Source organism: Pseudopipra pipra, chromosome 1, assembly GCF_036250125.1.
Source record: "Pseudopipra pipra isolate bDixPip1 chromosome 1, bDixPip1.hap1, whole genome shotgun sequence".
Lineage (NCBI taxonomy): Eukaryota > Metazoa > Chordata > Aves > Passeriformes > Pipridae > Pseudopipra > Pseudopipra pipra.
In genome coordinates this window covers 74,856,378-74,928,466 of record NC_087549.1, presented here as the reverse complement: position 1 = coordinate 74,928,466, position 72,089 = coordinate 74,856,378, and the positions used below count along the sequence as shown (strand labels likewise).

Sequence of the window (72,089 nt, the reverse complement as noted above, 5' to 3'; positions counted from 1 at the left end):
TAACCCCACAACCTGATTTGCTGCACACCCTGTCTCCTAAAGCACCGCCCAGCTAGTCTTTCTTGATGGGCCGAGCTCCTTGTTTCCCTTTGCCCTTCTCTGAATGCCAGGGAATGGGAAACACCCTCATTTTTATGGTTGGGCTCTTGCTGCCCAGCCTCACTTTCTGCAACAGTTTCACAGTTTTCAATCTGGTCCTGTCCCTGTTTCTTTCAATGCCCAGGTTTTCTCCAAAACAGCCAACTGACACACATGCAATCACTATGCCCAGAACTGCCAGGAGAACTTCACCAGTTCAGCGGCTCAAGTGGGCAGAAGCTGTCTTGGATGTGGCCTTGCCCGCTTTGAACCTCAAGATTCCACGTGAGGAGCCAGATGCTGAGCACTCCCCAAGAACCCCCTTTCCTAGACCAAATCTCCAACCGCAGCACATCGCAGCACACACCTAAAGCGCCTTTGACCGGGACCTGACAGAACCCCCTTCTTGTTGTCCACGCTCTTGTCTTCCCATGGAATGGAGAGCAGAAAAAGACTCTCCAGTGTAAGGCCAGAACAGCCAGGTTTACGGCAGAGGCAGAGAAACTGCCCTATCCCTGCCTCCAGGATGGTGAGCCTGCTCCAGGATCCTTCCATCGGGCAGTTTGGGGTGCATTGTGTGGTTTTGTATCAATGTAGATGGCTTCCAGCGATGTTAACTTCCAGTGGTGAGAAGTCATGAGATTAGTCCCCGGAATGAGGTGATGACCTTCTGCAACAAGAATTTGACTTTGAATGGCCAAGGTTTTTATTCCCCTCCTGCTTTCTGCAGGTGCCCCCTGTTTTTCGAGACTCCTAGACTCCTAGAAGAGTTTGTGTCGGAAGGGGCCTTAAAGCTCATCTAGACAAGGTTGCTCCAAGCCCCGCCCGAGCCGGCCTCGAACACTTCCAGGGACGGGGCAGCCACGGCTTCTCTGGACGACCTGTGCCAGGTCCTCACCACGCTCACAGAGAAGAATTTTTTTCCAGAATCCCATCTAATCGTGCCCTCTGCCAGTGTGAAGCCGTTCCACCTTGTTCTGTCACTGCAGTCCCTCGTAAACAGTCTCTCCTATCCAAGCCTTCTTGGTCCTCCCTGTTGTGTTGCAAAATTTGCAAGTTGATGCTGTGCCAGGGCTGTGCCAGCAGCCAAGGGCTGACCCAGGTGCAGGACCTTGCGCTTGAGGTCTGTTGTCGCTGGCTTTGTTCAGCCTGGAGGAGGCTGAGCTGAGATCTCATGGGGGGCTGCAGCTTCCTGCCGAGGGGCAGCAGCGATTTCTGCTGTGTGTGACCAGGGACAGGACCCCAGGGAACGGTTAGAGCTGTGTCGGGGGAGGGTTAGGTTGGATACTAGGAAAAGCTTCTTCCCCCGGAGGGTGGTCGGCCACTGGAACAGGCTCCCCAGGGCAGTGGTCTTGGCCCCAAGGCTGCCAGAGCTCAAGGAGCGTTTGGACAACGCTCTCAGGCCCGTGGTGGGGTTGCTGGGCTGTCCTGTGCAAGGCCGGGAGTTGGACTGGATGATCCTTGTGGGTCCCTTCCAGCTCAGGATATTCTGTGATTCTAACTCTTTGGTTAACCCTTTGTCTCCCCATGAAGAGCTGGCAAAGCTGTTGGGGGTGGGGCAGAACAAGGGAAGCTGCCTCTATGACATTGTTGCTGCCTCTATGACATTGTTGCTACCTCTATGACATTGTTGCTACCTCTATGACATTGTTGCTGCCTCTCTGACATGACAATGGGAGCCCCAACATTCCGTCCCTGGAGACGCTCCAAGAGGAGCATCCAGACCTGGGTCCCGTCAACAGACCGGAGCGGCCGCCGAAGCTGACTGAGCATGGCCCTGTCAGCTCTGTGGCAGCGTTGTGTGAGCTGGAGCTCAGCCATAGCCCAGCTCCTGCAGCCATTGGTCTCTCGCGGAACCTCCTGCCCCACAGGTGAGGACAGACCCTGAGCCCGAAAGCCCCAGGACGCACGGCGGGGACAGTTACAGCCCTTGCTCCCCTGCCCCTTCCTCTCCTCCTCCTCAGTCCTCTGAGCGCCCGACACCCCCCGACTGGCATGTGACCTCCAGCGTTTGCTCTTTCTCGCAGGATCAGCCAACCTCGGCCAACAGCCTGGGCAGAAGCAGCAGCCCTTGCCAGCTCCCTCTGCCCCAGCAGCAGGTATGGCAGTCCCATGTGCCTTGGCCCCTCGGCATTCCCTGCCCCCCAGCCCCTCCAGCCTCCAGGCCTGCCCTGGCTCCTCCAGCCCTGCCGGCACCTCCAGCAGCCACAGCACCCCTGTCCCCCTGCCAGCTGGGGCACCTTGGCTCAGCACGGCACGGCAAGCAGCCCTGGCATTGCCTGGGCCACCTCTGTTCAGGCAAGATGGTTTAGAGGATCTTGGGGCCGTCGCTGCCATTTTGCCGTCCCCTGTGCAACCCCATGGCTGTGGCACAGCAGCTCACCCCGCAGGGATGGTCCCTCACTCAAGCTCCCACTCAGTCTGTGTTCCGGGCCGGCTCAGCGGGTGCCCCAGGAGACTCTCCCAGCCCCGAGCCTCCCCCCCAGTCTGCCTTCTCCCCTGTGCACGTGTGCCAATGGCTCCGGGCAGTGACTGCTCCAACCCCCACCCGTATCTTCTGCTCGGCAGGGACACGGACTCAGCTGCCTCCACCAGCCCCCTTGGCAAGCAGCCATGGCATTGCTCCTCCATCAGGCAATGCCCTGGGGGGGGCCCGGGGCCGCAGGAAGCCCCTGGCCCCAGTCCCACCAGTGCGGGACACGCAGCACGGCTCAGCCAACCCCTCAGGGACGCTCCTGGGCAGTGGCAGCCCTCCAGACACCAGCGTCCCCATGGATGTGGACACCACCCCAGGTCTTGACATCAGTCTGGCCAGTGACGTCAGCATGGACGAGGACAGCCCATCAGGCCGTGACCTCTCCTTGGCCAGCGACGTCAGCATGGATGAGGACAGCCCGTCAGGCCGTGACCTCTCCTTGGCCAGCGATGTCACCATGGATGAGGACAGCCCGTCAGGCCGTGACCTCTCCTTGGCCAGCGATGTCAGCATGGACGAGGACAGCCCGTCAGGCCGTGACCTCTCGCTGGCCACTGACGACCCCATGGATGGTGGCTCCCGCCCAGGCAGTGATCACGTTGCGAGCTGTGACATCTCGCTGAGCAGCGATGTCCCCATGGATGAGGACACCTTCCCGAGGGGTGACATCTCCCTGCCCAGTCACAGCACTGCCAGCCACCCAGGCCCACTCCACGGCCAAGCCATCGGGGCCCCTGGGGTGACTCCAGCCAGCGAGCCTGTGCTGCCTGGCAAGGTCCTGCTGGAAGGGACTCGGAGCCACTTGGATTGCTCCCAGGGAGCCGTGGGCACCAGCCAGGATGGTCGCAGCAGCGTCCCCATGCCCACGGACCATTGTGGCACCAGTGGCACCAGCCCCCAGCCCAAGAACGCCTCGCTCTGCCCGCCCAAGAAGATGCCGCCCACTCACCGCAGTGTCCCCAAGCCTTCCAGAGCCGTCCTGAGCACGGGACACTGCAAGGCGGGCGGCACCAAGCCTCAGGACCCTCAGCAGGGTGCGGGCACGAACCTGCCACCGCCTCAGAGCAGCATGTCACCAAGCAACATCGCTCTGAAAAGGCGGGGCACGAAGAGGAAGAGGGGCTCTGAGCCAAGCACTGGGAGCAAGTGCAAGGCTCCCGCAGCCCGGGCTGGGGCAGAAAATTGTTGAGGGACAGATCGTTTGGGGATCTGTCCCAGGGGGAGGGACAGATCGTTTGGGGATCTGTCCCAGCGGGAGGGACAGATCGTTTGGGGATCTGTCCCAGGGGGAGGGATAGATCGTTTGGGGATCTGTCCCAGGGGGAGGGATAGATCGTTTGGGGATCTGTCCCGGGGGGGGACAGATCGTTTGGGGATCTGTCCCAGGGGGAGGGATAGATCGTTTGGGGATCTATCCCAATCTGAGGGAGGGAGGGTGTTGATGTAGATATTGATGACCGTTTTCTTGTGGTTATCAATTAAAAGATTTTATTGCATAAGCTGTCTGTGTCTGCATGGAATGGGGAGGGAGTGCAGGGCGGCAGCGGGAAATGGTCCCAAGCAGATCCACCAAGGCTGAAAGGGCTCCAAGGGCACCCAAAGGGCACTCCAGGCCTGAGTCAGTGCCGGAGGTGCAGGCATTCATGGAAGGTCCCCTTCCCCTGGCGAAGCAGCCCTTTGGCGTGGGAGCCAGGACAGAGGGGTCCGTGCAGGACTCACGCACACGACCCCACACCGAAAACAGCCCTCAGCACAGCCTGGGCACTGTCCTCCCACTCTGGGGCTTTAGAAGGCTGCTCCCGCTGCTCCCAGTGACCTCAGCATGTCCCCAGTCATCCCACTGCAGCCCCAGACAGAGCTCCCCCAGGCTGCCCCGGGGCTGCATTGGGCAGGGGCGGTAAGGGAGAGGGAAGAATGTGCTGGGAACCCTAATGCAGGGCCTCACAGAGGTGCAGGGAGACGACATCCGTAGATCTCTGGGAGGCAGCACTTGGAATGTATGGAGCTCTGTCGAGGGGTGGATGGCGAGCCAATCGGCGGTTGGTGGGTCAGGATCAAAAGGCAGGCCGGGGATGGGGACACTGCGGAGGGCACTGCGGGGACACCGCAGGCCTCCTGAGCAGCAGCAGGATGGGGATGAGAGCTCCACGGGCAGCTTGAAGCTGCCTCCCAGTCACAGTGCCTGGCTCTCGTGGGGCATTCAACTACCCTGAGAGCAACTGGAAAAGCAACACAGCCAAGCACAAAGAGTCCCAGAGGTTCCCAGAAAGCAGTGGCGACAGCTTCCCGACCCAAGGGGGTGATGCCTCTCACAAGCAATGCTGTGCTGCTCCACCTCATACTAACACACAGGAAAGGCCTTGTTGGAGATGGGAGGGTAAGGGACAGCCTTGGCTGTCGAGACCATGGGACTGTGGTCTTCTGAAATTCCAGGTATTGGGAAACACATAAATACCAGGAGACAGAGGAGCTAACTAAGAAGGATAAACTTTTATTCCAATGAAAGGGAGAGTTCACTGAACAAACCTCAGTGAGGCCTCTCAAGTCAGTGGAGGTCGCAGCCCCCTTTTATCCCCTTTGCCCGGAGCGCTGCTCCCTCCCCAGCGTTTCTCCCCTGGCTGACATACGCCGGGGTTACAGGCTTCCCGACACGCCTGCTCTCTGTCCCCCATTATGTCCCTCGGAGGGGGCTGGGAAGGTCACTGGTGCTTTTCAAAATGGAGGCCACAGCACACTTCAAAACGGAGGACGTGGCCACCCGAGACCTTCTCTGCTGCTGATCGGTCCCCCTGTCTCTGGGCAAAGGGCACCACTTGGTAGCCAACAATTGAACCACCAGTAACTTACTGCTTCTTACTGCAAACTGCGACTGCCCTACAAACTTTGCAAGCACACTTTCTTCTTCCTAAGAGTGGAGCTGAGGACTGGGGGAGGAGGAAGCAGGGCAGCATGGAAGATCAGAACACGCACCTCAGGAGAGCTGACTTGAGCCTCTTCAGGGATCTTCTTCCTTCGTGTCTGACGTCCTTTTTTCCCCTCACTCGCTGCTCTAACCCCACAACCTGATTTGCTGCACACCCTGTCTCCTAAAGCACCGCCCAGCTAGTCTTTCTTGATGGGCCGAGCTCCTTGTTTCCCTTTGCCCTTCTCTGAATGCCAGGGAATGGGAAACACCCTCATTTTTATGGTTGGGCTCTTGCTGCCCAGCCTCACTTTCTGCAACAGTTTCACAGTTTTCAATCTGGTCCTGTCCCTGTTTCTTTCAATGCCCAGGTTTTCTCCAAAACAGCCAACTGACACACATGCAATCACTATGCCCAGAACTGCCAGGAGAACTCCACCACTTCAGCGGCTCAAGTGGGCAGAAGCTGTCTTGGATGTGGCCTTGCCCGCTTTGAACCTCAAGATTCCACGTGAGGAGCCAGATGCTGAGCACTCCCCAAGAACCCCCTTTCCTAGACCAAATCTCCAACCGCAGCACATCGCAGCACACACCTAAAGCGCCTTTGACTGCCACCTGACAGAACCCCCTTCTTGTTGTCCACGCTCTTGTCTTCCCATGGAATGGAGAGCAGAAAAAGACTCTCCAGTGTAAGGCCAGAACAGCCAGGTTTACGGCAGAGGCAGAGAAACTGCCCTATCCCTGCCTCCAGGATGGTGAGCCTGCTCCAGGATCCTTCCATCGGGCAGTTTGGGGTGCATTGTGTGGTTTTGTATCAATGTAGATGGCTTCCAGCGATGTTAACTTCCAGTGGTGAGAAGTCATGAGATTAGTCCCCGGAATGAGGTGATGACCTTCTGCAACAAGAATTTGACTTTGAATGGCCAAGGTTTTTATTCCCCTCCTGCTTTCTGCAGGTGCCCCCTGTTTTTCGAGACTCCTAGACTCCTAGAAGAGTTTGTGTCGGAAGGGGCCTTAAAGCTCATCTAGACAAGGTTGCTCCAAGCCCCGCCCGAGCCGGCCTTGAACACTTCCAGGGACGGGGCAGCCACGGCTTCTCTGGACGACCTGTGCCAGGTCCTCACCACGCTCACAGAGAAGAATTTTTTTCCAGAATCCCATCTAATCGTGCCCTCTGCCAGTGTGAAGCCGTTCCACCTTGTTCTGTCACTGCAGTCCCTCGTAAATAGTCTCTCCTATCCAAGCCTTCTTGGTCCTCCCTGTTGTGTTGCAAAATTTGCAAGTTGATGCTGTGCCAGGGCTGTGCCAGCAGCCAAGGGCTGACCCAGGTGCAGGACCTTGCGCTTGAGGTCTGTTGTCGCTGGCTTTGTTCAGCCTGGAGGAGGCTGAGCTGAGATCTCATGGGGGGCTGCAGCTTCCTGCCGAGGGGCAGCAGCGATTTCTGCTGTATGTGACCAGGGACAGGACCCCAGGGAACGGCTGGAGCTGTGTCGGGGGAGGGTTAGGTTGGATACTAGGAAAAGCTTCTTCCCCCGGAGGGTGGTCGGCCACTGGAACAGGCTCCCCAGGGCAGTGGTCTTGGCCCCAAGGCTGCCAGAGCTCAAGGAGCGTTTGGACAACGCTCTCAGGCCCGTGGTGGGGTTGCTGGGCTGTCCTGTGCAAGGCCGGGAGTTGGACTGGATGATCCTTGTGGGTCCCTTCCAGCTCAGGATATTCTGTGATTCTAACTCTTTGGTTAACCCTTTGTCTCCCCATGAAGAGCTGGCAAAGCTGTTGGGGGTGGGGCAGAACAAGGGAAGCTGCCTCTATGACATTGTTGCTGCCTCTATGACATTGTTGCTACCTCTATGACATTGTTGCTACCTCTATGACATTGTTGCTGCCTCTCTGACATGACAATGGGAGCCCCAACATTCCGTCCCTGGAGACGCTCCAAGAGGAGCATCCAGACCTGGGTCCCGTCAACAGACCGGAGCGGCCGCCGAAGCTGACTGAGCATGGCCCTGTCAGCTCTGTGGCAGCGTTGTGTGAGCTGGAGCTCAGCCATAGCCCAGCTCCTGCAGCCATTGGTCTCTCGCGGAACCTCCTGCCCCACAGGTGAGGACAGACCCTGAGCCCGAAAGCCCCAGGACGCACGGCGGGGACAGTTACAGCCCTTGCTCCCCTGCCCCTTCCTCTCCTCCTCCTCAGTCCTCTGAGCGCCCGACACCCCCCGACTGGCATGTGACCTCCAGCGTTTGCTCTTTCTCGCAGGATCAGCCAACCTCGGCCAACAGCCTGGGCAGAAGCAGCAGCCCTTGCCAGCTCCCTCTGCCCCAGCAGCAGGTATGGCAGTCCCATGTGCCTTGGCCCCTCGGCATTCCCTGCCCCCCAGCCCCTCCAGCCTCCAGGCCTGCCCTGGCTCCTCCAGCCCTGCCGGCACCTCCAGCAGCCACAGCACCCCTGTCCCCCTGCCAGCTGGGGCACCTTGGCTCAGCACGGCACGGCAAGCAGCCCTGGCATTGCCTGGGCCACCTCTGTTCAGGCAAGATGGTTTAGAGGATCTTGGGGCCGTCGCTGCCATTTTGCCGTCCCCTGTGCAACCCCATGGCTGTGGCACAGCAGCTCACCCCGCAGGGATGGTCCCTCACTCAAGCTCCCACTCAGTCTGTGTTCCGGGCCGGCTCAGCGGGTGCCCCAGGAGACTCTCCCAGCCCCGAGCCTCCCCCCCAGTCTGCCTTCTCCCCTGTGCACGTGTGCCAATGGCTCCGGGCAGTGACTGCTCCAACCCCCACCCGTATCTTCTGCTCGGCAGGGACACGGACTCAGCTGCCTCCACCAGCCCCCTTGGCAAGCAGCCATGGCATTGCTCCTCCATCAGGCAATGCCCTGGGGGGGGCCCGGGGCCGCAGGAAGCCCCTGGCCCCAGTCCCACCAGTGCGGGACACGCAGCACGGCTCAGCCAACCCCTCAGGGACGCTCCTGGGCAGTGGCAGCCCTCCAGACACCAGCGTCCCCATGGATGTGGACACCACCCCAGGTCTTGACATCAGTCTGGCCAGTGACGTCAGCATGGACGAGGACAGCCCATCAGGCCGTGACCTCTCCTTGGCCAGCGACGTCAGCATGGATGAGGACAGCCCGTCAGGCCGTGACCTCTCCTTGGCCAGCGATGTCACCATGGATGAGGACAGCCCGTCAGGCCGTGACCTCTCCTTGGCCAGCGATGTCAGCATGGACGAGGACAGCCCGTCAGGCCGTGACCTCTCGCTGGCCACTGACGACCCCATGGATGGTGGCTCCCGCCCAGGCAGTGATCACGTTGCGAGCTGTGACATCTCGCTGAGCAGCGATGTCCCCATGGATGAGGACACCTTCCCGAGGGGTGACATCTCCCTGCCCAGTCACAGCACTGCCAGCCACCCAGGCCCACTCCACGGCCAAGCCATCGGGGCCCCTGGGGTGACTCCAGCCAGCGAGCCTGTGCTGCCTGGCAAGGTCCTGCTGGAAGGGACTCGGAGCCACTTGGATTGCTCCCAGGGAGCCGTGGGCACCAGCCAGGATGGTCGCAGCAGCGTCCCCATGCCCACGGACCATTGTGGCACCAGTGGCACCAGCCCCCAGCCCAAGAACGCCTCGCTCTGCCCGCCCAAGAAGATGCCGCCCACTCACCGCAGTGTCCCCAAGCCTTCCAGAGCCGTCCTGAGCACGGGACACTGCAAGGCGGGCGGCACCAAGCCTCAGGACCCTCAGCAGGGTGCGGGCACGAACCTGCCACCGCCTCAGAGCAGCATGTCACCAAGCAACATCGCTCTGAAAAGGCGGGGCACGAAGAGGAAGAGGGGCTCTGAGCCAAGCACTGGGAGCAAGTGCAAGGCTCCCGCAGCCCGGGCTGGGGCAGAAAATTGTTGAGGGACAGATCGTTTGGGGATCTGTCCCAGGGGGAGGGACAGATCGTTTGGGGATCTGTCCCAGCGGGAGGGACAGATCGTTTGGGGATCTGTCCCAGGGGGAGGGATAGATCGTTTGGGGATCTGTCCCAGGGGGAGGGATAGATCGTTTGGGGATCTGTCCCGGGGGGGGACAGATCGTTTGGGGATCTGTCCCAGGGGGAGGGATAGATCGTTTGGGGATCTATCCCAATCTGAGGGAGGGAGGGTGTTGATGTAGATATTGATGACCGTTTTCTTGTGGTTATCAATTAAAAGATTTTATTGCATAAGCTGTCTGTGTCTGCATGGAATGGGGAGGGAGTGCAGGGCGGCAGCGGGAAATGGTCCCAAGCAGATCCACCAAGGCTGAAAGGGCTCCAAGGGCACCCAAAGGGCACTCCAGGCCTGAGTCAGTGCCGGAGGTGCAGGCATTCATGGAAGGTCCCCTTCCCCTGGCGAAGCAGCCCTTTGGCGTGGGAGCCAGGACAGAGGGGTCCGTGCAGGACTCACGCACACGACCCCACACCGAAAACAGCCCTCAGCACAGCCTGGGCACTGTCCTCCCACTCTGGGGCTTTAGAAGGCTGCTCCCGCTGCTCCCAGTGACCTCAGCATGTCCCCAGTCATCCCACTGCAGCCCCAGACAGAGCTCCCCCAGGCTGCCCCGGGGCTGCATTGGGCAGGGGCGGTAAGGGAGAGGGAAGAATGTGCTGGGAACCCTAATGCAGGGCCTCACAGAGGTGCAGGGAGACGACATCCGTAGATCTCTGGGAGGCAGCACTTGGAATGTATGGAGCTCTGTCGAGGGGTGGATGGCGAGCCAATCGGCGGTTGGTGGGTCAGGATCAAAAGGCAGGCCGGGGATGGGGACACTGCGGAGGGCACTGCGGGGACACCGCAGGCCTCCTGAGCAGCAGCAGGATGGGGATGAGAGCTCCACGGGCAGCTTGAAGCTGCCTCCCAGTCACAGTGCCTGGCTCTCGTGGGGCATTCAACTACCCTGAGAGCAACTGGAAAAGCAACACAGCCAAGCACAAAGAGTCCCAGAGGTTCCCAGAAAGCAGTGGCGACAGCTTCCCGACCCAAGGGGGTGATGCCTCTCACAAGCAATGCTGTGCTGCTCCACCTCATACTAACACACAGGAAAGGCCTTGTTGGAGATGGGAGGGTAAGGGACAGCCTTGGCTGTCGAGACCATGGGACTGTGGTCTTCTGAAATTCCAGGTATTGGGAAACACATAAATACCAGGAGACAGAGGAGCTAACTAAGAAGGATAAACTTTTATTCCAATGAAAGGGAGAGTTCACTGAACAAACCTCAGTGAGGCCTCTCAAGTCAGTGGAGGTCGCAGCCCCCTTTTATCCCCTTTGCCCGGAGCGCTGCTCCCTCCCCAGCGTTTCTCCACCGGCTGACATACGCCGGGGTTACAGGCTTCCCGACACGCCTGCTCTCTGTCCCCCATTATGTCCCTCGGAGGGGGCTGGGAAGGTCACTGGTGCTTTTCAAAATGGAGGCCACAGCACACTTCAAAACGGAGGACGTGGCCACCCGAGACCTTCTCTGCTGCTGATCGGTCCCCCTGTCTCTGGGCAAAGGGCACCACTTGGTAGCCAACAATTGAACCACCAGTAACTTACTGCTTCTTACTGCAAACTGCGACTGCCCTACAAACTTTGCAAGCACACTTTCTTCTTCCTAAGAGTGGAGCTGAGGACTGGGGGAGGAGGAAGCAGGGCAGCATGGAAGATCAGAACACGCACCTCAGGAGAGCTGACTTGAGCCTCTTCAGGGATCTTCTTCCTTCGTGTCTGACGTCCTTTTTTCCCCTCACTCGCTGCTCTAACCCCACAACCTGATTTGCTGCACACCCTGTCTCCTAAAGCACCGCCCAGCTAGTCTTTCTTGATGGGCCGAGCTCCTTGTTTCCCTTTGCCCTTCTCTGAATGCCAGGGAATGGGAAACACCCTCATTTTTATGGTTGGGCTCTTGCTGCCCAGCCTCACTTTCTGCAACAGTTTCACAGTTTTCAATCTGGTCCTGTCCCTGTTTCTTTCAATGCCCAGGTTTTCTCCAAAACAGCCAACTGACACACATGCAATCACTATGCCCAGAACTGCCAGGAGAACTCCACCACTTCAGCGGCTCAAGTGGGCAGAAGCTGTCTTGGATGTGGCCTTGCCCGCTTTGAACCTCAAGATTCCACGTGAGGAGCCAGATGCTGAGCACTCCCCAAGAACCCCCTTTCCTAGACCAAATCTCCAACCGCAGCACATCGCAGCACACACCTAAAGCGCCTTTGACTGCCACCTGACAGAACCCCCTTCTTGTTGTCCACGCTCTTGTCTTCCCATGGAATGGAGAGCAGAAAAAGACTCTCCAGTGTAAGGCCAGAACAGCCAGGTTTACGGCAGAGGCAGAGAAACTGCCCTATCCCTGCCTCCAGGATGGTGAGCCTGCTCCAGGATCCTTCCATCGGGCAGTTTGGGGTGCATTGTGTGGTTTTGTATCAATGTAGATGGCTTCCAGCGATGTTAACTTCCAGTGGTGAGAAGTCATGAGATTAGTCCCCGGAATGAGGTGATGACCTTCTGCAACAAGAATTTGACTTTGAATGGCCAAGGTTTTTATTCCCCTCCTGCTTTCTGCAGGTGCCCCCTGTTTTTCGAGACTCCTAGACTCCTAGAAGAGTTTGTGTCGGAAGGGGCCTTAAAGCTCATCTAGACAAGGTTGCTCCAAGCCCCGCCCGAGCCGGCCTTGAACACTTCCAGGGACGGGGCAGCCACGGCTTCTCTGGACGACCTGTGCCAGGTCCTCACCACGCTCACAGAGAAGAATTTTTTTCCAGAATCCCATCTAATCGTGCCCTCTGCCAGTGTGAAGCCGTTCCACCTTGTTCTGTCACTGCAGTCCCTCGTAAATAGTCTCTCCTATCCAAGCCTTCTTGGTCCTCCCTGTTGTGTTGCAAAATTTGCAAGTTGATGCTGTGCCAGGGCTGTGCCAGCAGCCAAGGGCTGACCCAGGTGCAGGACCTTGCGCTTGAGGTCTGTTGTCGCTGGCTTTGTTCAGCCTGGAGGAGGCTGAGCTGAGATCTCATGGGGGGCTGCAGCTTCCTGCCGAGGGGCAGCAGCGATTTCTGCTGTGTGTGACCAGGGACAGGACCCCAGGGAACGGCTGGAGCTGTGTCGGGGGAGGGTTAGGTTGGATACTAGGAAAAGCTTCTTCCCCCGGAGGGTGGTCGGCCACTGGAACAGGCTCCCCAGGGCAGTGGTCTTGGCCCCAAGGCTGCCAGAGCTCAAGGAGCGTTTGGACAACGCTCTCAGGCCCGTGGTGGGGTTGCTGGGCTGTCCTGTGCAAGGCCGGGAGTTGGACTGGATGATCCTTGTGGGTCCCTTCCAGCTCAGGATATTCTGTGATTCTAACTCTTTGGTTAACCCTTTGTCTCCCCATGAAGAGCTGGCAAAGCTGTTGGGGGTGGGGCAGAACAAGGGAAGCTGCCTCTATGACATTGTTGCTGCCTCTATGACATTGTTGCTACCTCTATGACATTGTTGCTACCTCTATGACATTGTTGCTGCCTCTCTGACATGACAATGGGAGCCCCAACATTCCGTCCCTGGAGACGCTCCAAGAGGAGCATCCAGACCTGGGTCCCGTCAACAGACCGGAGCGGCCGCCGAAGCTGACTGAGCATGGCCCTGTCAGCTCTGTGGCAGCGTTGTGTGAGCTGGAGCTCAGCCATAGCCCAGCTCCTGCAGCCATTGGTCTCTCGCGGAACCTCCTGCCCCACAGGTGAGGACAGACCCTGAGCCCGAAAGCCCCAGGACGCACGGCGGGGACAGTTACAGCCCTTGCTCCCCTGCCCCTTCCTCTCCTCCTCCTCAGTCCTCTGAGCGCCCGACACCCCCCGACTGGCATGTGACCTCCAGCGTTTGCTCTTTCTCGCAGGATCAGCCAACCTCGGCCAACAGCCTGGGCAGAAGCAGCAGCCCTTGCCAGCTCCCTCTGCCCCAGCAGCAGGTATGGCAGTCCCATGTGCCTTGGCCCCTCGGCATTCCCTGCCCCCCAGCCCCTCCAGCCTCCAGGCCTGCCCTGGCTCCTCCAGCCCTGCCAGCACCTCCAGCAGCCACAGCACCCCTGTCCCCCTGCCAGCTGGGGCACCTTGGCTCAGCACGGCACGGCAAGCAGCCCTGGCATTGCCTGGGCCACCTCTGTTCAGGCAAGATGGTTTAGAGGATCTTGGGGCCGTCGCTGCCATTTTGCCGTCCCCTGTGCAACCCCATGGCTGTGGCACAGCAGCTCACCCCGCAGGGATGGTCCCTCACTCAAGCTCCCACTCAGTCTGTGTTCCGGGCCGGCTCAGCGGGTGCCCCAGGAGACTCTCCCAGCCCCGAGCCTCCCCCCCAGTCTGCCTTCTCCCCTGTGCACGTGTGCCAATGGCTCCGGGCAGTGACTGCTCCAACCCCCACCCGTATCTTCTGCTCGGCAGGGACACGGACTCAGCTGCCTCCACCAGCCCCCTTGGCAAGCAGCCATGGCATTGCTCCTCCATCAGGCAATGCCCTGGGGGGGGCCCGGGGCCGCAGGAAGCCCCTGGCCCCAGTCCCACCAGTGCGGGACACGCAGCACGGCTCAGCCAACCCCTCAGGGACGCTCCTGGGCAGTGGTAGCCCTCCAGACACCAGCATCCCCATGGATGTGGACACCACCCCAGGTCTTGACATCAGTCTGGCCAGTGACGTCAGCATGGACGAGGACAGCCCGTCAGGCCGTGACCTCTCCTTGGCCAGCGACGTCAGCATGGATGAGGACAGCCCGTCAGGCCGTGACCTCTCCTTGGCCAGCGATGTCACCATGGATGAGGACAGCCCGTCAGGCCGTGACCTCTCCTTGGCCAGCGATGTCAGCATGGACGAGGACAGCCCGTCAGGCCGTGACCTCTCGCTGGCCACTGACGACCCCATGGATGGTGGCTCCCGCCCAGGCAGTGATCACGTTGCGAGCTGTGACATCTCGCTGAGCAGCGATGTCCCCATGGATGAGGACACCTTCCCGAGGGGTGACATCTCCCTGCCCAGTCACAGCACTGCCAGCCACCCAGGCCCACTCCACGGCCAAGCCATCGGGGCCCCTGGGGTGACTCCAGCCAGCGAGCCTGTGCTGCCTGGCAAGGTCCTGCTGGAAGGGACTCGGAGCCACTTGGATTGCTCCCAGGGAGCCGTGGGCACCAGCCAGGATGGTCGCAGCAGCGTCCCCATGCCCACGGACCATGCTGGCACCAGTGGCACCAGCCCCCAGCCCAAGAACGCCTCGCTCTGCCCGCCCAAGAAGATGCCGCCCACTCACCGCAGTGTCCCCAAGCCTTCCAGAGCCGTCCTGAGCACGGGACACTGCAAGGCGGGCGGCACCAAGCCTCAGGACCCTCAGCAGGGTGCGGGCACGAACCTGCCACCGCCTCAGAGCAGCATGTCACCAAGCAACATCGCTCTGAAAAGGCGGGGCACGAAGAGGAAGAGGGGCTCTGAGCCAAGCACTGGGAGCAAGTGCAAGGCTCCCGCAGCCCGGGCTGGGGCAGAAAGTTGTTGAGGGACAGATCGTTTGGGGATCTGTCCCAGGGGGAGGGACAGATCGTTTGGGGATCTGTCCCAGGGGGAGGGACAGATCGTTTGGGGATCTGTCCCAGGGGGAGGGACAGATCGTTTGGGGATCTGTCCCAGGGGGAGGGACAGATCGTTTGGGGATCTGTCCCAGGGGGAGGGATAGATCGTTTGGGGATCTGTCCCAGGGGGAGGGATAGATCGTTTGGGGATCTGTCCCGGGGGGGACAGATCGTTTGGGGATCTGTCCCAGGGGGAGGGATAGATCGTTTGGGGATCTATCCCAATCTGAGGGAGGGAGGTTGTTGATGTAGATATTGATGACCGTTTTCTTGTGGTTATCAATTAAAAGATTTTATTGCATAAGCTGTCTGTGTCTGCATGGAATGGGGAGGGAGTGCAGGGCGGCAGCGGGAAATGGTCCCAAGCAGATCCACCAAGGCTGAAAGGGCTCCAAGGGCACCCAAAGGGCACTCCAGGCCTGAGTCAGTGCCGGAGGTGCAGGCATTCATGGAAGGTCCCCTTCCCCTGGCGAAGCAGCCCTTTGGCGTGGGAGCCAGGACAGAGGGGTCCGTGCAGGACTCACGCACACGACCCCACACCGAAAACAGCCCTCAGCACAGCCTGGGCACTGTCCTCCCACTCTGGGGCTTTAGAAGGCTGCTCCCGCTGCTCCCAGTGACCTCAGCATGTCCCCAGTCATCCCACTGCAGCCCCAGACAGAGCTCCCCCAGGCTGCCCCGGGGCTGCATTGGGCAGGGGCGGTAAGGGAGAGGGAAGAATGTGCTGGGAACCCTAATGCAGGGCCTCACAGAGGTGTAGGGAGACGACATCCGTAGATCTCTGGGAGGCAGCACTTGGAATGTATGGAGCTCTGTCGAGGGGTGGATGGCGAGCCAATCGGCGGTTGGTGGGTCAGGATCAAAAGGCAGGCCGGGGATGGGGACACTGCGGAGGGCACTGCGGGGACACCGCAGGCCTCCTGAGCAGCAGCAGGATGGGGATGAGAGCTCCACGGGCAGCTTGAAGCTGCCTCCCAGTCACAGTGCCTGGCTCTCGTGGGGCATTCAACTACCCTGAGAGCAGCTGGAAAAGCAACACAGCCAAGCACAAAGAGTCCCAGAGGTTCCCAGAAAGCAGTGGCGACAGCTTCCCGACCCAAGGGGGTGATGCCTCTCACAAGCAATGCTGTGCTGCTCCACCTCATACTAACACACAGGAAAGGCCTTGTTGGAGATGGGAGGGTAAGGGACAGCCTTGGCTGTCGAGACCATGGGACTGTGGTCTTCTGAAATTCCAGGTATTGGGAAACACATAAATACCAGGAGACAGAGGAGCTAACTAAGAAGGATAAACTTTTATTCCAATGAAAGGGAGAGTTCACTGAACAAACCTCAGTGAGGCCTCTCAAGTCAGTGGAGGTCGCAGCCCCCTTTTATCCCCTTTGCCCGGAGCGCTGCTCCCTCCCCAGCGTTTCTCCACCGGCTGACATACGCCGGGGTTACAGGCTTCCCGACACGCCTGCTCTCTGTCCCCCATTATGTCCCTCGGAGGGGGCTGGGAAGGTCACTGGTGCTTTTCAAAATGGAGGCCACAGCACACTTCAAAACGGAGGACGTGGCCACCCGAGACCTTCTCTGCTGCTGATCGGTCCCCCTGTCTCTGGGCAAAGGGCACCACTTGGTAGCCAACAATTGAACCACCAGTAACTTACTGCTTCTTACTGCAAACTGCGACTGCCCTACAAACTTTGCAAGCACACTTTCTTCTTCCTAAGAGTGGAGCTGAGGACTGGGGGAGGAGGAAGCAGGGCAGCATGGAAGATCAGAACACGCACCTCAGGAGAGCTGACTTGAGCCTCTTCAGGGATCTTCTTCCTTCGTGTCTGACGTCCTTTTTTCCCCTCACTCGCTGCTCTAACCCCACAACCTGATTTGCTGCACACCCTGTCTCCTAAAGCACCGCCCAGCTAGTCTTTCTTGATGGGCCGAGCTCCTTGTTTCCCTTTGCCCTTCTCTGAATGCCAGGGAATGGGAAACACCCTCATTTTTATGGTTGGGCTCTTGCTGCCCAGCCTCACTTTCTGCAACAGTTTCACAGTTTTCAATCTGGTCCTGTCCCTGTTTCTTTCAATGCCCAGGTTTTCTCCAAAACAGCCAACTGACACACATGCAATCACTATGCCCAGAACTGCCAGGAGAACTTCACCAGTTCAGCGGCTCAAGTGGGCAGAAGCTGTCTTGGATGTGGCCTTGCCCGCTTTGAACCTCAAGATTCCACGTGAGGAGCCAGATGCTGAGCACTCCCCAAGAACCCCCTTTCCTAGACCAAATCTCCAACCGCAGCACATCGCAGCACACACCTAAAGCGCCTTTGACTGCCACCTGACAGAACCCCCTTCTTGTTGTCCACGCTCTTGTCTTCCCATGGAATGGAGAGCAGAAAAAGACTCTCCAGTGTAAGGCCAGAACAGCCAGGTTTACGGCAGAGGCAGAGAAACTGCCCTATCCCTGCCTCCAGGATGGTGAGCCTGCTCCAGGATCCTTCCATCGGGCAGTTTGGGGTGCATTGTGTGGTTTTGTATCAATGTAGATGGCTTCCAGCGATGTTAACTTCCAGTGGTGAGAAGTCATGAGATTAGTCCCCGGAATGAGGTGATGACCTTCTGCAACAAGAATTTGACTTTGAATGGCCAAGGTTTTTATTCCCCTCCTGCTTTCTGCAGGTGCCCCCTGTTTTTCGAGACTCCTAGACTCCTAGAAGAGTTTGTGTCGGAAGGGGCCTTAAAGCTCATCTAGACAAGGTTGCTCCAAGCCCCGCCCGAGCCGGCCTCGAACACTTCCAGGGACGGGGCAGCCACGGCTTCTCTGGACGACCTGTGCCAGGTCCTCACCACGCTCACAGAGAAGAATTTTTTTCCAGAATCCCATCTAATCGTGCCCTCTGCCAGTGTGAAGCCGTTCCACCTTGTTCTGTCACTGCAGTCCCTCGTAAATAGTCTCTCCTATCCAAGCCTTCTTGGTCCTCCCTGTTGTGTTGCAAAATTTGCAAGTTGATGCTGTGCCAGGGCTGTGCCAGCAGCCAAGGGCTGACCCGGGTGCAGGACCTTGCGCTTGAGGTCTGTTGTCGCTGGCTTTGTTCAGCCTGGAGGAGGCTGAGCTGAGATCTCATGGGGGGCTGCAGCTTCCTGCCGAGGGGCAGCAGCGATTTCTGCTGCGTGTGACCAGGGACAGGACCCCAGGGAACGGCTGGAGCTGTGTCGGGGGAGGGTTAGGTTGGATATTAGGAAAAGCTTCTTCCCCCGGAGGGTGGTCGGCCACTGGAACAGGCTCCCCAGAGCAGTGGTCTTGGCCCCAAGGCTGCCAGAGCTCAAGGAGCGTTTGGACAACGCTCTCAGGCCCGTGGTGGGGTTGCTGGGCTGTCCTGTGCAAGGCCGGGAGTAAGACTCAGGACACCCGTACCAAAGTGGTCAGATAATTCGCATCAAAGATGTAGAAATGCTAAAAAGAATAGATGAGGGTAAGAGGATTCTCATTTATTTTGGCTTTTTATTTACTATAGATGAAAAAAATATTGCTTTGCTTTTCCGACTGTGGATAAAAATTCATGCCTGAAACAATAGCTCCAAATACTCAAAGGTCTCTCCTGCCACATAAAGCTTTTAGAGCAAGAAATAGTCTGCTAACTGCATAGTATCTTTTTTTCCCATGTTTTCTTTCTCATCACAACAGTTGTGCATCCTTTGTGTGTCCCAAACTTCCTGTCTTTACCGAGAAAGTGAGGTATAGTAGGACTGACATTTCAGAGGATCCCAGGCTCCTACACTTCTCTATGTGGGTTTTAGAAGAACAAACATGATCTGTATCTGCTAATTTCACTGTGTTAATCATCCATGAAAGAAGGCAACTTCCTTGTTATTTTTCTCTAGAATGTTAAAAAAAAGTCAGTATCAGTAGACCATGACTGAAGAATTTATTTTCCTTCAGAGCTGAAACCTTATTTCCCCAACCCATTGGATAAGCCTGTTTTTATTGTTCCCAAGAATGGATCAGCCTACAGGCTAGTCAGTTCAGATCCCATGACACTATTGGAAAGCAAAACATTGGGCAACAATCCAGCATAGGTACTACCTACATATTTTTTAACAAACAGAATTTGCCACTCAAAGAAATATTTTCTGGAAATTGTTGAAGTTATTTCTGAACGTCAGGCACATAATGGTTGAAATCTATAGTCTGTTACTTGTTCTGAAGAAGACTTTTCTTCAAAATAGATACTACCACTGAATTTATAACCAAACAAGCCAGCAAAATATCACAGGCTTTTCCACATCCATAACTTTAGCTTCCAAAATTTATACAGTAAATGCAGTATGTTATACCAGACAATGCGTGTGCAGTGCTATATTTATATTTCAGTTATTACCATAAATATGAAATTACCATAAAAATTCATGGTTTTATCATGAATTACATGTTTTCAATAAATAAAAACATTTCATCAGTGTGGTGTGTGAATTCTCCATATCTATTATGGCCTAACGAAAATGTTTTTCTATGTTGTTTATATATTTTATCATATCATACTTATGTTCTGTTTTATTTTTTTTTACTCCATATGTTAACCTGATTTATGTCCCTAATTAAAGCCATAATAGGGACTTTTTCTGTTACCTTTAAGCATCTTTTTGTGTTAATGGATTTCTAGATATATATTTAATTTGTGTGTCTTCTCCTGAACATTAGTTGCTGCAGTATTTTTTTATATTTCTGTGGGTTTTACCAAACCTTTCTGTGTTTTGCTTTTTTGTAAAGCAAAAAAAAAACCACAAAATTTTCTGCAGTAGCATTCCAATATCCAAGTGAAACCATGGCTAAAGGTGCTCTCTGCTTTCAAAGATCATGCCAAGAAATAGGCACTGAAGAGAAATTAAGTGAAATTAGAGAAATTAGTGTATAGACATAAAATTGTCTCTTGAGCTACAGAATATTAGCAGAGGAAAGGGAAAGACCATCAGTACTGAATTAAGGCCCAAAGCAATACCAGTGCATGACTCAAAAAGCAAAATCTACCTGTTCCATGGATTTATGCACATAGGTGAGTTGAGTTCCCACTGGCAGTTTGGGCAAACTAAAATTTGAATGAGTACATAAGGTTAGGACTGTTAGCAACCCTCTGAATGGATTTGAAGGCAGAGTTTGACATTCTTGCTGTATTACTAAGTTAACCTGAAAAAAATGCATTTGGATTTAACAAAACTATAGTGGTCCAAAGCAGAGTTCATTCTTATGGAGAACTTCTGGGATGAGCAACAGGCAGGCATAAATATCAAGTAACTACCCAAAGTCTCTTCCTCTGTCCTGCTGCTGTGCTATGACTGTTCTGCCCTGCCATGTCATCTGAAAACATAAGACTTCTAAAGGCTCTAAGAAAACTTTTTTACAATCATCATGGCCCCGAAGATGTTCATAACCAGACACTGTCAACAGACAGGCTACCCCAGACAACAGCAGCCTCCATCTCCCCACTCTCTCAGACATTGGTATAGGATCCCATCTTTTAATCTTTGCCTCAATGTGCAGGCCAGACCTCCAGCAGCACTATTAACAATGAGACAAGGTGCCTCACTGCTTATTACTGTTACATGTAGTGAGTCAATGTCTACAACAATCCCAGCGGAGGCAAAAAAACTGGAATGCTTTATTGGACTTACAAGTTCATATTTAAAGGGTTTATGGTTTACATATTTGACAGGGGGTTTACATATTCATTGGGGGGTTTGCATAAGCATTCTATTAAAATTGGGGGATTTCACAAGGATGAAGTAATAGGGAAAAACCCAGTTTGACAAATCTTGGGGTCTTAGGAATTACCTCATGAGGAAAAACCCATTTTATCTCAGGAGATTTTACAGGGGGGAAGAGATTATCAGGTCTACAAAATGTAAGGATTCAGGGAACACAAAGGGACAGAGAAGGTATAATAGGTCTCCTGTAAGGGCTGATGAGCTCAGGGTGGGACACTCTTGGCTTGGGCAGGGCATGTCACACCGATGGTATCTTGTTTGCTTCTTACATTGAGACTTTTTCCCCAATTTTCATAGCCCATGGCTTTCTGTAGGCACCACTCAAATCTCTCTCTGCAGATATCATATTTTGGAATCCAACAATTATGCAACTCTAGCAATGACTAATGATGCCACAACTAGATGATGGACCTCATTGTCACAATAAGATTGTGACAGCGCCTTCATCACCCTGTTGACTTGATAATTTGTTACAGAAACTGTTCAAAAGAAAAAATTTCATTTTTGGTGTTAGATGAATCCTGAAGTTCACTCCATAATTAGAGGGATATTTAAGGTGCAATAAAGTCATCTGGAGAAACAAGCTTAATATTTTCAAAAAGTAAATAGTTCTTTATATTAGTACATGATTTAATTCTGTAATAACCTAACAACGTAACTGTGTCAATTCTATCTTCATATCTCCAGTTTTAGACAAGAATCTAGGCATGATTTCCTAAAAAACTTGGTACATTTAATGGATATTTGTAAAGCGTCTGAATTTCTCGTAGAAATTTATTCCTTAAGCAGTTCTATATTTCTCATGTCTCCTTCACTAGTCAATTTAAGCATCTGTGAAGGTTCTGTTATTTAAAAGAGTTTCACATAAGCAGTTTATCCTAACGTTTGATAACAAAAAGACTTTCCTTTTAATCTTCTCCCTGTCAATGAATTTGTTTTGGAACTGGTCACATACATGCCAGCATCAGTGTATCAGCCACTTCCTTTCTGTATCTTCTCTAAGATGCCATCTTATTTCCTACCTATAGAAGACTTCTAAAAATGTGAAAGAATTAAGGATATAAAGTTTCAGTATAAAATGAAAACCCCAACTTGTTTGGTATTTGCATCATTTGTACTTTTCTATTTGCCAAAACCATTACTGATCAGAACCACTAAATATTAAATGGCTACTTTTCTATTTATCCAGTAAGTTCTACTTCACTGCCACTGAGCTATTCTTCTTATGGAAGTGATTTCTAAGTCTTAGCTTTTGCCTGCATCATTCTTCATGTTGTGTGTCTTCCTATACCACTCAATCTTCCCTGCCTTAACTTTGTTTTCCTCTAGCACTGTCTGCAATATCTCTAGCATTCAACCTTTCCTCAAGTCTCTGAAGTGGCCGTGTGTCATTTCATCTTTGCATCTAGAAGAATGACAAACTCAATGGACAATTGTAATAAACATATAACTTGATTCTAATGGCTTGTTTCTTTTTATTTCTATGTTTAAAATAAATGCATTTGTTTACATTTCTTCAAGTCCTTTAATAAATTTTCTGAAATGTACCATGGCAAAGAAAAAAACACTGAATGGAAACAAGAATTTGAGCTAACCGAATGAGAACACAGCTGACAAGATGCAGCTTTGGCACTAGGAAGTGCTCATACAGACTGACTGAACTCAGGTTAAAGTTTTGTCCTTGTAATTAGAGCCATTAAAATGGTTGTAATCGACTTTGTTGGGACATCACTAAACATGCTTCCAAATGGCTACCTTCTGATGCAGCAATACTAGCCATTATTTCTCTTGATACAAATTTTAAGCCTTCAAGCCTTCAATGCTTGCTTGATTTCTTAATCAGTTTGTTTGCTGATTTCCCATTTTAATTTTTGATTTCCTGTTTTATTTTTTGATTTCTTCACTTATTAATAGCCCATTTTGAACTCTTACCCTCTTAGCTAGGGTTTTAAACATAATGTTTTTCATATCTCTTGTATGTCCAGCATCAATAATGAATAACAGACCTATTCAGATGTAACACCTCCTATATAATGTAGGGAAAATTTTAGTACCAGGACATCCCTCTCCATATACTGGTGTGAAGATTGAAAATAGAAATGCAGTCAGAAGAAGCCAGAAATTACTTCCAACAGGAGACAGAAGACTCAAGCAAGTATGAGCAGGCATTCATTCATCAAACTTTCTATCTCTCTAACCCAGATTACTGTCATGCACTAATGGATAATAGTTTAAATGCCCTCTATGGAGAACTGTGGAGTTTTACTCCTTATTTTCTTTCTTTTCCCCTTCTTAGATGATTTCTTTATTACTAACTCTGAACTCTAAAGCACTTAACTGATGATCCTTATTCTAGGAACTGCCTTTTGTCATATTATTTGTGCCTTATTTATTTTGAAGTGAAGCTTTTTGGGGCCAGAATCTGAATCTTCTGCTTCTATATTTTTATGACTAGCAGAATGGGACCTGATTTTTATTAGTCTTTATCAGAATGGAAAACAATTACTACTTAATTGGCATTCAGTGAAGTCACTTTCACATTACATGTCCAACAGACATTGAAGAGAAAATGAACATTGCAAAACAACAATTTTACAGAGCAATATGTTTCATATAAGATACTTTATGTAAAAAGGCTCTCAGTGAAGAACTAGACACATTTTTTATTTCAGTGGTCTTTCATTATTTGAGCTGTTTGTTCTTATTTTTTTTGCATGAATGCATTTTGAAAGAATCGACAGTAGCTCCAAGATAACTATATGATAGAAAAATTGAGCAGTAGTTCAATGATAATATAAAATACATAGTCATGCAAGACACATTGTTCCTCAAGTTCTGTCAGACTGTATTATTTTAATGAATAATTCTGGTAGCTGCTTAAAGTTGAATACTGCTGGTAGCTAATCCTTAAAGTAGGTGTTGTCATGAAAGCCAAAAATCAAGAAAGCTCTGTTTCTTGTATTACAGAAAACTCCACAACTTTACACATGAATTTTCTGCTTCATGCACAAATTTTCTACAGATTGTAGATTAATAACATTAAGAAAGTAAACAATAACATTATTGTATGCATTCTGTAGGGATCCCTGATTTCTGTTGTGTTTCATTCTGTCTAGTTCATAGTAACAGAAGTTAAAGGCAGCAAACTTCTTTTGTGCTTTTGTCAACAACATTTACAACATTTGCCAACATCACATTTTCAAGCACTCAAAAAGACAATAATGAAAAATATAGATTTACAAAGCATTCAAAAACATTTTTTAGTAATATGTTAAATAATTTTTCTTCTCCAGTGCTCACCCTCTTGATGGTACTGTAGAAAGTAATCACATCATTTTACACACTGCATTTTTTAATTAAGTTAATATATTTTTTTGTAAGCTAGTCTGTAAATCTTTTTACATGCTAACAGTTCTTCTGTATCCTGATGAGTATTTGTATTAATTTCCCTTGAACACTGGTGATAAGAGCTATGTCAAAGATTAGGTAGCATTAAAGTATGCATAATTGTCTGCATGACTATGGATAAAACTGCTTACAGACCAGGGCAGAAAAATTTGATCCTGCATTATGAGTAATTAGAGTCAACAAAACTGTGACTGGGCCTGCTCTGTTTTGCAGCACAGGGGCATGGGAATGTCTGAGGTATTTTTCTGAGGGACTTGGATGAAATTAGTAAAAATATTCCCATCTAAAGCATGTAAGATGTAAGTGAATAAACATTTTAAAGTAAGTTATGCACAGTGTATGTTTCAAATATGACTGAGGCACATAGATTGTACATTTTAAAATTCTTATTTCTTATAGGCAATTATTGAGACAAAGAGAATTTAAGTTTTAAATCATCGGTATTAAGGAAAATGGAATCCTCATTCTCAAAGATATCTCACCTACTACCGAAGCCTGTAGACTACTTCTTTACTTCTCATGTGTAATGCTTATGTATGCATATAGTTTACTCTGAAACATAAGAGGACTCCTTCTGTCTAAGATAAATTTTCTCAGGAGTTAATAAATATTATAATGCATTGCAGCTTTTCTCATGATCTATCTCACAATGAAAAAAGTTGTTTCAATCAACTGAGTTCAAATAAATATTTTATCACGCCTCTAGTATCCAATACTACATCTAAAATGACATTACACTTCCACAACTGAAGAACGAGTGACATTTAAAATCTAACAGCTTTATGGAATGAGGGAAATGAAAAAAATATCACTGGAATAAGCAAATTAATGAGTTTTTTCAGATCATCAACTCAACCACATTTTGCTTTATTCCAACTACTATGTAGCAAACCCCATACATTTTCTTTCAATAAGCCTATCTTTTTATCTCAACAACTCCTAATGGTCCCCAAGGGGCCACAAAGATGATCAAAGGACTGGGCAGCCTGCCATAAGAGGAAAGGCTGAGAGAACTGTGTTGTTCAGCTTGGAGAAAAGAAGGCTTAGCAGAGACTTTGTCACCATATTCCAGTATTTAAAAGGTGGCTACAGAGCAGATGGAGACTTCTTTTTTATCAGGAGTCACAAAAACAAGGAGAAATGGGTACAAACTACTCTTGGAGAGATTCCAACTGGACATGAGAAAAATTTTTCACAGTGAGAACAATCAGCCATTGGAATAGTCTACCCATGCAAGCGGTATGTTCCCCAGTGTTAGACACTTCCAAGATTCAACTGAGCAAGGTGCTGGGCCATCTCGTCTAGACTATGCTTTTGATGAGAAAGATTGGACCGAATGATGCTTGAGGTTCCTTCCAACCTGGTATTCTATTACTGTTCTACTATGATGATAATTGATGGTTTCTCTGGTAGTTTTCTATTCAAACGTATACAGAAAATCCTGCTTTCTCTCAGTCTCCATGAAACTTCATCAAACTCAAAGGTAATAAAGAATACCCTTACAATAATTAATGCTATACAATATCTATGTGGATTTTTTCCCTTCCCCCCTCCCCCCAAATGGCCTATATTATACAATCACTTTATAAAGCAACCGATGAATAGTTGGAGGTCAAACTTTATTTCACAGCCACTGATCTGAGCTTAGATGAACTCTTTTCCTGAACTACCTATTACCTATATTGAAGATTACAGAAGGGTGAAAAAATTAGATTTTTATAAGTGTTTTCTTTCTAAATACAGTCTTGCTTTTGAAAGATTATTAATCCCCTCTATCATGAACATTGCACTAATTGCCCTTAGCTTACTTATAAAAGATACAACCCAGAAAAAAATGGCAATGAGAGTAAAAGACCCTCTCTGCAAGAAAGACTATTATCCAAGTTTTCCTCTGTGTAGGACTTCAAGGAAGTATCTGTGACTCTAATTAGCTCTTTCTGATCTTTATTCTTAGTCCAGGCTTCAAAACTCATACTCCATGAGCATAGTGGATTGCATTTCCCTGACAACATCTGCCACAAGGATTACAGAGTAACTCATAGTGACAGGTCAGTGATTTAACTTTTCCTGACTAAATATTGAGTACAAGTTCAGTTTATTAATGAGTGGAAGGAATTTTTTTTACTTTGCTTTGAAATGACTTTTATTTTAGAAAACAATTTTAGAGAGCATGTTCATTTTACAATTCCTCTTTTCAAGACTGTGAATCATCACATGAAAAGGAACATAGAGTCTCTGTATAGGTGCTTATTTTGTTAAAGAGTCAAGTGGTTTACTAGAAAGAGCAGCCCAGCACGTGTGAGTTGTAAACATTTTGGTATCTTTTTTTGTGTCTGGTAAGATGAATAAACTCGAAAGAATCTAGTTACAGTATTAACTTTCTCATAGAATTTTTTTTATAAATCTTAGCTAAATTGCATAACCTATCTTGGTTCTTTTGTTTGAAAATTACACAAGCACAGTAGAGAAATAAAGTTCATCTGATATGGAGGTATTAACAAAAACTAAAATATATTTTCTCTATTTATATGCATTGGTAAATTATCTATATGCATAGATATCACAGTATCCACAATTATGAACTGTGAACAAAACTATTACCTGTGTCTTCAAAGTTAACTAAGCTGTTTAAAATCATCTCAAAGAGGCTAAATTTTAGAATGACTAGAGAAACACATTTTCTGAAGTATAGCATTTTTAACTACTTCTAACTTTCAGAATATGATTTAAGGAAAATATATGTAGAAAACTGGATCCTTGACAAACAAAACAAACCAACAAGTATATTATTTTTCATAAATAGTATTTTGATCCTGAATAGCATGTGATTTATTGGCCAAATTTTCTCTTGCCTATGCCATAGCTACATGTAGATTTCAATGACAATTTTTTAATATTTTCATTACTTATGTGCAGTAATAAAATTGGATATCTTCATTTTTCTGAAGATTAAATGGATCCAGCTACAGCACCTTATTTAAATAATAACACATTAACTGTCTAATTTGTGTCACCTTAACTATGCTTTACGCCACTGTTATTCAATTACTATCATATTTCAGCTAACAACAAAATTTTCGGAGCATAAAAAGGAAATAGTGTTTTTGTAATCCCTATTTCTGATGAACAGCTTGTATAAACTAACAAATAACATTTAACTACTTATTTAGAGATTTTTCTTCCCTGTTCCCCAGAGTACAATCGGAGAACCTGACATGCATTAGAAAATATATACACTGATACAAACCAGAAAAAACTAGGTTTATTTAGGGAGAGAAAATATAGACTAATAAAACGAGATGCCTTCATTTATACAAAGTCCGAAGAACAGGCCTGTTGAAGTTCAGTTAAACACATAAAGCATTAGACTTTTCCCACAGACATATTTGTTTTAATTTGAATGTCAAAAGTTTTTTGCTCTTTCTACAAGCTCTTTTTGATCCCCAAAACCCTCTCCACTGTTACTAGAATTGTCCCTAATAACATTCTACCTGTAAAAACTATGAAAATTTTGCCATATTTTGGAAAGTGCTTATACCACAGATGTTTGAGAAAATGATTTTACATTTTTTCTGATCTATCATAAATGAGTATGAGTGTGATAAATGTTGTAGTAAGACATGAATGCAGGATAAACTTTCTACAAAATAGACCAAAAAATGGTAGATCGGAGTTACATTCTCCAAACCTGTGAAATTAAATAGTCTGAAACAGTATTACTCAAGCTTTCTTTAAAATTTTCACATCTCAAGAGATTGCCTCCACACTTGTGATCATCTTTTACTCGTTTGTTAAATCCGACCTTACTTTAAATTTGACCTGGAACTCCACACAGATATTGCCTGGTGGGAAACAGTCCATAAGATTTATCTTTGCTTCTTTGTTAGATTCTGAGCTTACATTAGTATGACTGTGCTATACTGGCTTATTGAAATATTCTGCAATGAATAATACTCATTAAAAAGAAGCTTGATTTTTATTTTTTTCTTTGCTCATTCCTGCAGCAATACCTTTCCATTATCCAATAAAAAGCTTAGTATTATCACAGCAAAAAAGCAGGTATAAGTGGCTTCAAGTTCAGGCAAAGTTATGCAAACCTATATATTACATAATACTAAACAGTTACAGTTTGAATACAACCAACTTTAACTGTTGAGATCTATTGAATTTTGGAAAATTAGAGAGAAGTGAGACAAATCTCGAAGATATATTCTTCATTGAATTCTAGAAATTTGGTCTTAGCTGATCTAGATTTTTTTTATTAATTTCTTTCAGACAGCCAAAAAAAGGCAGTTATATTTCAGAGGGAAGATTACTACACATGTAAGTTCCTCATGATAGTTATGAAAGCTCAACAGCATAGAATAGTACAAGGAATTCCAGAAACTATCCTAATATTACATTTGAGAACACATGCATGTACCAAAGCATTTTCATTTTTACATACAATAAACAGTTATGTAATATTTTGGTAGTGTGACATTTTAAAATAACTAACAATTGGCATTTAATTTGAGTGAAGTATCATGTTGGCAGTCTTTCACAACAATATCCCACTAATTGATTAATTAAGGTTAAGAGGACTGAAAATATCAAATAAATTTATAATCTGAGACAAATTAATTTTGTTGGCAGTTAAAATTGAGGCTGACAAAGAAGGTCCAACAGCAGAAAAGTGGAAAAGTTCCATAAAATAATGCTAGAAAACTTTTTTTCCCCAGTTTAGAAACACTTGGGAGAAAAAAAAATCTAACCTAGACAATTATTTATCTAACCTTGGTTAACCCTTAGTTTCTTATCAATGAGGGGAAAAGGTTTTTTCAGATGACCTGACAAACAGAAAGTTTTAAACTAGTTTGAAATGCATGAATTTTTAAATTTGAGAGCTTCCAGAACATGTCCATCTAGAAACTCTCTTTTTCATATGAATATACCTCCTGTTTGAAAGTGCAACTTCTGTGAATATTTGTAACTGTGTAATACAGGGCCAAAAGTGCAGCAAATAGATGCAAAAAACTTAGGGATCCAGGATAAAAGTTGGATTATACCAACATAATGTGTTTGTTCTTTGGATATAATTATTATTAAACCATTTTTAACACCACTCAACCTTCTGAACCTCAGTGAAAAGATAAATTATATTAGAAGTAATAAAAATAGTTGAGGCACCTTGTGGTGTATGAAGTCTTACTTTGCATTATTATTTTACACTTCCAGAAAATACATCTAGATCCAGGAAAGGAAAAAACAAAACCAAAAACCCAAAACCAAACCAGAACTAACAAACAAAAACCCACAAACAAAACAAAAACCATAAAACCCAAACCCCCCAAACCCCCAAATCCCTATTTTAACAATCTCTTTTGTATAAGGAAGTGCTGTAAATTCCTTGAGATCCAAGTACAAAATGGTGCTGAATTCAGTAGAAAAAAAAAGGAGAAATACAATTGTTTTAATATCCAATGATTAATTCCTTGTTTTGCTTTGCTTTTATGTGTGGCTTTTGCTTTCCCTGTTACACTGTTTTTATCTCAATGTATGAATTTTCTAGCTTTTACTCTCCCAATTCTCTTCCCCATCCCACTGGTTGGGAAGTGAGCGAGCCGCTGAGCAGTACTTGGTTGCTGGCTTGGGTTAAACCATGACAGGGCTCAAAATCAATTCTTGGGAAAATTGTAGCGCCTAATGCACCTGTCTAAGACTTATTTCTTCTCCCACGCTAGTTCCCTCTTCTCCCTCCTGAGATCTATAAGCACATACTTAGGATATCCATACAAAGAATCCTTATCAAAGGATTGACAGGCTTCATTAAAATAATTCTTTAAACCTTGATACGTGCCTAAAGTTTGCTGGTTTTTTAAGGACAGTAGTTCGTCTAATAAAAGATATGAAAAAATATGAAATCTGTCTACACAGATAAGCCAATTTGCAAATTCTTAAATATTAGCTTGTGCTTTCTGAGACATTTTAGGCTGAGAGCCCCTCAGCTTAGTCACATAATCAGACAAATCAGGACTACGATTAGTATCAATGATATGTAAACTTTCATATCATAGAAAAAGGGAAAAGGACACAATTCTTTGAATTTTATATAGTGACAAACAGAACAATTTACCACATCCTAATGGAAAAAATCTGTCGAAACTCAGAAAGCTTACAAAGCCCTTCTTAGAAAAGTGAATTTGGTGAACAGTGTACAAATTGAAAAAAATCCTTCTGGAAGTGCACAATGTGTCACAAAACTACAAAAAAAATGACTGCATGTTATTGGGCACAAATTATTATACCTAATTATATAGTCCCATAAATTAAGTAGATTTTTTTTTAACTGCTGATTTCAACAAAAGCATCAACATATATCATTACTGGACGCCAACTCCGGAATTATTCAGTGTAAGAAAACATTTCATATTTATGTGGTTAATAGAAACAACTCTGCAAAGGCATATGCTGGAGCAGAATATGAAGAGGTAGATCTTCAAGTGATTAGGAAAGTGTACACATTTTAAGTCTTGACCAAGGTATTTTCAAGGCTGGTACTCCCCTTTTAAAGTATGAGAAATGGAATGAATATAGGAAAAAAGGATTTATATTTTAAAGTAACATTTTAGAATATTTGTACCACTTTAGCTCAAATCTGAATTCCTTTTTTAGTAGCAACTTTTCTACCTGGTCATCAGGGAATGACATTCTGGAAGCAAGGTAGCCTAGGGAATGAAGAAAACTGTCTGGATATAAATTTGTTATGACCACATGGAAAAATTAGGCAAGGATTCTCTCCAGTTACCTGAAGTCAGCATTGAAAAACAACTAGCTGATGCAGATGGGCACATTTCCTCACCCTGCAATAACGGAGAAAGATGAGGTACACTGTGCGCTACAGTGCACTACAGACTGCAAATGTGTCAATTTGACTATACTGTGTAAAAATGTGAGTGAACAGACAACGGGATGAAACGACGCAGATCCATCATAGGTGAATGGAATCAATTTTTCTATCAATATTATGTTCCTTTCAAAAGCGAGGGGCTGCGCTGGCAGAGGTCTCTGAGGATGAGCAGAAATGGTGTCTCCGTGTCAACCTGAGGCTCCTCCAGGAGAAACGGAATCACAGAATAGTTAGGGCTGAAGGGACCTCTGGAGATCATCTAGTCCAACTCCCTTGCCAAGGTAGGGTCACCTAGAGCAAGTTACACAGGAACGTGGTCATGTAGGTTTGGAATGTCTCCAGAGAGGGAGACTCCACAGCCTTTTTGGGCAGCCTGCTCCAGTGCTCTGCCACCCTCAATATAAAGAATTTCTTCCCCATGTTGAGGTGGAACTTTTGTTTTAGTTTATGGCCATTGCTCCTCATCCTGTCTCTGGGCACCACCAAAAAGAATCTGGCATCATCTTCTTGACACCAGCCTTTGAGATATTCATATGCATTAATGAGATCGCCCCTCAGTCTTCTCTAGACTAAACAGTTCCCTCAGTCTCCCCTCATAAGAGAGATTCTCTGGACTCCTAATAATCTTTGTAGTCCTCTGCTGGACCCTCTCCAATAACTCCTTGTCTTTCCTTTTCTGAGGAGCCCAAAACTGGACACAATATTCCTGATTTGGCCTCACTAGGGCTGAGTAGAAGGGGAGGATCACCTCCCTCAACCTGATGGCCACAAACAGGTTCAGAAGACATGCATCACAGAAGGTAAAGAAAAAGAGAAATACCACCTCGAAGCCAGGCATAGAGGCAAGGTGCCAGCCTGGAAGGTCATAGGGTCCAAGAGGCTAGGTGACTATAAGCCCATTTTTTGTTAAAACACTTTACTAGAATTTTCTCTATATAAAAGCAGATATATATTGATATGTGTATTGTTATGAGGATTTTTTCCTTTTTTTTTTTTTTTTTTTTTTAATAGTTTTGGTCTTTTTTGGGAACTTGTACGGGAAGAGATCCAACTTTACTGACCTCAAAGTTCTGGAAGAATCACCCCTTTTCAAAGTTTAAGAGGGGAAAATCATGCTGAATGCTGAGGTGAGGCATGCAGGCATATTATGCAGTCAGACATGGTCTTTCTACATTTTTTCTGAGCTAATGGGATGCAAGCTGATGCCCGTTCAGAAATCATGTCAGAGAAGTTCCCCATACATCATCACAGAAGTTGTCTTTCCCAAATTTCATCACTGTAACAAAGCTCTCCAGTTTTATGAGAGCTCAGACTTTCTACAAGACTCTAGGCATTCAGATCATGACTTCTACTAATCTGCCTTTTGTCTGCCTGACACACTTTGACAGAATGATGCAGGTTGTTTCCTGTTGTGTATGCTGTTCACATTTGAGACCTCTGCTTAATTTCACTGGGGACATACTGGGTGATTTTGCCAGCTGGATGATAACCACCATCCCACGCCGAATGTTGTAGGGCACTGCAGAGGCTGGAAGTGACCTGGGGCCATGTGTTGGCCCTTCAGGGGCTCCCTTGGCCCCATCATGGCAGTGTCTGGCAGCCAGGACCAGGGCAGCCAGGAGGGTATGGGGGCAGCCCTGAACAGGCTGAGACCAGGCTCGGATGTGGACCCATGGGTGGGCAGGGCAGGGCTGTGGGGAACTGGAGACCAGCCCTGCTGTGGGGTCACTGGGACAGGGGCTGCTGGCCCTGGGGGTCCTGGGCTGTGGGGAGGTGGGGGAGCCCCAGGGGTTGTGAGGGATGGTCAGGGCTGGCAGTGCCCTTGGGGAGCTGAGAATTGCTCAGGCACATAAATAAAAATATTGCTGAATCAGGGCATTAACAAGAGCATATTGATAGAAATAGTAAAAGAGATCATGCAGTGCCTTTCACTTTATTGAACCATTTAGTGAATGATTTAATTCCTGTTTGCATTTTTGACTCCCTCTGTGTTAACTAATTCTGTTTATAGAATAATTAGTCAACTACTTAATTGAAACAGAAACAAAATTTAGTGTATTTCTAAGTTTGTAAATTATAATTAGGCTGCTTATTAAATTGCATTTGCACAAATTATACCTCTTCATGTATAAAAGGAAACATAGCTAAAGGATTTAGTGTTTTAAAACATCTGTGAGTGCATATGTCAGAGGCTGTGTGTGCCAGGTACATGATTATCTGTTAAGGTAAAAAGAACAAGTTCAAAAGAGTTGTCTTTCAAAAGGTTTAAAAAATAAGAAGATAGTTCAGAGATTTGCACCTTTGAAAAAGTCTGAACAGTTTTCCCATGTCCCATGCTCTGAAGGCAGGCAGACTTTGCTGTGTTTAAACTATTTTAATAAAGTAACACCCAAAGTTGAGGACTTTTGGGTAAGAATTCACTGCAGCATATCTAGTTATTATTATTCCTGTATTATGTAGGCCAATCTACATATAGGAGTTGGACTCAATAATCCTGATAGGTCCCTTCCAATTCAGCATGTTCTATGATTCTATGAATTAGATACAGTTGAAAAAGAAAAGCTGTTAGCAATGATCCTTTGCAGGTTGGTTTTTATGACTCAGTATTGGTCGTTTGAATTTCAATTGTGAATTCAAATGAACACTACACTAAAGGTTCCTTGGAAATCCTTGTGATTTCCTGAAACACTAGATTTTGCATTCAATTTTACAGTTTGCAGACTTAAAGCTGTCTTTTGATTACACATATAAGGAGACTTGCAATGCATTGTATTACTGAATACATTTTGTCATTGTGAACTCGTAGTATTCTTGCTTCCAAAAAGAATATCCACAACCTGTTGCTATAATATCACAAGAATTCAGTAGCCATGCAAAGTTAAGATGTAGAAACGAGACTTGAGAATTAAGAATTAGATCTACACAAACCCAAGGATTTCATGCAGCATATTCCTCAGGCTAACATAGCAATTTTTAGTTAAAATCATAAAGTTTTAGAAACATTTCTTATCTTATTCAGAGTATTTACTCTGAGTTCTGATGATAACTTACCCTCACAATTGTAAAGCTGCACTTTATTTTAATTTTAATTTCCCTCAATTAATTTCACAGCTACTGGACACTACTCCATCTTTCCAGTTTAAAATATTACCTCTAATTTTGGATGGCTTCTACTTGTCTCTTATCTATGTTGGTAAGTATAGAATCAGGTCAAAATTACTGGGAACAAGAAGGAAGGAGTAGTACCATTCTCAAGTTGCAGATGAGTGTATAGCTCATTGCTTTAAAATACGCATTTTGAACATTTGAGTCCTATAGAGATAGAGCCCTATAGCTTTATGCACATAAAGATACCCAACAAAATTATTTAATTCACATTAAAAACCACTTCATTTATCCCTACTCTTTAGTCCTGAGCCAAAAAAAATATTTGAAGCATATCTGAAGGAAGCAGCCACCCTAAAGAAGGTTTCTCAGGGACTGCATATTTAAAAGCCACATTATTCACAAATGCATACAACATTTTTTAAACTAATATTACACTCTGATGCCAGTGCATTAATTAAATTGATTTGGAAGCTGCCTATAAGAATAATCTTAATTTAATAGTGATATACAGTTTTCTAACATTAAATCTCGTGACAATCACTATACCTTTGCTTGTAAGTCAGATAGTGTATTACACAGACCTTAGGGTGAAATGGTGTGTCTTTCACCTTTGTGTGACATAAAAACAAAACAAAAAAATCCCTTTTATAGGACAGTAATTGTCCAAACACTGTTAGTTGTCTCACAGTGTGCTTCTAAGTTAAAGCTCTAAATGGAAATCGCCAAACTGGGCATCAAATTAAACAAATCAAATTTACTAGGATTTTACAACCTCTTTGTAAAAGACTGAGAAAGTGTCAAAGGAGTGGAGTAATGGTGAAACGCAGAATTTAGTTCTGCATCCTCTTTCTTTTAACAAAACATCACAAGAATCATATCTCCTGATTTTTTTAAAAGTCTAAGTAATTTTTTCCATTAGCACTTAGATACAAAATCAACACTTTCAGAGGATTTCCATTTATGCAAAAACTCGACTGACTTTAACAACGATAATGTCTTAAGATAAAATGAGTCACAGTGGTTTTTTTCCAGCCTGAAATCTGAGTCACAAAATTATCTTAAAAATACCATCACAAGTCACAGCTGTTTTCAGTAATCACTTAAAAAAGGGTTTTTAAAAAAAAAAAAAAATAAAAGAAAACCCCTCACTTAGGTAAATAATTATTAAAATCAATAGCTGAAAAATATGTTTTGCAGCAATTTATATATTACCTATTACATTAGCCATAGAAAGTTTTCAAAGTAATAGATGATTTAGGTTTTTTCAAGCAGATTTTGAATAAAAGAATTTCAGTTCAAAGTAATGTCATTTAAGATTTTAATACTTTTACATACTGAAGACAGAACAGTTTCTGTCTTCATCTAAATTTAGTTCTAGAGGTTGTGACATTACAGCAAATCTGGTTTAATCATACTGGTAGTTTTACATGTAAATTAATGCATGTACTCATACAGAATTACAGCATTAGAGAATCATTAACAAAACCAATGATGGGCATTCCCCCCAGAATATGGGATCCCTAATGAGCTATAATTTGGATTTTAAATGAGAATAAATTACCATGCCAACAGTTCTTTAAACACAGGTTGTTTTTTGAGCATATTTTCACTATGCAAAATGTAACTGGAAGTGAATTAATCATTTAACTTCAGCAAAAAAATCAAATGCATTGAAATAAAACTTGTCTAACTGCCCTTTTAAATTTTAATTTATTAGGATTGTTCTCTTAGAATAACGATTGGTATTAAATCTCTCTTTACATTTACTTGAAGAAGAAGAAAAGTTTTACTTGCCTACCAATAAATCAGATATCCCATTTACTTGGGAATTTTAGCATATCATGAAGATAGTTACATTCAAAAGTATACATCACGGACATATAGAAGTGGCACACAATAGCCAAAGGAAATACTAAGTACTGTAAAGTAAAGTGGTAAAAGGAGCATCAAACATGATCTTTCAATTTTAATATGATATTAAAGGCAATTCAAGGAATGTGGCTATTTATTTTGTGCTTTGTTCATTTATTTTCTTGCTGTCTTCTGTCTTCATAGTAAATGCAATGAGACAAAATCTGGTTGAATTCTTGAAGCTGATTGATAAAGTACCTGAAGTAGTTAAACATACATGAAGTACACTGAAAGTGAAAAATCACTGTTCATGCAATAGCCAATAGAATTTCTGGTAGAGCCCAGATCCTCACTAAAAACAGTTAATAATTTCACATGACTAAACAAAACCATAAAAGATTCTCTTTTTATCGTGTGTTGGAAGAAATGCAATATTGCAGTAAGCAAAGAAACAGGTATTGCAGAAAAAGTCACCCTGAAGAAAAAGATTCAACAATAATTAACCATCTTGCCTGAAAGTCTTCTATTTGTCTTCATGATGTGAAATAATAATTTATGCAAATTTTTTTAAATATTTCAAAAATTATTGAAATCCGAAGAACATGAAACTGTTCTCATGGGATGAATGTCTGGAACTGTGGTATAACTTACAGGCTCTAGGGCAAAGTGTTTCTAGTTTTGACCATCTACAGCTTTCATTATCCATTTAGAAGGGACACGTGAAGACAGACACTAAGTATTTATTAACAATTCTGCACAAGACAACTAACTCCGCAGGTGTCTTGCACAGAAATGAATTGGGATACTTCATATCCTCAGAGTAGGTATGTCTTTTAATCCTTTCCCCTGCCCCCTTCCCTTCCCAGTTCCATTTGTTTAGTGGGCTTAGTCATACTCTGAAGTTGAAACAGGGTATATGTACATTAGTGCTGTAAATTTGCACTAGAATGTGCTTTTGAAGTGAAACTTCTAAACATCCCCACTTGTCATGCTTTTGATTTATGTCACAGAGTACTAGCAGACTACACAAACTGGATTTGTTCCAGATGAAAATAAATTAAAAAATGTGGCCCAGGAGCCCAAAAATATTCTTCAATCACTTATGAACATTCAGTCCCAGGTGTGAAGTCCATGCCTTCCTCCCATCCCCACCCAAACGCATACAGTCTCTATCAACTGTGTTTCAATATGTAGATCTGCCTTTACTTGCTAACATACCATAGTCACAGTCACTCAAATATCTTGCTGGAAAGTGATCTTGGATCTAATGAGTCAGACTTCCTTTTAATTTTTATTTCAGAAGTAAATATTTTGTACATTATGAATTTTAGAACTTCACAGCAACCACTGGAAAAAAGAGTTACCCTATTGTATAAACAGATAACCATGCTTAACTTGAGTAGCCTTATGCAAGTCAGTGAAAACACTACATATATACAACTATTCATATAAATGTGCTAGATATAAAAGTATCTAAAAGAAGGAATACACATGGAAAAAACCCCAACACCTATGGCTGTGATGACATCGGGTATTTCTATGTAAGGCTTCCCTTACAGAATTTTCTTCTTCATTTAGTTCGTCCTAATTATAGGAAGACATTTTGGCTAGTGATATTGAAACAATCTCTTTGAAAAGGTCAAAGAAAAACCCTTAAAAATATTTCTACCAAATATTTTGGATTTGACTTGGAAGACAAGATATGTCACGGCAGGAAATGTTTTTGTTAAGGTATGTTAGCATCCCAAATTTGTGGACATATGAAAACTTTTAAACAAAAAAAAGATAACTCCTTGCGTAATAGTTTTTCAATACTATTACTAAAATTTACTGCATATCTAGAAAGCTGACCGTACCTGTGACTACTCTTCTACATATTCATTTTTTAAAAATTCCTGACATAACTGTTGGTTGCCTACCATGTGATATAAGGTTCTAGCATTTTACGTCTCAAGTACGCACCCTTAAAAGTTGTATTTACTTCTTTACTGGCCTACAGAAGCCCTTTGTCATGTTTTACCTGGTTGATAACATCATAAAGCTTGGAAAATGTCAGTATATGATTCTTACTAGCACTCTTTCTGCTTGAGTTAGTATTCATAAGTAATTTACAACACAGTGAGAAGTCGGTTTTGAAATCTGAAAGTGATGAAGTGATTAAGATTATTGTTTCCAACAGTAAAGGAGACTGACTTTTGTACTTCCTCCCTTATCTTGAATACAGTATGGAATAAATCTATACTTCTTTCCCTTAAAATTAACTATCCAACACATTCTTAAGCTTTTTTTTTTTAAGCTTGGACAGATACCAAACCACCAAACTTATTTGCTTCAGAACTGCATAAAATCCTGATGTACATATGCATAACTTTCATTTTTAAGTCCAGTTATTTACTCAGAACATCTGAATGGTTAGTTTCCTTGAGAAAATCAACTTATACATAAGCTAATAAAATAACCTCTGAACATTCGGGTGCTGACTTGCAATGGCAAGAAAAAGTGATAGGAGATTTACACCTGTGTTTACACAGGTTTCTCATGTTAATTTCTATGGCAGAGTATGCTTCTGATCATCAAGCATTCCAGTTAGCATCAAATCCCAAGAGAAGACATGGTGTAGTTCTAATATGTTCTTTACAGTGGTGTTATCCACAAATTAGTAAAGAAATATTCAATACTATGGCCTAGTAGAACTGGCATGTGTAAACCTCATTTTGCAGCCGCATTGTTCGGGGGCCAACAGGAAGTCTGGCTGAGATTAAATGCATCATCATCACTGACCGGTAACAGTGTTGTCTGTGCCCTACAGAGACGAGGACCAGAGATCAGACTGGGAGAGATTCAAGGCGTGAAGGGACATATATGGCAATTAAATGGACGCTTTTATACCAGAATGGACACTCTTACACCGGATATGACATTTCCTGGACTTGACAGTTTTACCCCAGTTTCACCCCAGTTCATTGTTAATGTTGTTGTGAAGTTTCATATACCCTGGTTTATTGTTGAAAACTTTATACCCTCCATATTGTCCTCTTCTTCCCTCAGACTTTCCCGCCTAAACCTGTTTGTCACCCTGTCCTCCCCTGCTTTCCCGCTCCTCTGCACCTGATTGGCCCCGGTTTGCTGCAGTGCAGAGAGAGCTACCATTGGCCCTTTCCCCTAGAGACCCAAAGTTGCCACCCACCTTCTCCCTGTCTCCCAACCGCTACTCTCCCTGAGCTGCCTGTCCCATGCTCCTCCCTAAGCCTGAGTCCACCCCCTGAACCTACCCAATTTAAGTCCCTGTTTGCTTTAATAAAGTTTGGCATTGCTTCCCGACCTCTGCTGTGTCCGAACCCTCTTTGCAGTGCCGTGGTCCCATTTCCCTATTCCCCCCGGACCGTGGCACTACAGGAGTTGTCACCATATGACAAGTTGTCATCATACCAGAGTCTGAAACTGATGGTCTGAAAAATGCAGCAGTGGAAAGCAGTTACACCCCACAAACGCTGAGTGTTGTAATAAGATCAAATGGCAGTCCTTATATGCAGAAGAGGTTCAGAAGAGGATGTGTCATTGAATGTGCTGTACAAAAAAAAAAAATTAATTAATTGAAAAAATATATTAATATATATGAATAAAAGTACATTTATGAGATATGTGATATGCATTTTATGCTATTACAAGAGATATCTTCATCTTAGTTCAATTTCTGTGTAATTCTGAACGAAAATTCACCATATATAACTTCTTTTAGAAGTGGACTAAGAAGAATCTTGGAGAAGGAAAGTATAACAAAGGAAATTTGGAAGATACTGTATTGCAATGAAACTAGAACAAAGGACACAGATGTGAACATTTAAAGGCATACCTCTTGAGACAACCTGTATGAAAATTTAAATATCTTGATATAAAAAGTATAAAAGACTTCAATGTGCAGATGCTGGTCAGGTAACTAAGCATTAACTACAAGCTCTTAACCAAATTGTTGCTGATTTCTGAATGTGCTCCTAAAGCTCCTGGAAATCTTTATAGAAACATGTAAATGATTTATTACCCACTGATTTTTCTGTGCATGACTTTGTCATTTCTCTGGCTGTAACTTCTAGTTCTAAGAATGTATTCTCTTTGATTTCTGAAGACTATCTTTCTGGAATAATATCAGATGAGTCATAAATGAGTTCTTCAAATCAAGACTTTATCTTCCCTAAAATATTTAAGCTTCTTTATGGGGACAAAGTTTGACCTTTTAAGCACTATTCTGTTTCTTAATGCTGGGAATTTGGCTGCAGATAATAATCTTCAACATTCCTTTTTCATTTTGAGCCTTTTGTGATTGTATCTACAAGAGATTTGATTTGTGGCCATATAACATATTGTACTACTTAAATCTGTCATTTCATGTCCACAGTGCACTCGATTTCTTTGATTATCAAGAAAGAGATGCCTGAAACATTTCTGGTTTTATAAAGCTCAGAAAGTTTCATTTTCCATTGAAGTAAACCTTTATGTAGAAGTCTTGAAAACTTATGAGCAGATGTATTTTCTTCAAAAGAAATTAAGAGTTTGGCAGTACTATCACCGTAAAATTTCTGCTCTAATGTAATAATCTGTAACTGTGCTAATCACATGACAAGTTTTAGCCAAACTAAAATTACTTCCATTTTGGTTTATTTCAATTTTTACATTTATATCTACTTTCAGTGAAAAATACTTATGGGTAGGTATTTATCTATGATATTCATTTACATTTATTTTCCTGGTAATTAATTTTTTAAACCAATCATCTTCCTTATCATGTGTTTGTCTCTTCCTTAATTTTACAGAATTTTCTCTAACTTATAAAGTGCCAAAAAATGAAAATGCGACCACGCGGCTTTACAAAACTTCCTCTCCTCAGAAGAATAGCAAGAAATGGGAAATTATGTCAATGAAACTGTTCTTTGCTTTTGACTAAAAGGGACATTAAAAGTTTTGAGAAAGGTTCTTGTTCCATAATTGTTTGAACTGCTAATCATGCACTATTTATCTAGTTAACCTATAGATAAGAAATGTCCATAATTAAAAAATATAAAGAACTTTTTCAGATTAATGATTTGATGACTATTCCTGACTTATTTCAATGCAGATAAACATATGCACGCTAACGAAAATACCAAGGAAAAAACAATATCTCTGCTCTGAATCTCACCAGAGAAAATTTCTCAGCTACGGTTATATTCTTCAAAAATGCATAGGTTTGAATGATCACAAAACAGCTGTTGTTGCTGCAGGTCTGAAAAATAATTTCATTGCAATTATGCAAAAATAGGCTATAGGAAAAAGGAAGCATTGTCATTCTCTGGAGAACTACATATTGGAAACAAGTTGAAAATAATAAAGCATAAATTCTCTGGAATAGGCAAGTGCACTAAGTGCAAGTCCAATGCACAGGAAAGAACCTGCCCAGTGCAATAAAGTATGTGTTCATTATTTTCTTTTTTTTTTGTTCATAAATGACCACATCTTCAAAAGAAGAAACTTTAAAGTGGTTCTGTATATCTGACACTATCTTCTTGAGTGGCAGAATAACTAAAGTTTATCTGACAAAAGGAGAGATTATGTCATCTCGTTAGCTGTACATCAGTTTTGCTTCTCTATGATTAGCAACTCAACACTTACTATTTGTTCTTGCTATATGATTACATCACATAATTTACCGCATCCACTATTTAAACTAAGGCAAAAATGGGATTAGATAATAAAAACTGAATTCTGAGCTCAGAAATTCCTCCTTTACCAGGCAATCCAACTTTGTTGATGTTTTCACGTACCATATTTTTGTTTCTTAGTACAAACGAACCTGCAAGAAATTGAGCTGAATTGTAAAGTAGTCTGTATGTAAATACTGTGGTACACAGAAATGAACAGGATTTGTTATTGATCAATTCCTGTTCCTTCCAATTAGGACAGTGCTTTCAAATAAAAGCAAACTACATATTCTCTGCTTAACAAAACAGTGAGATATTGGGTTGTCTTACAAATTAAGTGACATAAAACCTTACTAGCTTCTATCTGTCTGTGGTGTTTTAGTGCTCCCTATCATTGCTGCAATACCATACTTAATTAAAATTTTCACATTACTTAAAGTAATGAAACAAACACAAAGTATCAGTCATTTTTTTGAGAAAGAATAATGTAACTTCTAAAAATGGAGGCTTGCAGTAAACACAGGTTTTAAGTTATTTTACACATTAAAAAAAAAAAAAAGCCAGCTTGAGGAGTGCCCCTGGCAATATAAAAGACATCAGACAAAAAGAAAATTATGTGGAAAAGCCTGAGTCACCAGACTTTATGTTCTTCTTGTAGAGGGCTAACTGCTCAGAATAATTAAGCCAACCATTTATTTCAGTTGATTCTTTATTCTCTTGTAGCTAAGGCAAACAAACTTGAGTGAACATATTGCCATATCTACTTCTTTCTTTCGTGTATTTCGAGTCTTTATTCTCTCTGTCCTTTTTGTTTCCACTAAGATATGTCTCCACAAAATAGCAATCTCTTTGTTCCACTTTCTACTCATTTCTATCTACTTAGAGAGGCTTTCCTTTGATCTGTTAATTTGCTAAACCCAGAATTGTTATATACTATTTTAAAACAAAACAAAAACAAAACAAAACAAATGAGTGTTTTATAGCTTTCTGGCTGTTATAAGAAGTTTTTTGTTTGATTTGGTGAATATTTTCCCTATTAGTCAAAGCTTACTTGATTACTTATATGTTTTCATAAGCTTTACAAATAATATTGAGCTTGCCCTGGAAAAAAATATACAGTGACTTGCAAGTTATGTGCTGCCAGACACAGATTCTGAATATTTTACTCCAGCAATTTTATTTAGGTTTTTTCTTATAGGAGAACTACCTGTTCACTAGGAAATAAATTAATAATACCTAAAATATTCCATATAAATAGAGGAAGTCAAACAGGGGGTTTTTTGTATCCTGAACTTGATGTTTAGTAAGTAATTAATCCCATTGAGGTGTGGTAAAACCAACTAAACAACCAACTAAAACCCAACAAAACACAAAAAACCCCATTATTTTTGAAGATGTGATGTCAATTCTCTTTCCAAGGTAGATATTTCTTAAGACAATTACTACAGGATTTAACACTGCTATGATAGTTTTCACCCTAGGCCTTCCTGGAGACCAGCTTGTAACCAGGAAGGAACTAGGAAGGTGACCAAGGAAGTGTTCTATGCTATTCCTTTCCGTAACCTGAGGTATAAATAAGGCATAGATAAGAGAGCTCGCGCTCTTCCTTTCCGGTGAGGTTCGAGAACGGTGGGTCCCTGTCTCGGTCTTGCTTATCTGGAGCTGAGGCCTACAGTGACTGCTGTTCTCTACCATACGTGAGGGAAGAGTGCTGGGCTGTGTCCAGCCGTCCTGCTTCTCTCAAGGGAAGTGGTGAGATTCTGACGGTTCTTTAGGTTGCTGGTTACCGGGTTTTTAGATTGCGCGTACCTGTTTTACTTCTGTCCCTTTTCGTCCTTTTTTGTCCTTTCTCCCTTCTCCCTTCCCCTCTTCCCTTTTAGGAAGCTATTTGGGGTTTCTGGGGTTATATGTACAGTATTCTCACTGTATATATCTGTTTTGTATGTAAAATATATATCTATTTTGCTATAGCTTTTTTTTTTGCTATAGTTTTTTTTTTTTTCTTCCCTCTCTGTTAAGCAGGCTTTCGCTGAGCATTGGAGATTTTGCCAGGGAGCCAGCTCAAACTTGCGCAACTGCATAGATTGACTACAGTCTAATGACAATGGCACTAATTAGGTTTCTTCTAAACTTTTATTCATTTATCATTAAACCTAATATAATTAAATGCTCTATTCTTACTGGAATGACTTTCTCTCTGAAAATAAATGCTGGTACTTCTACTTCTGGTGTGAGCAGAGTTTTGAAAGGTCTTTTTGCCTACCTGCTTTAATTCTGAAAAAAAATGGGCATTACATCTTTGGAGATGCAGGAAAGAGGCAGTATAAATGCTATAGAAACTCTTCAACAGAAAGATAAAAAAACCAGGCAGAAGTCAATTGTGGAGAATCTTTCACTTTTCCTTCTCAAAAAGAAAAGTAATCACATGTAAATGGGAAGGATGATTTTTGAATCTGAATATTTTTGAAAATAAAGGAAAAAAAAGGCTAAATATGATTACTTAAAATATAAAATGCACCAAATCAGTATCAGATCCTCTGTAGTCAGAATATGTTTTCATAAACAACTAGAAAAATACCTAAAAATTTGGAAATTTTTGGTCATTCAAATTAAAACAATGTGGAAGCATGAATAAAAACAAGCTGTCTCCTGACCCACTGTCTAAGGTAGAGGGAAATAGAAAGGCAGATTGCTCTAAGTAGAAATTTGAAACCTTTCTCTCATTGTGTAGAAAGTTCTAAATCCACTGGCCTTATGAAACTCATTCTTTCACTATTCTAGCTCAAAAATAATTTGGGGTGGAACTAATGTACAATTTGTAGTTGAACATAGAGCTATAATTTTCTTAACTTATTTCATATTGTTAAAATTGAAGTTAGAATATTTTTAAAATTGCTCATTTGATCAGAAATCTAGATACTGAGACAAAAAATTTCACTTTCTGCTTTTTATGAATTAATGGAGTAATGAAAAGCATCATAATGATTTTAAAAGTTACACTTATTGCTAATATTCAGATATGGAATACTGTGTTAGACATACAGAATCTGTAGCTTTAGAAAAAAATATTACTTCTATCTACACTCTTCTCTCAAGATGACATATGATGCACGATTAATTACGGAACAGCAGAACAGCTAGCCATCTAAAAGGCTAAGAATATTACCTTAGAGAAATGTTCTCAGTTTGTTTTGGTACTCCTTTTTGGTTTTGAGAACAACGATTAATTGGCTTCTAAAGCTTCTCTTCAAGATACATTTTGACAAAAAGATACCTCCTTGCCTAAACAGATGCCCTGAGAACATGAGCTGTACATTTCTGGTTTTCTTTGTTGTATTGAGAGGAAATTGGATGTCACCTTTTCATTATTGTAAAAATAATTTGTATGCTCCTGGTTCACAGATTTCCTATCTTTGTTCACTTGTCCTCATTTTCATATCATGTCTGCAATAATGAACCTATATGCAGCATACAAATCAGTCTCTCACATATGTTTTCATAGGCTTCAGTTCTGTCATGGAATCTTAATCCTCTTCAGTTCTTCACAGCAGACTGCCTTTTCCATATCATGTACCTTGTAGTTCATTACAGTTTGTGAGCTATTCAGTAAGGGGTTACATCGTCTGCTGAAATGAATCATAATACACACTATTACCTATATTCTCTTTGTTTCCCTATTGTCTCAGCACTCTTGGTCAAAGAAGAATTTAATTTTTTTAAAATTTATTTTAAAATTCAGTTATTCATATCATTGGATCTTTTTCAACAGTAGATCTGAATAAATTTTCCTTGTCTTATGAAATTATTTTAAAGAATAATACTTTATTTCATTCTGCATTTTTATCACCATCTCTCTCTCTCTTCCTCCTTTCATCATTTGGTAACTTTAATCTATGTCAATGTTCAAGAACTCAAAAGCGATGTGTAGCTTTTATGCACCCCAAGCCATGTCCAAATTAAGTGGAAACATGAATCAGGCCCATTTTCAGAAAGTAATGATCAAAAACACTTTGAAGGTAAGGCTTCTTAAAAAAAAAAAAATAAACTAAGAGTACAAATAATAACAAAATCTGAATCACGAGTTATCTTTGACAATTTTATCTGACTACATGATTATACAGCATATATTGATTGAAGTAATGCAATCGTATGTAGAAAAGCATTTTAATTTATATATATTGATGTTTAAGATGTATTTTCAAAACTGCACTTGGGACTTTAATAAAAAGATATTTAAGAGAACTGTAAAGTGAATACTTTTTAAAATCAGAATCATCAAACCCAATTGCATTTGTTTACCCTATGAACAAAAGTTTAATTCCTTAAAAACATTGCTGGACATTTAATATACTATTCACTTTTAAAGAGTTCACTTCTTTCTCATCTTGGACAACAATAGCTATCTATACCAATGATTTTAAAACAATGCAATAAAACCCAATTTTATGCAAATTTTCTTTCCCAAATAAGTAGTTTAAGAAAAAAAATGGAAAGCTATTATGTCATAAGTTCAGTTACACACGTCACAGATTGATAACAGACCAGAATATGTTATTTTCTGATCGTGTTTTAGAATCAAATAGGGTTTTTCACTATTAATTGGATTCCGTTACCTTTTTTCTTCCATGCTATCTAATAAGAGGAGGACCAAACGAACACAATTTATTTTGTAGTAGTCTATCACATGTAAGAACTGTATCAGAGCAGAAGAAATATCTTTGTAAGTATTTTCAAGGCAAGCTGTTCTACATATATATATCCCCGGCTAAAGAAGAAGAAATTGCTTATGCATATTTTGACTCCCTTATTGATATCAAGCTGTAATAGTCAATATTTTCCTTTATGGATTTTGAAGATTGTTTTATTGCATATTCACCTATTAGTAATTGCACTTTTGATACCAATTTTGAGTAATTTTTGTTTAGAGTTTTCTTCAATATCCTTGTTTTGGTTTGAGAATGGGTTGACAATGTGGAAACTAACTGGGTAGTTCATCTCGATTAGTTCCATGAATTACTTTCCAAATATTTACATTCATTTTTCTACACTTTATCCCTGAGCCCCAGACAACAGTTATTATAAATAACCGAATATATGCCCCTTCTTTGGAGAGCCAGATTACTGAAGCTAATGCTGTATTTATTAAGATTGCACCCCTATATATATCTCCTGAGCCCTGGTTGTTCAAAATGCGTCTGTTCACTTGACAAACAACAAGAACTGTTTGTGTTTGGTGGGTGGCTGTACTTCTTCTGCACAGATGTTTCCATCTGTGTTTTTTTCCACTCTTTTCTACTCCCACAATACAATGGCTGCTGACCCCTTACTCCTTAAGACAGTACTTCTGCATTCAAATGGGAATTCCAGCATCTCAATTGAGCTGACATTGCTTCTGAGCAGTCTTTGTTGTCATCAATACATGCTGTTGAGGGACCTTCTGAAGACCTACCACTTCCTGACTCTACAAGCAGTCCTAAGAGACTTAAGCAGCAGTATGAAAGACCCACTCATATGCCCATGATTCTTTGGGATATCCACCCCTCAGGCATCCTAATCCTAAAATTCTTGGAATTTCTGAGTCTGCCACAATGCACATGTATTTCCACTGATTATTATCAAGACTAATTTGTTCATGCATGACTGTCATACACCTGTTCATTCTAGTGCTGACAACAGGCACCCTTCCCATTTGATTTAAGAGTGATAGGATGCATTGGGCACTGTTGTCTATAAGGGCTTCATGTTTAGAATCAAGTGTGCTGGGCAACCATATCCAAACTATCGATTTGTGGGTGTTCTTCTCCTCCTCACCAGTGGAGGTGGGACACCATTCTTACAGGGAGTTGTGGGGGAATGTAAAGATTATGAATCCTGAAAAGAACAACATTAGAAGTGGGTCCATCACAGCGGCAGCTCTCCAGGATCGAGTGGAGTGGAAAAATACAGACGATTCACATTTTTATTATATGGTTTTTCCCTGGACTATGTAATTCCTCTATCCACATGGCCCCCCACACTCGGCACCATGTCATCTCCCCTCCCCAAACTGGTCTCTGCCTCTGCAAAACCCTTATTGATTGTCTCATCCGCTTCTCCTCAATCCCTGGCTTGTTACTGGATTTTGGTCCTCCTGTATCCCCCATTGGTTAGCAGAGCCCTCAAGCCATCTCGGCCCAATCACATTCCTCCTTCTAAGCCCTCCCCCAGAGACCTTAAAAGCCCACGGGAGTTTCAAATAAACCACTTTTCGCCCTGGAATCCATAGAAGAGACTTGGTGATTCTTTCTTCCTACTGAAGGGGGACCGCACCACTGAGACCCTCTCTGAGAAATTGCGAGCGAGGAGTCGCTACCATCAACTCTGTTAGGGAGTCACTAAGCTATTGGTGCTCATATTTCCTTAATGGAGAGTTCACGTCCACCTTTTTTTTTGGTAGCTTTGTCTGCTTTCCATTACCTCTCAATCTGTTCACATAACTGCTAGGTGTTGCATGCTAATTTGTCAGTCAAGTATTCATGTCACTTGACATTGCTCTTGAATACCTCATGATCCACCTATAAAGTGATTCCTTGATCAGGTCATCTTTTTGGAAATCTTTAGTTCCTTTTTTTTTGAATTGCATTGTAGTGTCCTTTGAATTTTTTGTGTCCTTTGTTGGGTTGCATTGTACATTGGTCTCCCTTTGTTGTCTGGTAAGGCTTCGGTCATTTGACAGATCACTTGAAAGAGCTCTTCTACTGTCAGTCCACAGGCTGGGCACTTTAAAGACCATCTCTTAAGCATTGGTGCTTTTCTCACTGATTTCCTTCATGATTAACCAATTGACAGTCTGCACATGGGTCAAAGCTGAGGCCACACATCATTTCTACTACTCTTTCTCTCAATCAGTACATCCTGCTGTTCTCTGTGATCTCATCTTCATGGGTTGGGAGCCCTTGTTCCCAACATCGGTGTATCCCACAGGTTTGCCTCACATTAAGTTAGTCCCTATATGGCAGCATCCCCTGCTAGTGCTAGAAACTGCTGCTTTTCACCCTCAGTTATACCTATCGCTGTGGGTCTACCACTGTAGCAATTCAGCTGTCACTTCTTCCTTCATTCATTGTTTGAATGAAGTGGCTTGTAACATGGTGCAGCTGCCTGGGCTCTGCAGCAACCACCAGATTGTCCAGTCCTGCTCTGCCAGCTATAGAGTTGGGGCAGTTCCTTATGTGGACCTATCTGGCCAAGTTCTCCTCTTACCCTTCTCTAATGACCACAATGATGGCTTTTTCTTTCTGCAGAGTGAGCAACCCCTCCTCATCCTTGGAGGAGAAAGGAAACCACGACACCACCCCTGTGCTCCAGGTCCAAATATGGAGCATTTGCTACAATGACCTCATATATTGGGATTGCAGCACATTTCACTCAGGAGTGCAGGAGTTGCATTTTTCCAGCATTTTTCAGCTCCACTGCTGAACTCTCTGCACTTTTCTGCACTTAGGCCAATATGAAGAAAAAGTAGGATAAAAGTCTTACAATTTACCTAAATGAAAAAGTATATAGGAGCTTTGCAATAGTCTTCACCTCTTACTAACAGTTGCAGAGACATTCTTTATGAAAGTGACACTCATGGATTTCTTTTTTATTTCATTAAAATACCTTTGTTTGGAAATGTGGATTACTGAAGCAGTGGTCCTTACTGTAGAAAACCTACTGGTTAATTAAATCTTTTAAATCTCTGGATGACACTAGTATCACAGTTGTGCTCAACATAAACATACATATTTTAAGAATTATTATAATAATTAGTGTTGAACATGCATTCTTTCATAGACAGTCCTGAATCACTCTTATCTGAGACATACAATAGGTGCATTGTGGGTTTTTTTCAATAATAAAGCATGTCAACTTTGTCAAAGGAAACTTGCAGAAGACTATCTTAAGGCAGATTCCTCTGGAGTGTTGCTTTGCCCTTTCTCAGCTAGTAGTTGTATAAACTGCTTTGGAAGAAAATGCCTCTGAGTAGAAACATAATACATTATCAGATCAAATAATTACAACAAAAATGCTAACTTGCTGCTTTCACAACATGGATAATAGGCTTGCTTAAGGGTATGGAATACAAAATCAGTTTTGCATGTCTTCTTGTATTTCAGAATCATTAAAATGTGCTACAGCCTGAGTACAGAAATAAATGCTTCTGTTGCAGAGTGACAACTGGCACACTGGGAATTCAGCTGTTTCAAAGGGTGGCAGAGCTATCAGCCTTAGAGTAATGTGGATAATTTTCTTAGTTTCTATCTCTGTTGAAATATTTCGGTTTTAAATTCAGGAGGCAGAACATGACAGTCCAGTACTGAAATTTAGAGGTTCAGAGTAATGAAACAGGAAAGATATATGCTATTGTTGGTTAAATTTATGTTGAACTTTAGCATATGAAATCAAGAGGTTTCCATTTTAAAGCATCATAAGAATATTATCTAACAGAATGAATACTATTTAAGTTGTATTTCACATACCAGAAATTCTTCTATACTATTAGTTTACAAACAAATTATTCACAGGGTTTGTGTTGGTTTTGACTGGGGTATAGTTATCTTTGTTCATAGTAGTTGGTATGGGGCTACATTTTGAATTTGTGATGAAACCAGTGTTGGTAATGCAAGGATGTTTTTGCTGTTGCTGGACAGTGCTGACACAGCCTCAAGGCTTTTTCCGCTCCTCATCCCACTCCACCAGTGAGGAGGCTAGGGGTACACAAGGAGTTGGGAGGGAACACAGCCAGGACAGCTGATCCCAACTGACCAAGGGGACATGCCATACCATATGGCATCATACTTATCACAGAGGAAGGAGGAAGGGAAGGAAGTTCAGAGCTATGGCTTTTGTCTTCCTAAGTCACGGTTATGAGTGTTGAAGCCCTGCTTTCCAGAGGATGGCTGAACACGTGCTTGCCCATGGAAGGTGGTGACTGAATTCCATGTTTTGCTTTGCTTACATGAGCTACTCTTGCTTTCCATATTAAACTGTCTTTATCTCAGCCCAAGAGTTTTCTCACTTTTACCCTTCTGATTTTCTCCCCTGTCCCAGTGAGGGAGAGTGAATAAGTGGTTGCATGTGGCTTAGCTGCTGGCTGGGGTTAGATCACAAAAAAGTTAGATTTTATATCCATAATTAGTAAACCCATGTTCAAAGAACATCTGTACGTTGTACTGAAAAAGTCTAATTTTATTAAATAATTGCAGTAATGTTTTGTACAGAAAGAAATCTGATCTCAATTTTTTTGAAATTGTTTGTAACTGTGTCTATTCTACAAACAATTTAGCAGCTGTTGAATTTGTTGAATCTGGCTGTTTGTAAATATTCAACAGAAACAACTCCAAAATGCCAAATACGTACACATACTTATAAATATTGATGCATGTATATCTTTATGCATATAGCTGTCTGCACCATCTATGAGGAAAGGTATTTACAGCACTTTTTCAGTTTCCTGTTCTAATGAAGTTTGCCAAAATATTCCCATACTATTGCTGAGTAAGCATTAATTAGCATACACTGATGGTTTCAGGCAGAGATTGCTAAAATACTCCAGTTTTAGTTTAGTTTTCTCTCAATAGATATACTCCTGCTTCTCTACCTAAAAGAAACACTCATACTCCCTGACCTGTTCTCTCTTCTCCAAGCTGAGGATAATTCTTCTGCTCTGTTATAGCAGCTCTCCAGCTCATTCCTCTGCTCCTTTAGTTTCTTGGGAAAATAAGGCAAAACCATTCTTTCCTTTTGTTGCTGTGGGATTTTGGTGCTGAAAAATCTCCCTGAGCAGTTAATTAGGGGAGAGATAAGAAAGGGTTTATTTTGCCAAGGCTAAAGATGTTACAAGACGCACACCCCTGTGCCCAAGAGGTTACAATTTTATATCATCCATCCAATCCCAGATGGGTCCACCATGTGGCCTTTACTCTGGTCCGCCCTGGGTCCACCCCCTGAAAATGGGTCTGGGGTGCATTTCAGGACCCCCTGTTCATCCCATCTTCATCTCCCTCAGAGCACAAAGGGTACATAGTTACCCAGTTTTTGACTGTGTTCTGTGGTTTAGGCCCTGATATGCTGTTCTGCCAACAATCTAGGCCTTGCCTTGACAAGAGACTAAACATTTCTAGTGGATTCAGGAGTAGGATTGATATAGGGAGCATAGAATGGGGTAAGAGGGTTAAGGAATGTGTAAACAACGGTGCTACAGAGAAAGGGATGTAAGGGAGGCTGCTTTTAGAGTCTACTTCCACTACTTATAAAACTTACAAGTCTTACAAATATTAGAAAAATAAAAAAACATTAGGGGCTTAAGGCATCACTTTCTTCAGTTGTCTTTTCTTTCTTAGTATATTAAACAGAGTACATTAGATAAATAAAATATACAAAGGTGTATGCAACCAGAATATGACTAAGGGTGTTGTGCTGTCATGGGCCTCCACTGAAATCAAGCAACAGGGGAAAGTGTAATGTAGTAACCCAGAGAAGAAAACTAATGTCCTCTTTGTTCAAGGATCCTGTGTTTTGAACTGCTCTCCCAAATACCAGTGCTTGTCATGTGGCAGGATTTTATGCAGACTGCCTTCAGCAGAGTGCAACTCCATACATTGCAGGTAACCTTGTTTACTGCAGTACCTGCATGTAAGCAATACACAAGTATCCAGAATCATCATCTGTCTGTAAGCTCTTTTTAGGCTTTTTTTCATCGGGGTGCAAATGTTTTACCTTATGCAAACTGTCTTAGTCCTATTTACTTAAATAGCCTAATGACTCTAAACCAGCTGATGATCTGATCCAAAGCAATTAGCTCAAATTTTTCTTTACTCGTTACATGTTGATTTGAATAATTTAGTGATAGAACAAGGCGTAGCAGTTTTAAAAGGAAAGTGTGTAGATTTAAGGTGGTGAGAGTGTGAGGGTGGTGAGACACTGGAACAGGCTGCTCAGAAAAGTTGTGGATGACCCATTCCTGGAAGTGTTCAAGGCCAGGCTGCATGGGACTTGAAGCAACCTGGCCTAGTGGAATGCGTCCCTGTCCGTAACAGAGGAATTGGAACTATCTTTATGGTTCCTTCCAACTCAAACCATTCTATCATTCCATGATTCTGTGAAAGTAGACGCACTCAAAAAGTCCTGTAAACTTCTGAAAATTCCTTTACTGAGTGAGACTTGCCACTGGAAAAATTACACCTGCTCAGGAAACCGGATGGCATTGCATTTTTTATGATGTACATAGGTTGTCTTCTTCCTTCTTGATACTTTAATATAAAACTTCCTCTAGCCTATCCAGGGATATTCACTTGTCTAGATTACAAAAGGAAAGACTGGAGACAAACATAACACTAGTTCCCTGTGGACTCACTGTAGTACTAAATCTTTTGGAAAATGATTTAGTTACAAGTATGGTTAATTTAACGTAACGTCGTGGATAAGGTATGTTGCAGTGAAGAGTTAGACAGATTTGTCTCTGTGCTGTATCTGTGACTATAAAAGATCAAACCTGGGAAATTCAGCAGTCTGGGATTTCTCAGGGTACATTTCACACAGGCCTGTCAGGACCAATAGAAAGTGCTTGCATGAACTGAAGAAAGCTTGATCGCTGTGATTTCACTGTTGTAATTGGAACCTTGGAAATTTGTAGTCTTCTGTGTATTTGGACTGATAATTGCAGTGTAGCTACAATGAAATTGTAGCTGCACTGTAGTACAGATACAATGAAAGTGCAAACAAGCTTAAGGTAGATAAGGATAAATAATTGTTCAAGTGTCAAATTCTAGAAAAGCAACTACATTTTCCAGTAGCTGATATTAAAACAAGGTTGATTAAAACTTAAAATAAAATTGTGAGAACAGTTTGCCAAGATCCTAAGGACTAAAAATTCCTGTCAGAGAGCCCAAAAGGCCAACATAGAAATCACAGGAGGAGTAGGTAAGGCCGCAGTAAAAAAACATGTTTCCCACCCCTGCATATATTTCAGGAAGGGCTTGGAAGACTCCCATGGCAGAAACCTGTGTCTAACACCTGACGCAATAAATGGCTTTTCATCTTTCCTTGTCTACCAACAAGTGGATTGGCAAGTCTCATATAATTTGCCATACCTCAATTTCTAATCTCTTCCACACTGTGTTCTGCCCTCAGTGCTTATAACCATAGATATGTATTTCATTTGGATAATTAGTCACTTGATTAATGCCCTAAAGAGATATTCTTACTTATTATTTGTTACAGGTACGGATCATTTGTTTTCTTACTCTTGTGATGGGACTTTCATAAGTAAGGTTGTTTGATGCAAATACAACCTGTTTCATAGCATAAGTATGATATTCTTCAGACTGATCTCTTTAACAGTGGCAATTAGATGCCAATATTTGAAACTACAATTTTTAATGTTATGGAGAAAGATTACACTTCCTTTTTATAACAACAAAAATGTATACACAAATCCTCTGTCATTTGCATTTTCTGCTTCTTAATTATCTGATATTTTATTCTGTTAGGCTCTGTGACATGTGAAAAGGAGAGATTTACTCAAATTCTTTGTTTGATTAGTCTGTCAGTGTCCCAGGAAAGCTGGGACCGTTGTACCCGACCAGGCTGTCAGTGTCCTGTTATGAGGACCCTTCGCTGAGCAGTTCACTGGATTGGAGGGTGGTTTGACTGACTTGTTCAGGGTCACATGCCATTGCTGGTTACTGACAGCATCCTTGAAGGACTTATATTAACATTTTACAGAATAAAACTTTTTATTAATAAAATTGTGACAGGTTAAGGTTTGAGAATCGATGGTGATAGTATCTGACTGCAAAAATATATTCAGAGCTCTAAACCCCAATAAAAGCTAGTTCGAGATAATCGTTTAGCTCTCAGAGAACACAGTTCTTTACCCAATAGGTAAGTCCCTATTAAGGATCTGAGAAGACAGGTTCAGCTCATGGTCTGATCCAAGAAGTTACACTGGAGTCTTCCCCAGCTTCTCCCTATTCCTAATTCACTTTTATGCTATTTACATTTAGGTGGAGCTTGTGTGATTTTAATCATACATCTCACTCAGTGAGGGGTGGTCGTACCTTGGGGTAGGTATCTCAAGATATTACCTGAGGTAACCTTGGGATGGGGACATGCATCAGTCCGAGTGATTTTGTCACAGTTGTTGATTCAACAGCAGGATATGTTCCTTTATCTCCCCTGGTTTTCAACTGCTGTATGCCTTAGAAAGTACCACAGAATACATTCCTTTGCGAGGGTTTCCACAGAGCCTAGCCACTGTGTCTCCACTTTTCTCCACCCTCTGTTTAGATGCCCTTTGATTGCATTTTGTGTGGGAGGTTGGATATGCTCTATGCAGGGAGTAGTAAATGTATTTTTCCCCTATAACTTCTGTACCATTATCTTTTTACCCCCAGTGATCTTCCGACACTCTGATTAGATTTTAACATTAAATAAAATAAGTAATAGTATTTTAGAAACAGATTATTTTAAGCGTTATAGGAAATGCCTATACGCTCGCTGAATTTCTGGACAGAAAGAAGAAGCCAATGAAGGGGAAGGCAGGACAGCAGAAGATGTCTCAGTAGTTTTGCCTAAAGGAGTTGAGGAAAAAAACCTCCAAAGTAATTTAATTGGAGATGAGATAAGAAAAGAATTTAATGAAATAACAAGATGCACGCCTCCCCCGTGTACAGTTGTTACAATTTATAATACTGTCTGTCCAATCCCAGATGTTTCCACCCTGTGGCTTTTGCCGTGATCCACCCCCATCCCATCCCCTGGAAGTTGGGGCTGGGAGTTTTTCGGGACCACCTCTTCATCATCTTCATTTTCTTCGGGGCACAGGGGGCACATGTTCACCCAGTTCCTGAGTATACTCTTGCAGTTCAGGCCAAGGTACAAGGGTTCTCTAAACAAAATGGGCCTACTTTGACAAGAGACTAAACATTTTCTAATGGAATTCAGGGGATACTGATATGGGGTGCACGGAATGGGATAATAAGGGTTGAGGAATGTGTAAACCGCTGTGCTAAAGGGTAAAGGAATAAGGGTTGCTGCTTCTAAAATCTACTTCTACTATATAACTACTTATAAAGCTTATAAAAATTAGAAAAATCAAAAAACCGGATGACCTAAAGGCATCAGTAGTGTTTTTATATGACTTGTTAATCATGATCCATATGACATTATTGCATCTGTGGTTGTATGTAGAACATTAAATTGAAATTTACACATAAAACAGTATTAAAGAGTGTCTGTAGTAAGAGAATGGATACATTTGCCCTTACATGACAAAAAAACTCTGGAGAAAAACTTTTCCTTGCTATTTAAAACAAGTAGCATTTTTTTTTCCCAGTGGAATTACATTGTGGGCTTCTGATTATGTCAGTTGTCAGTCCTAAACATCCACTGGTCAGATTTTGTGACCAATACATCTGTTCTAGAGCAAGCAGCAGTCACAAGTATAGAGGCCATTTTGATGAGAACACAGCTGCGATGGGCAGGGCACGTCCAGGATGAAGGACCACCACCTCCCTAAGATCTCACTGTATGGTGAACTTGCCACTGGCTGCCGCGTGAGAGGAGCCCCGAAGAGGAGATACAAGGACTCCCTGAAACAACATCTCAGCCTTGGCCATATTGATCAACATAACTGGTCTACTCTGGCCTCCAATCGGGAGGCCTGGAGACACACCATCTATAATGCTGCTGTTTCCTTTGGGAAAGCACGGAGGATCACTCTCGAAGAGAAAAGGCAACACAGAAAGAACCGTGTCTTGCAGAATACACCATCTAAGGAGTCTTTCTGCTGTGCCTTTTGCAATCGGACATGTCTATCTCATATTGGCCTCATAAGCCACCAGTGTGCTTGTAACAAATTGGGATAGAGCCTTCCTAAATCTTCGTTCGTGAAGCCTAGCCATGACAAATTGAAATTTACACATAAAACAGTATTAAAGAACGCCTGTAGTAAGAGAATGGATACATTTGCCCTTACATGACAAAAAAACTCTGGAGAAAAACTTTTCCTTGCTATTTAAAACAAGTAGCATTTTTTTTCCCAGTGGAATTACATTGTGGGCTTCTGATTATATAGAGTCAATTATACATGATGTTCTTTATCCCAAAAACTAAATAGCATATTTTGTGTTTCTATTGATTACTTTAAGAAAATTTAGAATTCAAAAATACTAAACCATTAGTAAAATGCTTTATTGGTCGTAAAAGAAGAAAAACTATGAAGTACAGAGAAAAAAAAAAGAAGAGAAAAACTTCTTTATATCTAATTTGAATAATTCTGAGTGAAATATTAATTATTTATGAAAAGTAAAACTTCAAAAAGAAAATGGCTGTAGTACTCAGAAACACACACAACCTAGTGAGACTTTCCAATCATGAGAAAGCTTGGTCCAATTCCTGTGTTTGCTTACCAGTAGCTACAATGATCTTTACCTAGAACATTCCTTTTCCTATTTTCCTTTTTTTCCTCACAATTTAATTTTTTCTCTGCCTACTGAAAAAGTGTATGGTGAAGTACTAGGATATTAATACACTGCAATTTGAAATTCGGAATTTGAAATTTGGAGACTTACTTGTTCTTTTGTGCTTTGTTTGACTTAATAAGAATATGACAGAAAACAAGTCCTGGGAAAAAAAGATAGACAAATATACACCTTTAAGGGTCAGCTCAAGTAACGCCAGTACCTACAAACACTTTATGCTGGAGTATAATACTGATACACTTTCTGAAACAACATAGACTTTTAAAAGCTTACTTAAGTCATGCTTTCAAAAGTCAAATTGTGTGTTCTTCCCTTTCATGGGCTCAATGTGCCAATAGTTGTGTGACAGAGAAATGTTAGTTGGCCTGACATCGTCACACCTGCATCCCTTAGTATATCCAATATCTTTGGGGAAAATAAATGCCTGATTTATTGTCTTCAGGGAGAGAAGAATGCTTTATGGCAAGAGGATACTGACAAGTAGCAGAGATTGTATCTTCCTTCTCTCCATATGGAACATAGTTTCAGTAATCAAAGTGGGTAAGAAATTTTAATGTACTGTAAAGTATTTTAGACCTGAGAAGAAAAAGAGGGCAGGGGAAACTGAGAGAATCTTAAGGTGTTATTTAATCTATTCTGTCCCAAGAGAGAATTAGGCATTGCTCATCACTTCTGTCATATACTCACCATCTGTTTTAAAGGGCTTTAATGACAGAGAAATCCACAGCCTCCCCTGGCAATCTATTACATTTCTTACTCTCCTTAGTGATAGAAAAATTTCTCTAGTGTCTAACCTGACATCTTGGCTGCAATTTACATCCATTTCTTTCTTGTTCTATACATCACAAAAAATGAAAAAAAGAAAAAAACTCTACTCCATTTTGCTTGGCAAAAATTTACTAAAAAAGTGATCAGTTCAGTTTTCCCTTTCTCCTTCACAAATCTCTCCATATCTGTCCCCATCATTCTGAACTTTGTCACTAAATAATGTGATATTACTCCAGGAGAAACTTTACTGATGTTGAATACAGCAGAAGGATGATGTTATACATATTGCAGCCTATCCTCCTATTCATGCAATAAAATATGAGGTGTACTACTTTTCAAACATTATAGTGGTTTTGATTCATGCTTAGCTTATGATCACTTCAAAACCCTCAGAAAACTTTCTACAGAACTCCTACGTAGTTGTTAATTTACTTTGTGGTCTGAGTACAGTTTAACATTCCTACATTCATATTGTGACTCTCTCCTAAATGAAATAAGGGAGTTTGGTTATTTGTTTTCTTTAATATTTATCTCTGAGTTTTTTTGTTTTTTTTTTTAAGATTATGGATTTCTAACCTTCTATTTCAGCCCATATGAACTGTCTGAAAGTTTAACATCATTTGAATTTAGTCCTGAACTGTATATTCTATTGGCCAGATTATTTAAGAAATCATCTATTATGAGACTAAGAATGAATCCATAAATCCTTCAGTTTTTCTGAACCTCCAGCAAACCTTTCCATTTGTTTTGCCAAGGAGCTCTGTATGTGCACCATGGTCATTCTGAAGATGTTGTTTGCTTAAATGGCTTATGAACTTATTACCTAAATATCAAAAGTAGAACTCAAGACAAGACTGGACATCCTTTACTTCTCTTTGACATACAAGACCAGTTAAAATGTTAAAAGTAAATTAAACTTTTCTGTCAAAAAATGTTCCTGACAGAGCAATTTGCCAATCCATTGCATTATAACCATAACTCCCTTCTCCTAATCTTTTTTTTTACTTCAGTTTTAAAATTTTAATCTAATTTGGAAAGTGAAATTTGAAAATATTTCAATCACTAGTAAGTTTTTCTGATTATCATGACATTTTCATAGGTAGGTTAGTGAGGCACAGAGAGTGTGTGTTAGTGTACACACAGGTACATGTATTGGTATTCTTTCATGAAAGAATTTCTGTAATTGTTTTCTATGTTCTTACAATGTAAATTCATACATTCAGTGTAAAGTAAAAGCTACCCATCCAACTTTTACTATATCTTGTAATCTGAAGGAAATATGATACTATATTTTGGTTGGGTTTTTTTCACAGTCAGATTTCTTTGATAGAAATCTCGAGCAAGAATTACAACATTCTTTGTCTATCATTGTATTTGTACCTTGACTTTTATGCCATTCTTAGTATAGTATCCTCTAAGTCATAGTTCATGCTATCTCTGATATTTCCCAGTAAGAGTTTTTCGCCATTTTAGGGGGTAACACCACAATAATAGCAAGGGAACAGCCAGTTCTCTAAGAAAGTAGGCAGTGTTTCCTTATGAGGCAATAAATATAAAAATTTTTGAATAGTTTTAACACAGGTCTAGGGCAGCAGAACATTAAAAAAATTATGCAAATTAGAGTTTACAAGAAAGAAGTTTGGTAAGTTTTGAATATTGCTAATGAAAAGCAAATTATGCATGAATCTTCTCCTCTTCTCTCATTCTTGAGATTCTGATAATACATAAAATGAATCCTTAGGAGAAAAGAATGGAAGATGTGCCATTCATTAACATTTTAAATGAAAATGCAGTGAATGCGGTATTGCTAGTCCATTAACGGACAAACAACTTTTACATTTATAAATTAATATGTTTGACAGGAAAAATAAAAATAAGAAACTCTCTGAACATAGTGGATTTGAAAAAAAGAGAGAGAGCAAAAGTAAGATTTTTATATTAATAATAATAATGGCCAGTCTTCGCAAGCGAAGATTTCGGAAAGGTCATAAACCCTTCGAGCCTGCGCAGTGGATTTTTTTAGGTGAGACACAGCGTGCGCTGAACTGAGCCCACCCTTTAATCCTGAGGTTCATCTGCCGGGGCCGAGCAAAGCTTGGACAGTGGCAGTGAGGTCCCCAGGACGTAGCTGGATTGCCATACAAGGCTGACGAGCTCCAGCTGCCCGGGGGGCCGGGAATTGAACCCGGGTCGCAGCGGTGCGAGTCCTGCACTCTAACCACTAGACCACCAGAGGCCCCCCAAGATTTTTATATTATTACATTTTCTAGTGGCAGGTTCATAATTTTAGTGAAAAATGTGTCTTTATTGTTGTTTTATTCTTTTGTTTTGCTTTGTTTTTTAAATTATTTCATAGTATCTCTTCTGTAGCACCTAATATGTAAAAAAAAAAAAAAAAGACAAAATAAAAGCCTTTAATGCAACTTGTTTTACTGAAACACATACCCAAATTAGAACAGAATAGGCCTACCAACAGAAAAAACAACACTGTTGTGTAAGATAAATTAAATGCCAAGCTACTTTTGCATGGAGAAAAAATAGAGACAGTATCTCTTACATTCATAAAAGAATGGCCCAGACCCTTGGGTTGAAACAGTAGTCCTTGAAGTGTATATAGCAAAATTTATTCCTTTTCAGCATGTCAAAGACTTGACTTTGAACATGCTCTCCACATCAGATGGGCCAACACACTTTGAACTCAAGTCTGACTGTAGCTTCAGGATCCCAAAGGACTGCTTTTATGTCCCTGCCTGCCCCAGTCTACAGTGGAGAAGCTGTTCCAATTTTCATGTTTGGTGGCTTACAAGGAAGCAACATCTTCCCCTTCAAATTCCTGACCTCAAGTGAAAGGAAACAGTAGAAGTATTTCTGATTGTGGAGATGCTGTAAATAAAAAACTATAAATAATTCATATTTAGTACTTTGAAATTCTTTGCCTAAGAAGTTTGTTTAAGATGAAAGAGAATAGCTTTTATAATTGTGTCAACATCATTATAACTTTTGAATCACCATTTAGCATCTCTGCTTTCGGAAGCGAGGGAGAAATTTGGTTTTCTGAATCTGTAACTCTCTGCACAGGTATTTTTAATGTATGCGATAAGTTCAAAAATAAGCTAATAAAGTAAAATTGTATTTGAGTATTTTTTGGGCGAATAGTTAATTAATGGGAAAAAGCTACAGCTCAAGCTTTTGCCATTGAAATATTTTAATAATGTGGTTTATAACCAACATTTTGCAGAATGCCACTTGGATAATTACTTCAGTTTGTCCTCCATTTCAGTTGTTTCACATTTTGATGTGTTGGAGCTTTGAGAAAAATGGAATTATCACCTCATCTCCTCCTTTGTCCATGTTTTAAAAGTAAAATTAGACAAACAAATTTAAGAACATCAGTTATCAAAGAATCAATTCTGTAACTTAGAATCAAAGACATTAATTTGTAATGCAAAGCAACATGAAAACTTGATGGTAAAATGATAAGTTAGTTCGATTATTTTATACCGAAAAGATTTATTAAAAGCTTAGTTTTAATGTATTTTAGAAAATACTTTATATTAAATCATTGCACAGATCCACTTCGAAAACATGAGAGCTCTCTCAGGTTTTGATTGTTTATTTAATACAATGACAGTTCTGGGCAAATATAGAAACTGTATGAAACTTAAATAATAGGTATCAAATATATCAAAGAAAACATAATCAAATTTATCACTCTTTAATGTTTTTTCTGAAAATCTGGGGTGAAAATGCTCTTCAGATTTTTGACAACATTTTATTTTACATTTAGAAGCTATTCAAAAGGTATTGTGAATCGTATCTAGTAGAGAAAATTTCATAAAGGAGTTTGTAATGGCAATTTACAAATGGATTTCAATTATGTAGCAATAAATCTAGGAATTACAGCTTCATCAGAAACTCAGAATGAGAAGTTTTCTGAAATAAAATGAGAACATCTAATTTTTTGTAATTTAAGTGCCTTCATGTTCACGAAAAAATAATAGTAATTTTTTTAAAAACCCCAAACACATAACTAATTGGATTAAAGAATTTAAATGGTTGGAGGCATGAGGTGTAACAATAATCAGTCTACAGAGGGGCTTCATTATTTTTCTGTGACATTGTAGCAAGTAAGACTAGAGTAAATTAAGATTTACTAGAAGATTCAGTGATTGAAAATACTGCCCCTTGACAGGGTTTTCCTAGAAGTTAGTTTTGTTTTCATGAATGTAAATCTGTCTACATTAAGTCTCCTGCCTCCTAAGAAGTCTTTTGCACTTTCAGTTATTTTTCTTCCTTTAAGTAAGGACCATTCTACATTTTTCTTTTTTGTCCCATTCTATCCTTTCACCATTTCAGGTCTTCCTAAATCTACAGTGCAGTTATAAAATATTCAATGTTGTTTTCAAGCAAATCATCACGAACTCCTGATTAAACCCATCATTAAAAAAATAATTTTAAAAGAGTGAGCTCTTATGGTGTTTAGTATTTCTAGACAAGTTTTATAGAAGGCAAGGTAGCAGCTCTTAGGTTACACTTTCAAGCCTGTTGGTGCACTCAGGACCCTGACAGTTCTAAAAGAGACTTGCTTCAGTACAAAGTGCAGAATATCCCACAAGTATTTTATCTATCCATTTTTAAATCAAAATTATTTGGCTCAGTACTTTTCTAAAAAATTCATATTTTGCAACGCAGTAGTGGTGCTTCTTATTTTTTTATAATATCCTGTTATTGTGTTCCATGACAGAGAACAAAACCTTTCAGAATATCCTGTCGTGTGACACATTGCATATGACATTTCATTTACTCCAGAAACCGGAGTGTTTAATCTGTTCACCTGTCACCTATGGTCTTTCAGTTTCACCTTGTTAGATTCTACCAGATCTCCAAACTTTAATTGTTGTTGTTTCCTGGAAATGAAATTGTGCAGTTTTATTGGCAGGAAAGCAAGGTTAAGAGTTACACAAGAGAGACAGGGATGTTTGAATACTGGAATTTTAAACGCTTGCTACAGAAAGTGTTCTCATTGCCTCAGCTGTCACAGTTAGTTCACGGAAGAGAAAGACACACTCAAGCACATATAAAAACAATATAGTAAGCAGACAACAGTCTGATCTGTCTAGTTAGAAAAATCTAATAAAAGAATTCACCCATAGGCAACAATAGCCTTGATTAAAATGAGTGGTCCAGGCCAGCCCCTTCAAATGAAATTATGGCCTCTCTTCCATTACTAGTCAAGTAATTAGAAAAACATAGGGGGCTAGGTTCAAATTCCTCCTCTGCCAAAGGTAATTTGAGCTTTTAGGTCTCTACTGTCCAGAAAATTCAGCAAAATATTGAGTTTTGGGATATTTTTCCCTGAGGTTTCCTATCTTACACACTTAAGTTACTTTGCTTTTATTAGAGCAATTTAAATTATTTTATCTAGGTAGAGAAAGAATAATTTCTGAAGGTCAAGTCAGACTTGCAAGAGCAGAGTCAAATTCTAGCTAGTGAACATGCAAATCTTCTAACAGATGCAACCAGTGTTAAAAAATTGTTCTAATATTTAACTATCTTCCTAGACACAGGCAAAGGCAATGCTAAACAAACCTAAAATATATCTGATTCTTACAGAGGTGCAAATGAAGAAATGAGAGCTTGAGTACATGTGTGCTTAGAAGTAAGATAATCAACTAATAAACAAGACGTTTGTACTTCAAAGGATGAATGAGAACACGTAATTACTCTGATAGTGACATGCAGTCTTCGAAAAGTCCCAAAACATCTCTCAAAGGAGACACAGTATGAACTGGTATGACTTGAACGTATATCACAACTATTAACAGTAGGTGAGTTCTGTGCTTAGCATATGGTTAATTATCAATACTTTCTTGGCAGACATTATAGAAAATCATTTGCAGTGGGAAGAGGTGATAATGTAGTAGATTAAGAGCAGAATTGTAGTTTGAATGCCTGGATTGAAGTTTCCAGACTGTTCACTTCACTGCATCATTGCCTGATGAGCGTTAAACAAGAGTTATGTTTCCTACTGCTTTACTACACAAAAACAAACACCAAAGCTTTAAGATTAAACTCAGCATCAAGGCAACCTTTGTGCTGGCAAAAAGGTAAGTAGCTCTAGTTCTTCAAAAATACAGGAACAGTGGAAGTTTCTGAATCCTGTTTGCCAATAGTAGACCAGGAGTCGCTGGAGATATATCACTATATGAAGCATCAAAACCAGACAGTGGAAAGAACAGAGATTAAGAGTAACCAAAATAGATAAAAAGATTTTATTTTAAAGCTGTAGTTGTCTAAATTCCATCTTCATGCTCTTGGAAATGATCATGTTTTTGATGGGTATCTTTCCCATCGGTTTATTTAGGTAACATATCGTTCTCCCGCTCTCTCTTTTTAGACTTGTTTCAGGGCTTCCATGCCACTGGGGTGTGCTTTATTTTCAACCATGACATTTCTGAGTTTTCTTTAAAAGTAAATAGAAATACAAGACAATTTCACTGTGATTTTGACAGTGCCATTTACAAAGATAAGATCAGTTCCATATCTGTCTTTTCAAGGAATCAACAAAATAGTTTGCCTTTTTCTTTTCATAATTATGTTGGGGTCTGTGATGAGAAAGCTACCTCTGATATCCTCACCATTTTTTCAAATATTTTGAGACATAAATGATAGAACACTGTTTGCATTTTTGATTCACATTGTACTACACTGCATATGACTATGTTGGAAGTGTGTTTTCGTACTACCTCTTTATTATAATTTAGGTAATTCTGCAACACTATTTTATCTTACTCATAACCTATTGTTTCACCAATCACCAGCAATTAATTAATATAATTAGTTAGATGGCTGACAGTAATGTACTACTCTTTTGTATGTGCCTGTCAAGAAAAAAAAAAGGATAGTTTTTCTTTGCAAAACCAAAGAAGCTTCCAATAACATGCTTAATTTACTGATTACGTCTGACATGAAAGCACCAGTTATAAACTCATCAGTCACTTTCACTCATAGATACTAAGTCAAGGGATCAAAATAAAGAAAAAGAAAAAGAAAAGGAAAGGAGTAGAAAGTAGAAAAAAAAACCCCAGGTCACCAAAAACAACTACCAGGTTTGACATAACCCTTAATACAAAAGGCTTCTGAAGTCATGCACTATAGATACAAAATATGCGTTTCCTGCTTTTTCCTGTTTTGCATTGCATTCATAAAGCATTTCCTTAATGTTTATGGAGTACAGACTTCAAACATGTCCATTCCTTTCTGTGAAACAATATACTTTTTCAGCACTTCTAACACCTATCACCTCATAAAAAATTTCTTGGTTTATGTTAAATGGAGAAGCTCTTACTCTTTGACTGCTTTGTGTCTCTTCATCACATTAACCAAAGCAATCTGAACATTCTTGGCCATCACAAAGCTGATTCTGTCTGAAGCTACTTTAGAATTGAGTATTAACAATATGCACATCCTGAATACAGAATTTGTCATTAGGCCAAAATCTCTGGTGAGGAAAATAAACTGCTTAAATTCTGGACAAGGCATTCCAGGCTGTTGCTTGCTTAGGGTGATCCTTTTTCCTGTTTTACCATTAATTCAAATTTTTATTTTTCCTTAGAAATGCACATGAAGATTCACTTATTCAGTTAAGCACCTTTGTTCAAAAAGGGACAGCAAGAAATTTGTTTCTCTTTGAAAAATCCAACATCCCTATTACCTCTCCCATGCATACACATTCAGACCTGGGTTTCTGCTTGTCTTGGTAAACAGTAAGCGTTAAGAGAAATCTGTTGGTCTCACAGAACTTTCAGCTACAGACTTCAAAAAATTAGATAGGCTGAACTGGGGATTGATGCCAGAGAATCAGTCACACTAGGTCTCATTTTCTGTACGAACCAACTCAGGCTAACTGATACACAGGATTTTTTGAGTATAATTCTTCTCTCCTTTTCTAAATATTGGAACTATAAAAGACTTGGAATATCCTCGGTTCCTAAGGATTACAGAAGATATACAATAGGTAAGAGCTCCTATCATGGGTACTTGCCTTCCTAGTGTGTTTAATGACAGAGTATAATGAGCTGTGGCTGAGGAGACAATAGATACAATCCTTTGAGTATAATAAGCCGGGTCCAACAGGGCAAGAAAAGCAAATGAGTGTCGTGAGCCTAGACTCTGGCCATGGATCAAAAAATGGCAAAAGAGTGATGCCTTAACATTTTGGAAACATATACTCTGATATCATCATGGACTGATTTGATTGGCAGCTTGTGTTGGCATCTGCTTATAAAAGCTTTCTAGTAAAAATTGGTGGTACGTCATTACTTGGCCATCCAACACCATGTAGAAGCAAATTTCCTGAGGTGGAGCAACTGCACATTGGTGCCAAGCCACTGCCCAGAGCCTGACACTCAGACTGGCTGCAGGAAGGGTTGCAGTTTCCTTAGACTGAACAATGCCAAGTCATTGGAGAGATGTATAGAGCAGTTCTCAGTTACTGCAGATGCATTTGTGGGGGAGTGTAAAGACTTTTCCTGATAAAGGTGGTCATTTGGATAATTTTAAAAGTTCAGCATAACAGTGTAATGGTGACCTGATGTTCCTGTTTCTCTTTAGTTAGTTTTACTATCTTTGTTTGGAAAAAAAAAAAAAAAAAAAAAAGGAAAAAATATTAAAGTATTTTCTAAACTCCTTAGATGTTCCCTTTAAAAGGAACCTTTCATGACAGAGCTGGTGTCTTCTAACACTGGGAACAATATTACTACTGTTATTCCTGATTTGCAAGTTTGCTGTTTCAAGGCTTCTTTTTTAAGATTGGCTACCTTTTCAGTACCCTGATATTTTTACTCATCCTCCTTTCCATTCTTTTCAGTGAGTCATAAATATTTATGATTTCTAACTCCCAAGGAAGATACAGACAAAATCCCTAGTATCTAAAAATGGATTTCAATGGACATTACATGTTCATGATTCTTGCTATTGACTCTATTGGGAACTGAATTGTTATTAACACTTGAAAACATATATCAACAAACAGCTAAATCATCTCTGTGCATTCTATTTTTAACTAAGTCTACAAGAACAGTAATTCAGGCATCAACAAAAGTCAGGGGAAGCAAAATTTCCCTTCTAGACATTCCACAGGTCGTTTTTGCAATATTAAAAAATATTTCCATTTAAATTCTCTCTTCTTAAGACTGAAAAATCAGCTCTGGTATAGTTTCTTTAGAAACTTCCTCCCTCCCCCTCTCTTAACTGCTATAAAATAAACAGTAAAATTCACTTGAGTACCAGTAAATTCTTACATGGTACTTCCTGCTTAAAACCAAATCAACATTTCTGTCCAAAAGTACCAGGTTAGGTTGATGCATGGCAGATTAAGAGATCTTATTAAATGTGGCCAGTATTGGAATCTGAAAGTCTTTCAGAAGATGCTGGACACTGTTCAGTAGACTAATAAAAGATAAATAGCAAGGGACAGCCCAAAGATTCTATACCATTGAAAGCAATAGATTTAGAAATTGCTCATGCTGTATTAATGGTGTTTGTTGAAGATAAGATACGGAAATCAAACCTTTTGATTCATGGATTCAGTGGTTGCCAGTAAAAGGTAGAAGTTCCCACTCGTCTCCATTCATAACCAGTCAAATAAAAAATGTCTGGGTTTTTCACTTCCTCAGGAGCGTTATATATCCATCACAGCTAGAAGCAGGACATCCAAAAACATGGGATGACTGGTATTAGGCAATTCAGCAAATCCTATAAATCATGGTAGTAGTAAGTTTTGTCTCTTAGGTTTCAGAACCAGACCAAGACTTTGAAGATGTTTCCCTGACATCAGGGAGGTCACCCTGGATTATATGAGCTCACCTCATATTTACTTGTCATTTCAGGAACTTAAGATGCTGGCAGCTTCTTTGTCCTCCACATCTTAGGTTTTATTTTTGTTTGGATTTTTTTTTTTATTATTCTCCCCTGCATCACCTGAAAACTCCTCATTTTAGTATATGTTTGTCGCCACTAACAAGCTTCATTTATTGTTCTATTGCACTTTGATCTGCTGAGTATCTAAAATTATTTTTTAGGTAGGATTGAAGTCCCAATTTTATCCTGAAAAATGCCTTATTAAAGGGCAATGACAAAAGCTTTATCAGCAAGAGGAGAAATGGCTAACGGTAATAAAAAATGAGGTTTTTAACCACACCAAAGCTGAATGGAAAACAAAGAATGTAAAAAAACCCTTTGCAGTATCACATGGGGGAAATTTGTTTTGAACATGAAAAGACAGAGCAAATCCTGAACTTGTAAGCAGTGCCATATGGATTCCAAGAGATGGATTTTTTTACTAGTGGATTTAACAGAAAACTCAGGATAACTAGATGGATGTAAACAGGTGAAGGTTGAGTGAAATAGCAGCTGTCTTCAGGCCTCCTGTCTTACAGCAAAACAAAAAGAAGACATAATGGCTGCAGTTAAAACATCTGAGCATTAAATTTCAAGCAGAGTCTAAGAGTGCTTTGTGGAGTAGGAATTCAGCAAGGGATATCAGAATTGCAGAAAGCAGGGCCTGGGGAAGGGAAAATTTAACAAATTAGTTTAGAAAAATTACTTTCCACTGTACAGCAAGGATTTCTTGAGCTGATGGATGTGACATCAGTCATCTAAAAATGAAACAGGTTTGGAATGGTACTCCATTTATAAAAGCTCCAAATATTTGGAAAGTTCCTTAGAGAAAAGAGTGGGATAGAGAGACTGGTCATGAGACCATGTAGTCTGTCCCACTGTGTACAAAGAAGAAAGGAGAACATCTATCAAAAGAAATTGATCTGTGATTGCTAGGCTTTACTGGGAAGTGGAAATAGCTTGTTTCCCAAGAGTCCAAGAGCACTTAGTAGTTAGAATCTGTTATGTCTTCTCCTCCAGAGATTTCTAAAGTACAGATTAGTAGTTTAGAGATTAACAAACTTAACTTTTACTAGGAAGCATGATTTTCTGTTTCAACAGAGTTACGCAAATACTCGCCAGGTATTAAGTTTAGATTGTTAATAAGCAGCAATTTTTGACAGTGATATAAGGGGTGAACTACACCATTTCAAGTATGCCTGTTCATCTTTCCTTCAGGCCACAAGCTTGTAAAAGCAAAAGTTATGGAAATGTGGGAATCTGTAAAATAAACAAAGGAAGGGAAAATGATATTTTGGTTGTCAAAAGCAGTAACACTGATATATTTGATATGCGATATAATACAAGTACCATGTCTGGCAGTGGGTCAGGAAGAGGGCAAGAAAAAGAAAGGTTCCAAGACTACAGCAAAGAAGAGAGATTTGTCATGATGCAGGGAGAAAACAAACAAACAAAAAAGTAATATGAGTGATATTAAAGAGAATAACCTTACAGAAAAGTTGAGAAGGAACAATATATATACTTTCTTTCCATAAAACCATTGACTTTCAACATCTGCAGGTAAATTCAGTCAATAATAAAGGTCAGAATGAGCTGTTTTCGTGCAGGGGGGTTGATTAGCCTGTGCTCACTCACCACATGATTCATGCCTTTCAGAATAATATGTGCTTTTCTTTTGGCAAATATTTGAATCTATAATATATAAGCTAAAATAAGAAGCCCTACAGCCCTTTCCATTTCCTGTACTATAGAAAACAAAAGCATCAATGAAAAATGAAAGCACTGTTGCACTAAATCAAAAAAAGGCAAAGTAATGACTTCTCAAATTTAGAAATAAATTAATATCTGAAGAAAAATGTCTTTGCCCCCCATATTGGTATTACACATTGTGGGTTTTAAAAGAAATGAAAATTTAAAGAAAAATGAAAATCGGAACAAAGGGAAAAAAAATCCAAAACCCTAAACCCCAAAACTTTATTATTAGGCACATTGTTAACACAATAAAGGAACAGATGAGACGTAATGTTTCTTTATTTCCTAAGCTTCTTCAGTTACAGAAAGCCTGTAGTGGGGGTCTTGTCCCTGGGGTCCCTTGTGGGCCTGGGGTAAAGGTCCCACTTCTGCAGCAGAAGTGGACCAAATGCTGTGATGAGCCATGGACTGTGGTGCTTATGCACAGATTCATGATTTTCTTAAGAAAGGTGGCTTTTGGCCCACATTCTGGCAGTGGGGGAAAAAGAGAAAACAGGGAGCATGAGAGGGGGGAAATATGGTCAGCGAGACTGGAGCCCTGATGTGCAGTGTCCTGCAGGAGCAACAGCTCTGCCTGACTAGCACCCCTCCAGCAGCCCAACAGCAGAGCCCCTGCCAGCAGATACTGACACAACCATCGTCCAAACGGCCACAGTTACCTTTTTGGGGCTGTCAAGGGTCTGGATGGAGTCCATGACTTCCTGTTCTTTGTGCAGTGGTAACAAGCTGCAGTCTAACAGAGGGGTAGAGCAGGGAGGGCTGCAGAGGCGACAGGAGAGAGCAGAGGAAGATTTGACCTCTTCCCAGCCCCATGACTGCTCCCCTGGAATGGTCTTTCCTGGCCGGAGGATGCCCAGCAAAGGAGCTGCCGTGCTGGAGCACATTGTGGCAAAGAAAACCTCAGCGTCCCAGGCTGAGGAATGTGCTGGCAGACAGAGAGGAAAGGTCCAGCATCCCATTGCATCTCTTGCTTCCAGCCAGCCAGCTGCATCTTGCTGCCCACACCCTGAAGCGGGAGATGGGGCCTCTCTGCTCTCCCCCTCCTCCTTAGCAGAGGTTGTGCTGGGGCTGGTGTCCAGCCCGGAGCAGCCTCAGCATCCAGGCATCACATCCAACCCCAGGACCTTTGCTGCCAGCATGCCAGGGAAACATGGCCCTGGCATCACCGCAGGATGCACTGAAGGGCCTCAGCCCTGTCCAGTCCAATAGGCCCCCTCACTTACCAATCTGCAGTGGTTTTGCCAGGATCACCTGGTAGAGTTCTGCTGGAGAGCTGCTTTCCTTGGGAGCCCCATCCTTCATCCAGGCCACCTCATGGGGTTCTTCTGGAGAGCTGCTTTCCTGGGCAGCACCCTTCTCCACCCAGACCACCCCGGACTTGGTGGGGGGGGTCTCTTCTCCATCCTGCAAGAAAATTAGTAGAAGTAGGGAAGGGGGAAGCAGAAAGCTTTGGGAAAATAACTCATCACCCCAGAGTAACAGGGAAAGTCTTGGGGTATGCTCAGAAGAACCACAGGGCAATGGGGAAAGCCTTGGGCTGTGCTCAGAAGATCCTTGTCGGCTCTGTGCTCGGAAGATCCTCCCCAGCTCTGTGCTCCTGTCATGTCACATCACCGTCCTGTGGCTGACAGTGCAGCTGTGCTGGCCACACGTGTTGCAGTGGGGTGTCACTGCAAGACATCCCTGTGTCTTAGCTTAGTGTATCATCACAGTATCATTAGATCGTTTTGGTTGGAGAGGTCATCTAGTCCAACTGCCTCATCAAATGCAGAATTCAGAACTGTAAAACTTCTGAAGAGTCCACAAAGACACTGTAGATGTGCCATGAGCTGGAGAAGTTTGTCTTTCTGTGATTGCACAGGTCTTGAGTGGACTCTAGTCTGTCTTGCTGTGAAGTCACTCCAAAGGAAAAGAGCTGTTTGCCCACAGTTCAGTTAGATGATATTAAATCAATTAACTTACTGTGACTAAAGGCAAAAATTAAACAGAGAGTATTTCTATTTCTATGATTTCCAGCTAGTTTACTGATATCTTCAGTAGGTTTTCCAGTGTTAAAATTACCCCCTTCTCTAAGTAGTCAGTGAGTTCGATTACTGAAAGGCCAGCAGATTAGGGGGAAAGTGTACGATAACCACTATTGGTTATCGTATAGATAACCAATGAAGCCAGCATGTAACAGAGCCGCCTTTCCTCCAGGTCAAATGCCTCTAGCTTCCTCAGCCACTTCTCATCAGACTTGTGCTCCAGACCCTTCCCCAGCTCCACTGCTCTTCTCTGGACAAGCTCCAGCACCTCAATGTCTTTCTTGTAGTGAGTAGCCCAAGCATAACTGACTGCCAAACTACATACTAAAAAACCCACAAAGTATCGGTATCTGCTGAAAATTAATATGTCTCCACTGGGTTAGTGGAACCTGCAGGTCCAATTCACTATAATTCAGATCTAAAACATGATAATATGAGAATTA

General features: G+C 42.2%; 1 long non-coding RNA gene across 1 annotated transcript; it reads right to left on the bottom strand.

Annotated features, from left to right (window-relative positions):
• Window positions 1–38,416: 38,416 nt before the first annotated feature.
• Window positions 38,417–43,508, bottom strand: LOC135418398 (uncharacterized). The gene is made up of 3 exons (XR_010432428.1): window positions 43,260–43,508; window positions 39,408–39,591; window positions 38,417–38,820 (listed from the first exon to the last, which is right to left on the bottom strand). It is a non-coding gene; the product is annotated as an uncharacterized LOC135418398 (long non-coding RNA).
• Window positions 43,509–72,089: the final 28,581 nt, after the last annotated feature.